The sequence below is a fragment of the Arvicola amphibius genome, chromosome X, assembly GCF_903992535.2.
Source record: "Arvicola amphibius chromosome X, mArvAmp1.2, whole genome shotgun sequence".
In the NCBI taxonomy this organism is placed as follows: Eukaryota; Metazoa; Chordata; class Mammalia; order Rodentia; family Cricetidae; genus Arvicola; species Arvicola amphibius.
In genome coordinates, this window is record NC_052065.1 from 51,813,910 (window position 1) to 51,885,998 (window position 72,089).

The 72,089-nt window shown below is 40.3% G+C and overlaps 1 protein-coding gene across 1 annotated transcript; it reads left to right on the plus strand.

The window, feature by feature from the left end:
• Positions 1 to 9,846: 9,846 nt before the first annotated feature.
• On the plus strand, positions 9,847 to 53,738 carry Klhl15 (kelch like family member 15). Its single transcript, XM_038317023.1, has 4 exons — positions 9,847 to 9,932; positions 10,109 to 10,317; positions 33,815 to 34,526; positions 52,251 to 53,738. Exons 3-4 carry the CDS (start codon positions 33,822 to 33,824, stop codon positions 53,358 to 53,360), a joined length of 1,815 nt encoding a protein of 604 aa, XP_038172951.1. The 5' UTR covers positions 9,847 to 9,932; positions 10,109 to 10,317; positions 33,815 to 33,821; the 3' UTR covers positions 53,361 to 53,738.
• Positions 53,739 to 72,089: the final 18,351 nt, after the last annotated feature.

The window sequence follows — 72,089 nt, forward strand, 5'->3', positions numbered from 1 at the left end:
CCTGCCCTACCAGCTCCCAAATCACAACACAGAGACTTATTGTTAATTATGAAAGCTCAGCAGAGAGTTTAGGCTTGTTTCTAATTAGCTCTCATAGCTCAAATTAACCCATTTCTTTTCATTTACATGCTGCCATGTGGCTCATGGCTTGTTACCTCATCTCCTACATGTCATGCCTCCTCTGCATCTCCTTGGAACTCTGCCCTTCTTCTCAGTGGCCTTTGTACCTGGAAATCCTACCTAGCTGTTGGGCATTCAGCTTTTTATTAAAAAATCACAGTGACATATCTTCACATATTGGAAAGGTACCCTGTTTTTTAGTCAGCAACCCAATTCAAAGCTAAGGGGGCCAGAAATGTTTTAGTTTTTCTCTGCCCTGTAAACTACAAGTTTGGTGTTGAGATAGTTATACAATCACTGGTTTTTAATCTTCTTCTTCTTCTTCTTCTTCTTCTTCTTCTTCTTCTTCTCCTTCTCCTTCTCCTTCTCCTTCTCCTTCTCCTTCTCCTTCTTCTTCTTCTTCTTCTTCTTGTTTGTTTGGTTTTTCGAGTCAGGGTTTCTCCATCACTTTGGAGCCTGTTCTGGAACTAGACCAGGCTGGCCTCGAACTCACAGAGATCCGCCTGCCTCTGCCTCCCGAGTGCTGGGATTAAAGACATGTGCCACTACCAGCCAACTGGCTTTTAGTTTGTTAAGCACTTATTTGTGCTTGTTTAAGTGTGTGTGGATAAGGGTGGGGGCACATGTGAATACCACAGAGTGTGTGTAGCTCAGAGGAGACTTGGTAAGAGTTGGCTCACACTGTGAGTTTGAGGCTGGCCTGGTCTACAAAGCAAGTTCCAGGACAGACTCCAAAAGCTACGGAGAGAACACACAGAAACACTGTTTTGGAAAAACAACAACAAAAAAGAGTTGGCTCATTCCTTCAACCACGTGAATTTACCTCGGGTTATCAGACTTAGAGGCAGGCACCTTTACACTCTGAGCATGAAAAGACCTACAGTCACTTTAAAAAAGAATTTAGTCACAGCCAGGCTTGGTGGTGCATGCCTTTATTCCTATCAGAAGGATTTCTGTGAGATCAAAGCCAGCCTCGTCTACATTGTGAGTTCCAGGTCAGTCAAAATTTCATAATGAGATCCTGTCTTAAAAAAACAAAACGAAAACAAACGAACAAACAACCCAGAATTTAGTTTCTGCTGTGCATGGTGGCACATGCCTGTAATTCCAGCACTTGGGACGTTGGCACAGGACAGAGTGGGATGCTTTCTCAAAAATAAGGAAGAAAAGACATAGCGTGCTGGTGCCCCAACTGCAATTCCAGCCCTTAAGAGGTGGAAGCAGGGTGACCACCAGTTCAAGGCCATTCTTGGCTATAGAGAAAGTTAAGAGCAGCCTGACCTACAGGATACTGTCTTAAAATAAGTAATAAAATATTAAAAAGAGGGTGATGGTGGCTGGAAAGACGGGTTAGTGCTTAAGAGTACTTTCTGCTCTTCCAGAACCCTCTTTGGTCCTCTCACAACCACCTGAAATTCCAGCTCTGAGAATCAAGTGCCCTCTTCTGGCCTCTGTGGACCCACACAGACATGACTGTTGCAGGATTTTGTTTTAAAAAAAACACGTGACGTGTACAGAGCTCTCATAAATCACATAAAATGCAATCTTTTAAAAAATAATTTTACTGGAACTAGGTACCATGGCACATACCTTTAATCTCAGCACTTGGGTGCCATATCCCAGCCTTTTACTCTAAAGTGAGCTCCAGGCCAGCCAAGGCTATGTAAAAACGAAAAAGCAAGAAGAAGCTTCTTTTTTTATTTATGTGTTTCTGTGGGCACCTGCTTGTCTGTTTGTATGCCATATGCATGCAATGCTCTCAGGAGCCAGAAGAGGGCAACAGACTGTTTGGAACTATAATTTCAGGAGATTGTTAAACTACCCAGTGTGGGAGTTTAGAACTAAATTCAGGACTTCAGCAAGAGCAATAAGTGCTCTTAACCACTAAATCAATCTCTCCAGCCCCAGTGAAAATAAACCTTTAACTTAAAAGGCAGGAGCAGGTCTCTGAGTTCAAAGCTAGTTTATCTACATAGTGAATCCAAGCTAGCTAGGGCTACATAGTGAGACTCCAAGAAATACGCCAAGAGTCTGTATTCAAACTTATTTATTTTTGTTTTTGTTTTTTTTTTGAGACAGGGTTTCTCTGGGTAGCTTTAGATGTCCTGGAACTAGCTCTTGTAGACCAGGCTGGCCTTGAACTCACAGAGATCCACCTGCCTCTGCCTCCCAAGTGCTGGGATTAAAGGTACACGCCATCACCACCCAGCTCTTATTTGTATTCTTAACACCAGTCCCCAAACTCTTAAGTTTCAAAGAAATTTCTGGAGCCTTTTTACAGTTCACGGTGCAACATCATATAGCAACTCTTCACTGGTTCTGCTCAGCTTAACCCTGTCACTCTGTGAGCGTGTAGGTCAGAGGACGGCATGCTGGAGTTTCTCTCTTTCCTCCATGTGGGCCCCAGGGAACAGATTCATGTCGTCGGGCTTAGTGGTAGAAACTTTTGTCTACTGAGCCATCTCTCTGGCCCTGTTTTGGCTTTCTGAGACAGGGTCATTGTAGCTCAGGTGGGCTTGAATTGACTGTTTAGCTGAGGATGACCTGGGATCTCTGATCCTCTTGCTTCAACCTCCCTAGTGCTGGAATTACAGACTTTCACTAACATGTCCAACTCATTCCTTTTAAATATTTCCACTACTAGAAGACCTTGTCTATGATGATGTTTCAAAGTAAGAATATTCAGTTAACACAGTAATACTCATTGCATCTTCTGGTTTTTGTTTTGTGGTTTTTTTTGTTTTTGTTTTTGTTTTTGTTTTTGTGAGAGGGTTTCCCTGGCTGTTCGGGAACTCACACTGTAGCCTAGACTGGCCTTGATCTCACAGAGATCTGCCTGTCTCTGCCTCTGGTGTGCTGGGGTTGAAGGTGTGTGCCACCACCGCCCTGCTGGGTGTTTTCTTAATTGGTGATTGATGTGGTAGGCCCCACACATTGTGAGTGGTGCCACCCCTGGTGCTCCTGAGTGCTATAGGAAGGAAGGTTGGGCAAGTCATGAGGAGCAAGCCAGTAAGCAGCATTCCTCTGTAGCCTCTGCTTCAGCTCCCGCCTCCAGGTTCCTGGTCTGATGAGTTCCTGCCCTGACTTCCTGTGATGATCAGCTGTGATGTGGACATGTAAGCAAAATAAACTCTTTCCTCCAGAAGTTGGTCGGATCATAGTGTTGTTTTACCACAGCACTAGAAACCCTACCTAGGACCACAGTGGATGGTGGGGAATGTGGAGACACACATGCCAAGGTGCTGAGCCCTCAGTAAGACATTTATGCCACCCTCTCCGAGGCTCGGGGCTAAGAAGAGTGAAGTACCTGGAAGATAAGGAAAGAGCCACGCCTCTTCTGGGTATGGCACAATCAAACCGTCTGTACATCACAGCAACTGTGACTAGGTACAATAGGCCTAAATAAAACCGAATATATCATCAGTCTATTATAGATTGGGGGGGAGTTCACAACCCCCTACCCCTTCCTGCTGAACTATTGGCTCCTAACGGACTCTGGGGGTGGGACGGTCGTTGTCTTCTGTTGTGTACCCATTGATGAGCCCACCAGGCTCCAATGGATAGTTCCAAACCCATTGAACTATTTATGCATGGTCCTGGTGAAAACAGATCTCATAAAAAACGACAAAACAACAATAACAAAACAATGATTTAATGTGGAGACTTGTGGGGGTGTATGATAAGAGTTGGGGGGTATGGATTATTCATGCTGACTCAGGCAGTGGGGGCAGCTTTCCTGGCTGCACAGACCCCCTTTGTAGGACCTCCAGTTGCCAGGCTTCTGACAGCCCAGTCTGACCCATTGAGGCGTAAAACTGGCTAGCCCACTCCACCCCCAGGACCTCCAGCTGCCAGACCCAACCCTTGAGGAGCTCCAAGGGCCATGCCCCACCCCTGAGAAGCTCCAATGTCCTGTCCCCGCCCCTGAGAAGCTCCAATGGCCTGACCCCGCCCCTGAAAAGCTCTAATGGCCTGAGCTCTGCCCTGCTCCAATGGCCTGCCTCTGCCCCTGAGAAGCTCCAATGGCCTGATCCCCGCCCCACTCCAATGGCCTGACCCCGCCCCTGAGAAGCTCTAATTGCCTGAGCTCCGCCCCACTCCAATGTCCTGACCCCGCCCCTGAGTAGCTCCAACAGCCAGGCCCCACCCCTAGGACCTCCAACAGCTAGGCGCCCCCCAAGGAGTTCCAAGGCCAGGCCCCGCCCCCCAAAAGCTCCATTGACTAGGCTCCACCCCAGACTTCTCTAACAGCCTAACTTCCTTTGCCAAACCCTCTCACCAAGGTAGGAGAGTGGTCAGGCGCCGCCCTACAGAAAAAAGTCCCACCAATCCCTGATCGTGCCTTGAGATCAGGCCACACTAATCCCATCAAGCCCATGCCACCCTGGAAAGCTCCAACCCCCAAGAAACCCTATATAAGGCCTGCCTTCTGTTCAGTTCTCTGTTGCCTCTCACCTGAGCCCAGGCAACCATCTATCTGAGTTTTCCCTCCCAGTAAATCTGTGTGTGAAGTTTATTGTGCAGTGTGACTTTGTGGTAATCCTTGGCTCCTGACTGTCAGGATAGCTTTAGTCTCATTGGTGGGGTGACTCACATAGGCTCTCCTGGTGCCTGTGCTCCCCATTAGGGTCTGAGCCCCACTAGGACCCTAGCCCTCACCTCTGGTCCACCCACAACAGACTCACCTTCCTGCTCACCAATTGCTTGGCACCCCATCCACCAGTAGCAATTTGGTAATTCCCCCTTCTTCTCTTGGTCATGGAAATGCTTCCCTGAGTGAGGAAGTGAGCATCGAGTATCTGGCAGCCCTCTGGCACTCTTGGAACTGTGGTACCCCACAGCCTTGGTCTTTAAGGCCATGGTGGGTCTCTTCACCTGACCCTGTCCCTCTACCCTTGCAGCTGTAATCCTGCAGTTTCCTGTGCCTCTTCCTGCCCTCTTCTCCTGCCTTCCCTTCAGAGCTGCCCGTCATAATCCCACAACTCCTCTAGACCCTCTTAGCTAGACATTTCCTTTCTATTTCCCAATCTTCTGTGAGGTTTGTTGTGTGACTCTGTGGTATTCCTTGGTTCCACACTGCCAGGATACCTTTCCCTTAGGAGCTGCACCATTTGTATGGGTAGATTAAATAGGATGTCTGCTGTACATATATGAAATGACCAAAGAACAAACTCAATACATGTTAAAAACAACAACAAGAGAGATGACATAGGTTATTGTTTGTGGCCTTTGAAAAAGCAAACTATAGATAATCTCTTCTTCCCTTCTCTTGGCCTACATTTTCACCCTATTCAGTTATTAGCGGTCGTTGAAGAGCTTTCTGCTTCTTCTAAGTTTAGACGCAGCCTGTGACTGCCTTATTTACTCTTTATCCCCCCTATATTTCCTTCTGGACTGGATTTATAGATCGCCCCCTTTGAGAAGCCTTGCTCAATCTTTCCAAGCCTGGGTTCTACCAGACTACCCCATGTCACCTCAAACTATTGCCCTGAGCCCAGCTTTGAATGTTTTGAACCCTGATGGCTATCTCTAGGGGCTGTGGTGTTATTCTAAATACTGCTATGAGATAATTTGCTTCCTCAGTTTAAAGGGTAGAAATAAGCCTGAGGGTAACTCAGTGGTAGAGCCTTTACCTAGCCAGGCACAGGGTTCTGTCTCCAGCCTCTTCCCCATGCCCACTCCCCACCAAAAAAGAAAGGGTTAGTTGGGCTATCAAGAGTAGACATTAAAAACGTTTAGCATTTACATGATTTCAGGATAGGTCATGCTGAATTCTCTTTTTTTGGTCATGTAAATTTAAGTTTAATTCATTTTCCATGGATAGCTCCTATCCATTATTTTGAAATTTATTATTTTGAAATAATGCAATGTACAGTTTAGGCACCCTGTCTCTTGGGGTTACACAGATCCTGCTGAGTCATTCTGGTCATGAGGACTTAAGTTACTGATTTATTTTCCTTGAGTGGCTCCCAGGGTTTCTGCTAATACAATGTACACACTTGAAATGCCTCTCTTTGGGGAGTGGGTTACTAAGATCATGACGAGCCATTCCGGCTTTGCAATTACTAATTTGTTTTGCTGGTGGAGAACCTATGTTCCTGAAAAACAGTAACGTATGACCTTGCTAGGTATGACCTAAAGTATTTTTTTGCCTTTGTACTCAGGATCCTTTCTTAGTGTTTAAAGAATTACCCCATCTGAATCCTGGGGAGGGATTTGGGCTTCGTGATATGAGAGAATATAGGGGAACAACGTAAAGATTCTTACCGAATAACTAGAGATTGACATTAAGGGATGACAAGTGAGGAAAACCTTTGTGCAGACATCTCCAGAAGCCTTGACCTATTTAAAGAGATGGAAGTTTTGATGCTGTTCCCTTACAGTATTTACTTTTTCTGGAAAAGTGGGTCAGGTTTATGAATTAAGAGGTGGACAGAGAGTTGGAAAAATTTGGAGAAGTGAAGAGAGACCAGGAGGCCAGGGGAAATAGAAAAGAAGAGGAGCCAGTGCTAATGAAGGGTGCCAGTCACAGCCTAGATGCTTAAACACCAAACAGGACGCTTCCTTTATTCATATGCATCCCAATTTCCCATTAGTCATGCATCATAAGAGCTCAAGGTATTCTTTTGTTTTCAGAGGTAGGGTCTAGCTGGCTCAATTTCTGCATCCTCTTTCCTTAGCCTTGTTAGTTCTGGTACTGCAAGTATACACTACCACTGTAGACTTTCAACTTCTTAAAACATAAAACAAACAAAAAAGGAAGGGGGTAAGGGGGAGAATATAACATTGTCAATCCTCGTAATCCCCAGGTTATGATCGCCTTCAAATCCCAGCCCAAGTTTCTAGCATGTCTCAGGTCTGTCAGTCAGCCAGACATCAACAGACTGGGAAATATGTATTGTATTCTTTATTTAAAAAAAAGATTTTATTTATTATGTATAAATAATACAGTGTTCTGTCTGCATGTACACCTGCAGGTCAGAAGAGGGCACCAGATCTCATAGATGGTTGTGAGCCTCCATGTGGTTGCTGGGTCTTGAACTTAGGACCTCTGGAATGGCAGACACTGCTCTTAACCTCTGAGCCACCTCTCTAGTCCCATGTATTGTATTCTTAACACTTAGACTAGGGAGCTAAGAAAAGACAACACAGGCAGGGTACTCACACTTGTGATCCTAAAACTTGGGAGGCACAGTCGGCTTTGGGGGGCTCTTCCGGAATGAAGGAATTCCAGTTACTTTCCAGTGCGATGAGAAAAGTTGTCATGGTTGCCTAAGGATGTTGTTTCAGGACTAGAGAGACAGAGTACTCATTTAGCATGTATGAGGTCCCGGATTCAATCCCTCACATCTGACGTGTGCTAGGCAAGTACCACACCAGTGGTTCTCAACCTGTGGGTTGCCATCTCTTTGGTGTTGCATATATCCCGAATATCAGATATTTACATTATGATTCATAACAGTAGCAAAATTAGTTATGAAGTGGCAGCGAAATAATTTTATGGTTGGGGTCACCGCAAAATGAGAAGCTGTATTAAAGGGTTGCAGCATCACAAATGTTAAGAATCACACTGCACTACACACTACTGTGAGGTGGGGGCAGGAGGACCAAGGTTATTCTTCAAGGCCATCCTGGGATAGTTGAGAGACTGTCTCAAAAAAAAAAAAAAGAAAAGAAAAGAAAAGAAAAGGACCAGTGACAAAGACAAGTCTCAGCAGGTAATGGCACTAGCTACCACGTATTGCAACTTGAATTTGACAACCTAAATTCAACCCCCTGCATCCACATGATAGAAAGAGGAACCCACCTCACCCACCCCTTGCAAGCTGTCTGATCTCCATGGCTCCCTCTCCTACCAAATAAATGTATATAAATAAATAAAAGGATGTAGTTTCAATTACATACTGCACTTATGGTGGTGTTCTCAAAAGATTATAATGGAGCTGAAAAATCCCCACTACCTACTGATGTCTCAGCTATCCTAACAACTGTAGTGTAACACATTACTCCTGTTGTGGTTGATTCTGGTAGAAACGAACCATCATGCTGCCAGTCATAAAACCATAGCACCTTCGAGAAAGTATATGTGTGTATCATTCATATATATATATATATATATATACATATCAGATAAGGTCTCACTAGGTAACCCTTGGCTAGCCTAGAATTCATTATGTAGATGAAGTTGGCCTCACACAACAGTCTCTTGCCTCTGCCTCTCAAGTGCTGGAATTAAAGGCGCACACCGCCACATTAGGCATCTATCTAGGTTTGCCTAACAGTGAAATTGCCTGCCTATTGATTTCTCAGAACACATCACTGTTGTTGAGCAATGCCTGGCTGTAATTGAAAACAGGAATTACTGCTGCAGGTGTCAGTTTATTTAGATAAGTTTGTTTAGATAAGTTTATTTAGATAAGATAAAACTTAAATTTATTTTCCTTGGTGGAGGTAGAGGTAGGAGAAGCCAAAAAATATCTGCAAAGGTCAGAAATGATCAATGGGTGCCTTAATTTTAAACTGGTAGTATAACCAGTGGCTTCCACTAAGTATTTCTGTAATCTACGACTTCCTCACAAAGACCCATAATAAATTTACAAGAGTCGTATGCTGTAGTTCCATATTCTTAAATCAAGAAAATGTGATATTTTAGGGTCATAACCTTAAATTCTATAGCAGACTTGTAAACACACACACACACACACACTTCGTTCTTGCCTATTTTGACGCCAAACAAATCCGCTTTTTTAGTCCGCACTTTTCTCCCTGTGGTGAAGGCATGCCATTTTCTATGAGTTTTTTCATCTCTGGGAAATGTATCTGTGAAATATGTAATTACTATGCAATAAGCCGAGTGGAACTGTGACGCAACGACCCATTGCAAATTGCCTTATAGAAATGATGTCATTTAGTGTTGCTCTAGTCACTTTTATAACAGGTACTGTTGGCAAAGCTTCCCCTCATCCCATGGTGTGCAAGATGCGAAAAATGGAATTTTCCGGGTTTCCTAGCACTCAACTTGCGCACCCCGCGTTCGCCACAGCGCCTCAGGGCCCACCTCCCGGGCAGGCGAGGTGACACTGTCGCCGGGAAAGTTGTACCGCCGATCCTCTATAGCCCCGACGGCGGTGCTCGGAAGGGAAGTCTCATCGGCTCCGGACTACAGCGCCCTGCTACCTCTTTCCCTCGGAGCCCCTCCCCAGTCCCCGCTACTGTGACAGGCCCGCCTCAGGGACAAGGCGCGCAGTGGGCAGCGGGCAGCGGGCAGCGGGCGCGGGCGCGGGACAATCCTCCCTTTACTGGGCTCCCACACCCTGCTCCCGCTCCGTGGCGCCGGAAGTGACGCGCGTTCGGTTCGAAGATGGCGGCATTGGCGTTCGACCAGGGAAAAGGTAAACACCCGGCAGGCGGCGCGCTGGCCCCTACGGGGCACCCTCAGGGTTTCAGGAGACCTCTCTGGCCTCCCCTCGAAGCCGCGGCTTCCCATTCCCGCCCGCTCCCTCGGAGAGGCCGGCTTCCGCGTCCTCGATCCCGTGGTCCCGGGCCCCCTACCAGCAGCCCCGCCTCCCTGGGCGGGCCCCGGGCGGCTCCCGCGCCCCGCCGCAGGGGGCGCGAGGCCCGGAGCGGCCCCTGGCTCGTGGCCCCGCACGCCCCGCCCCTTTCCCGCCCCTTTCCCGCTTTCCTCCACCCCCGGCGTGGGTGATCCCGAGGCTCCGCGCGCTTCGGGGCAGAAACCCGGAGACGCTGTCGTCGACTTCGCTCCTGCTGCTGGCGTCTCTGCCGTTGCCTTCGACCCCTTCAGCTCTCTCCCGGTTCGTGGCCCTACGCGGGGTGCTCTCGCCGAACCCTGTTGGAGGGTGCCGCGAGACTCCCCCCCCCCCCCTCCCCGGTAGCGGCAAGTCTGGGCCCCGGCCCCGACGCCAGCCGTGCGCCTCCCGCCTAGCCCGACTGTCTGGACTCGCTACTTAAGCGCTGTCTTCTTTCCCAGGACTGCTTCTGAGGGGACCTCGGGTTCGCACGCTCGCCCCGCGCCGGAGCGCCCCAGCCCGGCCAGGGAGCGGCCCCTTGTAGAGGTCTAGGGAGCCTCCCGAGGTCCGTCCCGGCGCCCGGCGTCCGACCCTCCCACCGTTCGGCCCACCGGCCCGCTTCTTCCTGATGCAGACTGCCGTCCACTAGAGGCTGGACAGGACCCCCGAGGTGCGTAGCCGCCCCTGGCCGCCGGCCTGCGGAGCACGGGCTTTGCCCGCGGCCCCGAGGAAGGCACGGGCTCCGTGGCCCTTGCTGCACCGGCCGCGCTCAAACATTTCCTAAGACGCCGGAACCCGATTTGTCTTTGAGTTTACTTAAATTGTTTGAAATGTAAATTTTCTTTTTCCAGAGGAACAGAGAGAGGGAGAGACAGAGAGAGAGAGAGAGAGAGAGAGAGAGAGAGAAAAAGGAAGAAGCATAATTCAGCCATTTTTTGCAGCACAGAGCTGCAGGTACCATGATTATTTTCCCCCTAACCGGTTCCTTCCCTTTAAAAATCCGAGTTGTGCCTGAAATAGAACTGTGCGGATTGTGAGGCAATAAAGCGTGGAATCGGAACGTCTGGGGCCGCCTGGGTGGCTGAGAAAATCCCGTGCAGAACCTCAGTTTCTTATCTGAAACGTAGTCAATCAGAGCCACATCAGAGGGTTGTGAGGACTATATGAGGTCATATATGTAAAAATAATCTATAGCTGTAAAGTGTCGTCGCAAATGTAAGGTCATTTCTTTTTTTTTTTAGTACCCTTTGCTGGAGTGGTTAATGTGGCGAACTGTTGCTGCCTGTTAATTTCTATATTATAAGTAAATAAGTACGGAATAGCAAAACAGTGCAGTAATCAATGGCTGTTTAATAGGCACGTTGGCTGGTTTGCCTCCTACAAAATGCTAGCTGCTTCTTTAAAATAACGGTATTCTTTAATTCAGATCTCTTGTCATCTTTCTAGGCCTCTCAGGCCCTTTTCTGACTCAGAATATTTCTTATGTTTTTCAGTGTTTCTCTTTGCTATCTGATTTGCCGTTGTCATTTTCAAAGTGTAATGCTCTAATTGCAATGTTTGCTTTTCATGTCTAGGGAACAGGATGACTGAATGTTTCTACCCATTTGAAAATTGTTTTTGAAGAGCTTGCAAATGCATGCATATTTCTCTAATGCTTAATAGGTGTGATGAATTTTAACATTTTAGTTTTTAATGTAATATTTGTGTAATTCTATTTTCAATCACAACACTCAGTAGGTGCCTTGAGTCGCAGTTTGTCAGTGGTAAAGGATGTTAATTAATGCTCTTTATTACTGGTTAATTTGGCAGAAAAATAAGATAGTAATTGTGGTTTGAAAATATTTTGCTAGAGTTTCAAAACTGTAGGGTGTTTTGACTTAAAATAGTCAATAAAAAGTGAAAGGATCATTTTGGAGTATATTATTTTTAGTTTGTAATAAGTGTTTAATTCCCTAGTCTAATACCAGTTGTCTTTCACAGTATGCTTTTGCGTTTTGTAAAAAGACAGAATAATGTAAGGTGGGCAGGATTAATTTGGAAAAGGAACAGCCAACTTTAAAGTGGCTGCTTTTATATTTTGGATTTATCCCTTGTCCTAAAGATAATTTTGATCAATCACTACCAAAAATTTCAGAGTTTGACCTCTGCCTTGTTGTGGGTTATTTAGGGATGAAGTTGTGGAACCAAGACTGGCTTGACTAAATTCATGTGTGTTTAGAAGGGGGGAGTCCCATACTTGGTTTAATGTGTATAAATTGACATTGTACAATATAAATGAATAGTAAAATTTGTGCTAATAATTTCAAATCTGAATTTTTCTTTACTTAGGACAACTTATATCAACAAATAAAAATACATCATGACAGGTCGAGAGATTGGAGAAAGGAAAAAGTGTTATATTTTAGTACCTTTAACTTGAATTTTTCCCCTGATTTTGACCCCTCTCCCTATGATGTTGGTGGCCCACCCTCAGGTTTGAGCTTTCAAATTGCAAATGTTTCATGACTGAATGTTAAATTAGGACAATGAATCTTAGTCTGGGTTGGGGGCGTGTTGTAGATTAATTTACTACCAGACATTTCTTCAGAACTAGAATACCATAGCTCCTTTGGGCTTTTTTAAAAACTGAAGAACAGCAAATGCTGGCCATTGGTGAGGGCTTGCGGTACAACTCGGAGAACTCGGGAGGACACTAACTATGTAATATCATAACCTTGGGCCATTAACTTGACCTCATATTTTGGATCTTTTCATCTTTAAATTGAGAGTGGTTATAGAACATGGAGATTTGTGAAGTAAATTTCTTCATAGATCAAGTATTAAGCATTTACTATGTGACACACACTGTTCTAGGTGCTGGGGATTCAAGTTAGTAGTAATAGTTTTAACAATTTTTTTTGTTTTGGATTTTTTTCCCAGACAGTTTTTCACTGTAGCCCAGGTTTGCTTTAAAGTTAGGGTAATCCTCCTGCCTCAGGAGGATTACTGGCATGTACTGGCATTATAGGCATGTGTAAAACTATACGTGGCACAAAACAATTTTTTTTGAAGAGAAAATTAAAACTATGGTGGCCCATTTCTGTAGTTTTAGTACTAGGAGGTGGAGGCAAGAGGATCAGTTGAGAATCTTCTTTAATAGAGGCAGCCTGGAATATGAGACCCTATCTTAAAAATTTTTACTTCAGCATTAAACATACATTAGGAAAAAAATAAAGCAGAGATGAAGATGTGGATTCTTTGGTTGATGGAATAGAGGGGTTTTGTAATTTTTATTTATGCTTTGTTTGCTTTTTTTAAGGATAGGGTCTCTGTAATGTAATCTTGGCTGTCTTGGAACTCACTCTGACCAGGCTGGCCTTGAACCCACAGAGATCCTCCTGCCTCTGCCTCCTGAGTACTGAAAAAAGGTACCACCAAGCCCGCTGGGTTCTGTTATTTTAAGAGGGATTTGGGACAAGGTCTCATTGAGATTGATCTAAAAGGAGTCATAGATACCTGGGTAGAGTGATTCTAGGCAAAAAGGAACAAGCTGGGTGAGGCTAATTTTCTAGGAACAGCAGCAACAAAGGAAGAGTAGAAGGAGCTTATTGTTGCCATTTTAGGAACCAATAGAAAGGCTCCCATAGGTCATTTCCCATAGGTATACCTTGTATTGCTGTTGTTTCAAAAGTAGATGACCATGGGGCTAGAAAGATGGCTCAGTGATTAAGAGCACTAGTTGCTCTTCTAGAGGATCAGGGTTCAATTCCCAGCATCCACGTGTTGGCTCACAACTAAATGAAATTCCAGTTCCAGGTGATCCTAGACTCTTCTGGCTTCCATGGCCACTAGGCACTCTTATGGTACACAGACATATATGCAGCCAAAACACCCATACCATAAAATGAAAAAAAAAATTTAGATGACAGGGGGCCAGGAATGGTTCCCCGGATCTTTAATTCAAGCATGAAGAAGGCAAAGGCAGGTAGATTTCTGAGTTCAAAGCTCTCCAGGGCTACAAAGTGAAGCCCTGTCTCCAAATAAACAACTTTCTCCCAATAAAAAATAAGGAGATGGCCTTCTGTTTTTGTTTTGCTTTGTTTTTCTGAGATAGGGTCTCTACATAGCCCTAGTTGTCCTGGAACTCACTATGTAGACTAGGCTAGCCTTGAACTTAACAGAGATCTGCTTACCTCTGCCTGCAAGTACTGGTATTAAAGGTGTGTACCAACACATGTGGCAATAGATACCTTTTCAAGTTAGAATTTTTAAAAATTATTTTTTGTCTGTGTCTTTGTGTATGTAGGAGTGTACATATGAAGGTCAGAGGACTATGCAGGAGTTGGTTCTCTCCTTCCACCACGTGTAGCCAGGGATCAAACTCAGATCATCACGCTTGGTAGCAGGCTCCTTTACTCACTGAGTCATATCACTGGCCATAGGATGTTTAAAAAATACATTTACTTATTTGCTTGATTTATTGTATGCATACATGTACACAGGCTACACAGCATGAATGTGGAGGTTAGAGAACTACTTGTAGGAGTAGGTTCTCTATTAGCATTTCTCTGAGATGGTACTCAGGTCATCAGGCTGCACCACCTGAGTAAGCTGCTTTCTCTCTTTAATATGAGATACCTAAAGTTCATCAGGCTGGGGGTATATCTCAGTGATAGAGCACTTACATCCCGTGTGTGGAGCCCTGGGCTCTTGTCTGCAAGCCGGGGGGTGGGGGGATATAACTGAATCATTGAAGCAAACTAGGTCAGATAGAAAAAGTATCTTTTGTCCTTGATTATTATCTTTGAATTTAGTTAATACTGCATCATGGACTTATAGGAAATCTGTATCATAAACTCAGGAGCTTCCAAAAGATTGTGTTAGTTATATAATTCTTGGGGAGAATGAAAATGCTAACAGTGCATGATTTGTGATTTCATGTTAAAATGCAGCTTAGAAGATTTGGGATTTTATTTCCCAATAGAGACTTTTCCTAGAATTCTCACTGGATCCAATCTCTAAAGACCAGGGAAGCTGTTTTCCATGACATCACTCTTGGACTACTTCTCGCAGTAAGGAATAAGTAAAGGAGCATTAAAGATGAAAAATAGCATTGAAACGGTTGAGGGTTTTTTCTTAGTTTTCTTATAAGGTGATTAGATACTAAACATACCTGTAAACTGAAGTAATTTGGGTATTAGGTGCCAATCTTGAGGCTGGAGGACCAGATCTTTCTAAATTTGCAATTTAGTACTGAGTTAAAAGAATATTTTGATAATGAGAGTTTCAGTATTAAACAAATAAGCAGTCCTTTCCCGCGCATTCAGCTTGTGTTCTTTCCCAGCTTGAGTGGTTGTATGTATTTAAGGATAAAAGGAATGCTTATTAGAGCTCAAAAAAAAATTCCCGATTTCTAAATTTTCTTTTACCATCAGTGTACTGAGAAATGGCTGATTTGAGATTGTTGAATTAAAAATTATTGGCTAGATTATAGAAATTGTGTGAGATTTTATGATTTGGAAATCTTATCTTTTAAAAATGCTAAGCTTTTCATTTTCCTTTCAATATGGAAGTATGGCATTTCTAGCATAGGTGTCATTTTTGTTAGAAAAATTTAATAATGAAGGCAGTATGGAATCATTTACATTTTTCATTGAGGTTAAACATTAACCTTTTGAGAGTTTAGCTTTTATACTGAACAGCTTACAGTTTTTTTAGTTTTCAGGCAGCTTTGGGAGGAATATGAAAACAATAAGTGACTACGTAGGTCTTAAACATGGAGCTTAGTTGATTTTACATCTTCTATTTAGTTGTGTAGAATTTTGCCTTCAGATCAGAATGGTAGCCTTCTAACTAAAAGGGAAGCATTTAATTTCTATGCCTTTAATTTCCTTGCAATGTTACCCCCACCAGACTTCTTTCTTTACTGGTCACTAGAGAGTTTAAACTATTAGAAATTTTTGTGATATAAATAGCTTTAATAGTCTTTGAAGGCAGGTGTGTGTGTGTGTGTGTGTGTGTGTGTGTGTGTGTGTGTGTTTTGTGTGGTCACTTATCTCTTTATCATCCCTTAATTGATACTTGAGATCTCCCGAAGCCTTTTTATATCTCTTAAAATTTATTTGGATTCTAAACAACTTTGGTTTATGTGTATTGATTTATGTAGAAACTGATACTATGGAATTTAAAAATATTTGTAATTCTTTTGAAAAGTAGTCCTCTTAAAGTTATATAAATTATGATTTTTAATGAAAAATGTGTATCGTCTAGAAAGTTAAGATCTTGAAGTCAGGTGTAGTGGCTCAGGTCAATAATCCCAGCACTTGGGAGATTGAAAAAGAATTGCTGAGTTCAAAGTCAGCCTGTACTAGGTTGAATCCCTGTCTCAAAAAAACACAAAACAAAGATTCTTGATAATTGGATTATTGCTGACTATATTTTTCCAAATCTTTCTATAACATTTGGTTTTATAAAAAGCATGACAGGTATTTACTTTCTGTGCATTCTTCTTAAACAAAACCTCGAAAATCATAGAGGAAAGGTGAAAGAGATAACTTCTTGAGAGGGGGACTCTGGGCGTTGAATTTAAGAAATTCATGTGTGCTACTAGGTTAAGTGTGTTACCTCTGAGCTACATATCCTAATCCTTAGAACTATTTTTTGTTAGCCCCAAAGCTTTTGAAATATTTTGAGAATAATTTTGACCTTGACAAGTTTTTTCAGGTGATTGTGACCCCAGTTCTCTCTAGAATATATCATATGCCCAAAGACATGAATCAGTCTGTGTCTGTCTCTCTCCCATCTCCCCCTGCCGGTGTGTATGTGTGTGCATATGTATGTGTATGTACTGGGAATTGAATAGGGCCTTCAGTCACCAAGGTATGAACTACGTCTTTAGCCTCTTGTAGCCTCTGCAGTGCCAAGTTGATACAGCAAGATACACTATACAGTATTTCCGTCCTAGTAGTATAAGCATGCCTTGTAATTTAGTCTAATTTAGGTTCATTCCTCTTTTGGAAAAAAAAATCTATTTTAAATTCTGAAGGCCAAGTATAGACTATGTACACGTTGGGTTTTTAAGCCATTATTTGCCCTGATCTGAAGATCCATTATGAGAGGTCAGGATATAGAGTTTCTGAACATTTAACATTTTATGTGTTAGTAATATTTTTTCTCAAAAGTCCCTTACTGGATATTTTCCCTGTCCTCATTGATCATAGAATTAAATATTTGGGTTTTCTGCTATACATCTTAGAATTATTACTTTCTTTCTAAAATTGGTATAATTATATGGATAATTTTAATATAAGGTTTTGTATATTTCCTTTTTAAAAGTCTTGCTTTTCTTAGTTATTTGATTTACTTAAATGTGTTTTTTGTTTTATAGTTCTCTTTTTTTGTTTGTGTTTAAACCTTGCCATTCTGTTTTTTTTTTCTTTGTAGTGTCCAGGGTATGGATTGTGAACAAGTTGGTTTTATTTCACGTGTTCATTTGTAAGTTTGGTTATTTGATAGTTTTTTATCACAAGAGAAACAGGTAAAATTGTTTTTAATATATTTTATTCAATATAATAAGTATATCTAAGGTAAATAGCAAACACAATATAAAAAGATTCTCTTACATTATTTTTTATATCCGCTCTTTCCTTCTATCATTGTTATATAACCTATCTTTTTAACACTTAACTAGATGTATGGCCTCAAATAAAGTCTGTTTATTCATAAACCTTAGTGTCTTCATCTATCAAGTAAGTTACAGTTGGTCTGGTTTATGAGAAGGTGGGCTGTGGTTCAAAATGCTGTTAGTAGGGAGAAGAGAAGGTTTCTATGAGGTTAGCAGGATTAGATTTATTATTCAACTCCTAAATAAAAGTGTCAAGTTTACTATTGGGCTTGAGTAGGCACCAAGAGGAAAAGGTGCAGTACTAATAGTGTGCTTTAGGTCTGTGCACTATGGTAAGTGCTTTATGTGCATTAAATTCTCAGAGCATCCAATATTGTAATAGATCCAATATTGTAATAGTAATAGATTCTATTACTATTAGTATCCTCATTTTACAGATGAGGACATTAGGCCACGGAGAAGCTAAATAGTTTGCTCTACGTCACAGAGCTAGTAGAAGAATAATCACAGTTTGATCTCTTGAGTGTGACTCTCAATCTGGACTTTGACTCTTGCTTTCATTGAGAGACTGTATGGTATTATCATTTCATCATGAAGTATTTTATAATTTTCTGCTTCCATACATGCTTTCCATAAAAGTATAAGTTACTGATCCTGGTCTGATGCTGTTAGTCTTATTTGAAAAGTTCATTGAGTTTCCTAGGTGGAAAAAAATGAATGCATATGCCCCAACTGTCAGAAATTACTTTAGAAGTTAATTTAGATCAGATAGACTTGATAAAAGTATTGGTGGAACTTTAAAAGTAGCTATAGTTTATTTATTCACTTATTTATTTTGTTTTTTCAAGATCTGGCTTCTCTGTGTAGCCCTGATTGTCCAAGAACTTGCTTTGTACACTAGGCTGGCCTCGAACTCAGATCAACTCTGTCTCTAAGTGTTGAAATTAAAGGTGTGAGCCACCCCTGCCCAGCTTTAGTTTGTTGGGTTTTGGGTTTGGGTTTTGGTTTTTCGAGACAGAGTCTCTCTGTAACAACTCTGGCTCTCCTGGAATTCTCTACATAGACCAGGCTGGCCTCAAACTCACAGAAATCCACCTGCCTCTGCCTCCCGAATGCTGGAATTAAAGGCATGCGCCACCACTGCCTGACTTAGCTTTAGTTTTAATATGTATATAAGAGCATTGCGTATCTATACAATCATATAAAAAGCAGAAAAACAAATGGGAGTATTATGCCTCAAAAGTTCAGATATTGTCTAATGCTTTCATTTTTTACAGAGACAGAATAATAAGAAATCTTAAGTAACTAACAGGTATTTCTGTGCTAAGACTTACTTAGGACCCTTGGCTTTAAGTAGAAATCAGCCCAGGTAATAAAAAGTAAAACTTTATTTCAAGAACATAAAGATTCCTTTCAGATGTGGGGACTGGGAAAGTACTCTTTGTACTCTTGTCTAGGCCTTCTTTCTTAGTTGACTGCTTTTCAGTGATAATTAGGCCACAAGTGGATGCCTATGGCTGCTCTTTAACATGTTTTAATTCTAGTCATACATAATCAATGTATACTTCTTTTTTCCTTTCTCCTGTCCCTTGCCTTTCCAGATTTCTTGACAAAGTGGTATTCATCTTGGTTCATATTTCCCAGGTGGGTCTGACCATGTGGGATTGGGGATAGAACCAAAGTGAAGTTTACCTGCTAGGAATTCCAGACAGGCTTGGCAAACAGGAAGGTACCCAGTACCCCAGTACTCAAGACAGGTAACCTGCTTATGTCTTCAGTGTTTTTTTTCTTTTTTCTTTTCTTTTCTTTTCTTTTTTTTTTTTTTTTTTTTTTTTTTTTTTTTTTTTTTTTGGTTTTTCGAGACAGGGTTTCTCTGTAGCTTTGGAGCCTGTCCTGGAACTAGCTCTTGTAGACCAGGCTGGTCTCGAACTCAGAGATCCGCCTGCCTCTGCCTCCCGAGTGCTGGGATTAAAGGCGTGCGCCACCACCGCCTGGCTTCAGTGTTTTGTTTTTGTTTTGTTTTTTTGTTTTTTTTTTTAAACCAGGAAGTTTCCTATTGCTTCATTGCCATATGATATTTTTGCCATAGTTAGCTGTTTTGATTACTTTCTTTAAAGAATTATTTATTTATTATGTACACAGTGTTCTGCCTGCACATATGCCTGCAGGTAAGAAGAGGGTACCAGATTTCATTACAGAGGGTTGTGAGCCATCATATGGTTGCTGGGAATTGAACTCGGGTCCTCTGGAAGAGCATACAGTACTCTTAACTGCTGAGCCATCTCTGCATGCTCCTTGATTTTTTTTTTGAGACAAAGTCTCACACTATAGGCCAGAATGGTCTGCAACTGTCGCAGTCCTTCTGCCTCAACTTTCCAAGTAGCTGGGAGTACAGACAAAATCCACATGTGGGTCTGGATTACTTTTTAATATCTCTTCCAAGGGGACAATAAACTTGAGACAGGCCTGAAGTGCATAGCCTGTCCACAAAACAAAAAAAATGAACCCAGGAAAGGGATTGAATCTGGGGCCTTGCACATACTGAGTTGTATTGCAGTCCACATATCTACTTTAAACATTTTCATTTAGAGCCAGGCAGTGGTGACACATGCCTTTAATCCCAGCACTTGGGAGGCAGAGGCAGGTAGATCTCTGTGAACTTGAGGCCAGCCTGGTCTCAGAGCAAGTTCTAGGACTGGCTCCATAGCTACTGAGAAATACAGTCTCAAAAAACCAAAACAAACAAACAAATTTTCTTTTAGAGGCGGTTCAGTGGTTAAGAGCACTTGTTGCTCTTGCAGAAAGTTAGTTTGATTCCTAAAACCCACATGGTGGCTCACAAACATCTGTAACTCCAATTCCATCCATCTAGTGCCTTCTGAACCAGCCATGTTCATGATGCACATACATACATTTGTGCAGGCACAACACTCATACACACAAAATAAATGAACCTTGAAAAAAGGTCTTTTTCCATTTAAATGTTTTTTCATAAAGGTGAACATTTTTAAAACCTTTTTATATAGTAGTAACTATTACATACACGGGATCATTTTTTTCCTTCCTTAATTTTTTTTCTCATGGTTTATTTTTTTTATATTTAAAAATTTCCATCTCCTTCCCTCCTCCTCCCCCTTCCCTCCCCTCCTCCTCCCCCTTCCCTCCCCTCCTTCTCCCCCTTCCCTCCCCTCCTTCTCCCCCTTCCCTCCCCTCCCCTCCACCCATACCTCCCCTCCCTCCCTCTCAAGGCCAAGGAGCCATCAGGGTTCCCCACTCTATGCTAAGACCAAGGTCCTCCCAACTCCCCCCAGGTCCAGGAAGGTGATCGACCAAGCTGAGAAGGCTCCCACAGAGCCCGTCCATGCAGAAGAATCAGAGCCCAGCGCCATTGTCCTTTGCTTCTCAGTCAGCCCCCGCTGTTGGCCACATTCAGAGAGACGGGTTTGGTCGCATGATCCATCAGTCCCATTCCAACTGGAGTTGGTGATCTCCCATTAGTTCTGTCCCACCGTCTCCATGAGTGAACGCACCCCTCACGTTCCTGACTTTCTCCCTCATGTTCTCACTCCTTCTGCTCCTCATCAGGACCTTGGGAGCTCAGTCCAGTGCTCCAATGTGGGGCTCAGTCACCTTCCCCATCTGTCGCCAGCTGGAGGTTCCCTCACGGTCCTGACTTTCTTTCTCATGTTCTCTCTCCTTCTGCTCCTCATCAGGACCTTGGGAGCTCAGTCCGGTGCTCCAATGTGGGGCTCTGTCATTTTCTTCATCTGTCGTCAGGTGGAGGTTCTATGATGATATGCAAGAAATTCATCAGTATGGCTATAGGAACTGGCCTTTTCAGGCTCCCTCTCCTCAGCTGCCCAAGGAACTAACTGGGGGCGGCTCCCTGGAAACCTGGGAACCCCTCTAGGGTCAAGTCTCTTGACAACCCTCAGGTAGCTCCTTAAATTAAGATATATGCTTCCCTGCTCCCATATCCACCCTTCCTATATCCCAAGCACCCCATTCCTCCGAGCTCTCGCCATTCTCCCCTTCACACTTTTCTCTCCCCATCTTCCCTTGGCCCAGTCTCGCCCAACCCTCAAGTTCCCAATTTTGCCTGGTGATCGTGTCTACTTCCAATACCCAGGAGGATTACTATATCTTTTTTTTAGGAGTTCACCTTCTTATTATCTTCTCAAGGATCCCAAATTTATAGGCTCGATGTCCTTTAATTATGGCTAGAAACCGATTATGAGTGAGTACATCCCATGTTCATCTTTTTGGGTCTGGGTTACCTCACTCAGAATAGTGTTTTCTATTTCCATCCATTTGCCTGCAAAATTCAAGATGTCATTGTTTTTTACCGCTGAGTAGTATTCTAGCATGTATATATTCCACAGTTTCTTCATCCATTCTTCCACTGAAGGGCATCTAGGTTGTTTCCAGGATCTGGCTATTACAAATAATGCTGCTATGAACATAGATGAGCATATGCTTTTGTTGTATGATTGGGCATCTCTTGGGTAGATTCCCAATAGTGGAATTGCTGGGTCCTGGGGTAGGTTGATCCCGAATTTCCTGAGAAACCGCCACACTGCTTTCCAAAGTGGTTGCACAAGTGTGCATTCCCACCAGCAATGGATGAGTGTACCCCTTACCCCACAACCTCTCCAGCAAAGGTTATTATTGGTGTTTTGGATTTTAGCCAATCTGACAGGTGTAAGATGATATCTCAAAGTTGTTTTGATTTGCATTTCCCTGATAGCTAGGGAGGTTGAGCATGACCTTAAGTGTCTTTTGGCCATTCGAACTTCTTCTGTTGAGAATTCTCTGTTCAGTTCAGCGCCCCATTTTTTAATTGGGTTAATTGGCATTTTACCGTCTAGTCTCTTGAGTTCCTTATATATTTTAGAGATCAGACCTTTGTCAGTTGCTGGGTTGGTGAAGATCTTTTCCCAGTCAGTAGGCTGCCTTTGTGTCTTAGTGACAATGTCCTTTGCTTTACAGAAGCTGCTCAACTTCAGGAGGTCCCATTTATTCAATGTTGCCCTTAATGTCTGTGCAGCTGGGGTTATGCGTAGGAAACGGTTCCCTGTGCCCATTTGTTGTAGAGTACTTCCCACTTTCTCCTCTATCAAGCTCAATGTGTTCAGATTAATATTGAGGTCTTTAATCCATTTGGACTTGAGTTTTGTGCATGGTGATAGATATGGATCTACTTTCATTCTTCTACAGGTCGACATCCAGTTATGCCAGCACCATTTGTTGAAGATGCCCTCTTTCTTCCATTGTGTACTTTTGGCTCCTTTATCAAAAATCAGGTGTTCGTAGGTTTGTGGTTTAAGATCCGGGTCTTCTATACGATTCCATTGGTCAACTTCTCTGTTTTTATGCCAATACCAAGCTGTTTTCAATACTGTAGCTTTGTAATAGAGTTTGAAGTCAGGGATGGTAATGCCTCCAGAAGTACCTTTATTGTATAAGATTTTTTTGGCTATCCTGGGTTTCTTGTTTTTCCATATAAAGTTGATTATTGTCCTCTCAATCTCTGTGAAGAATTTTAATGGGACCTTGATTGGGATTGCATTGAATCTATAGATTGCTTTTGGTAGAATTGCCATTTTTACTATGTTGATCCTCCCAATCCACGAGCAGGGGAGATCCTTCCATTTTCTGGTATCCTCTTCAATTTCTTTCTTCAAAGACTTAAAGTTCTTGTCAAATAAATCCTTCACTTCCTTGGTTAGAGATACTCCCAGATATCTTATGCTATTTGTGGCTATTGTGAAAGGTGATACTTCTCTGATTTCCCTCTCTGCTTCCTTATCCTTTGTGTATAGGAGGGCGACTGATTTTTTGGAGTTGATCTTGTAACCTGCCACGTTACTGAAGGAGTTTATCAGCTGTAGGAGTTCTTTGGTGGAGTTTTTGGGGTCGCTTATGTATACTATCATATCATCTACAAATAATGAAAGTTTAACTTCTTCCTTTCCAAATTGAATCCCCTTGATTCCCTTATGTTGTCTTATTGCTATTGCTAGAACTTCAAGCACTATATTGAAGAGATAAGGAGAGAGTGGACAGCCTTGTCGTGTTCCTGAATTTAGTGGGATAGCCTTGAGTTTCTCTCCGTTTAATTTGATGTTAGCTGTCGGCTTGCTGTAAATAGCTTTTATTATATTTAGGAATGACCCTTGTATCCCTAATCTCTCCAAGACCTTTATCATAAAAGGGTGCTGAATTTTGTCAAATGCTTTTTCAGCATCTAATGAGATGACCATATGGTTTTTTTCCTTCAGTTTATTTATATGATGGATTACATTGATAGATTTTCGTATGTTGAACCAGCCCTGCATCTCTGGGATGAAGCCTACTTGATCGTAATGGATGATTTTTCTAATGTGTTCTTGGATTCGGTTTGCCAATATTTTATTGAGAATTTTTGCGTCAATGTTCATGAGTGAGATTGGCCTGTAATTCTCTTTCTTGGTTGAGTCTTTGTGTGGTTTAGGTATCAGGGTAACTGTAGCTTCATAGAAGGAATTTGGCAGTGACTCTTTTGTTTCTATATTATGAAATACCTTAAGGAGTATAGGTATTAGGTCTTCTTGGAAGTTCTGGTAGAATTCCGCATTGAAACCATCTGGTCCTGGGCTCTTTTTGGTAGGGAGGTTTCTGATAACAGTTTCTAATTCTTCGCGACTAACAGGACGATTTAGAGCATTTACCTGGTCCTGGTTTAACTTTGGTATATGGTATTTATCTAAAAAACTGTCCATTTCTTTTACATTTTCCAATTTTGTGGCATACAGGCTTTTGTAGTAAGATCTAATGATTCTCTGAATTTCCTCTGTGTCTGTGGTTATGTCCCCCTTTTCATTTCTGATCTTATTAATTTGCGTGTTCTCCCTCTGCCGTTTGATTAGTTTGGCTAAGGGTTTGTCAATCTTGTTGATTTTCTCCAAGAACTAGCTTCTTGTTTCATTGATTCTTTGGATTGTTTTCTGTGTTTCTATTTTGTTGATTTCTGCCCTCAGTTTGATTATTTCCAGTCTTCTACTTCTCCTAGGTGAGTCTGCTTCTTTTTTTTCCAGAGCTTTCAGGTGTGCTGTTAAGTCACCAATGAGTGCTTTCTCCGTTTTCTTTAAGTGGGCACTTAGTGCTATGAACTTTCCTCTTAGCACTGCTTTCATTGTGTCCCATAGGTTTGAGTATGTTGTGTCTTTGTTTTCATTAAATTCAAGAAAGACTTTAATTTCTTTCTTTATTTCTTCCTTGACCCAGGTGTGGGTCAGTAGTTGACTGTTCAGTTTCCATGAGTTTGTGGGCTTTCTGGGGGTAGCATTGTTGTTGAATTCTAATTTTAATCCATGGTGATCCGATAAGACACAGGTGGTTACTAATATTTTTTTGTAACTGTGGTTTGCTTTGTTACCAAGTATATGGTCAATTTTCGAAAAGGTTCCATGAGCCGCAGAGAAGAAGGTATATTCTTTCCTATTTGGGTGGAATGTTCTGTAGATGTCTGTTAAGTCCATTTGGTTCATTACCTCCATTAAGTCTTTCAATTCTCTGTTAGGTTTCTGTCTGATTGACCTGTCCATTGGTGAGAGAGGAGTGTTGAAGTCTCCAACTATTAGTGTGTGTGTGGTTTGATGGCTGCCTTGAGTTCTAGAAGTGTTTCTTTTACATAAGTGGGAGCTTTTATATTAGGGGCATAGATATTCAGGATTGAGACTTCATTCTGATGGATTTTTCCTGTTATGAGTATAAAGTGTCCCTTTCCATCTCTTCTGATTGATTTTAGTTTGAAGTCAATTTTGTTGGATATTAGTATGGCCACACCCGCTTGTTTCTTAGGGCCATTTGCTTGATAAACCTTTTCCCAACCCTTTACTCTGAGTAGGTGTCTGTCTTTGTGGTTGAGGTGTGTTTCTTGTAAACAGCAAAATGTTGGATTCTGTTTTCGTATCCAGTCTCTTAGCCTGTGCCTTTTTATAGGTGAATTGAGTCCATTGATATTAAGTGATATTAATGACCAGTGGTTGTTAACTTCAGTCATTTTTAGTAGTAGAGTTTGTGTGTTTCCCTTCTTCTAGTTGTGCTGGTGAAGGGTCGCTAGATGCCTGAGTTATTGTGGGCGTTGTTGGACTCCTTGGTTTGTGATTTTCCTTCTATTACTTTCTGCAAGGCTGGATTTGTGGCTGCGTATTGTTTAAATCTGTTTTTGTCCTGGAATATCTTGTTTTCTCCATCAATGGTGAATGCAAGCTTTGCTGGGTATAGTAGTCTAGGCTTGCATCCATGTTCCCTTAGTGTCTGTAGCACATCTATCCAAGCTCTTCTGGATTTCATGGTTTCCATTGAGAAATCCGGTGTAATTCTGATAGGTTTCCCTTTATATGTTACTTGACCTTTTTCCTTTGCAGCTCTTAATATCTGTTCTTTATTCTATATGTTTTGTGTTTTGATTATTATATGGCGTGGGGATGCTTTCTTTTGATCCAGTCTATTTGCTGTTCTGTAGGCTTCTTGTACCCTCATAGGAGTATCCTTTAGGTTGGGGAAGTTTTCTTCTATAATTTTGTTGATTATGTTTTCTGGGCCTTTGAGTTGTAATTCTTCTCCTTCTTCTACCCCAATTATTCTTAGGTTTGGTCTTTTCATGGTGTCCCAGATTTCCTGAATGTTTTGTGTTAAGAATTTGTTAGATTTGTTTAGTTCTTTAATCTGTGAGTTTATTTCCTCTATAGTATCTTCAGAGTCCGAGATTCTTTCTTCCATCTCTTGTATTCGGTTGGAAATACTTGTCTCTGAAGTTTCTGTTCGTTTACTCAGAGTTTCCATTTCCAGTCGTCCCTCAGATTGTGTTTTCTTCAATACCTCCATTTCATTTATCAGGTCTTGTACTGTTTCCCTTACCTGTTTGATTGCTTTTTCTTGTTTTTCTTGTTTTTCTTGGGTATCTTTGAGAGATTTATTTATTTCGTCTACCTTTTTGTTTGTCATCTCCATTTCTTTATGGCAGTTTTTTACCTCCTGTTTAAGGTCCTCTATTATTTTCATAAAGTACTGTTTAAGGTCGGTTTCTTCTATATCTTCTGGGGTAGGGTGTTTAATTCTTGTTGTTTCGGGATGTCTGGCTTGTGGTGATGTCATGTTGCCTTTCATGTTGTTGGAGGAGCTCCTGCATTGGCGCCTGCCCATCTCTTCCTTCAAAAGGAGCCCGGAGGCGTTTGGTGTCCTAGACCAATCTTTGCTGTGACTGAAACTGGTTGGATCTCCCCAGTGCCAGAGGAGGACCTATTCCTTGAGTCACAATCTGAAGAAGCCCCCACTCCCTTGCAGGAATCCTCAGACCTGCCTGGAGGCCAGAGTCTGACTCCTCTGGGTGGATGGCCTTAGAACAGGAGCAGGACACCAGTTCAGATGGAACTGAACTGGTGGAATACCACACAGTGAACCTGGCAGCACAATCTGAAGGAGCCCTCACCCCTCCGCAGGAATCCTCAGATCTGCCTGGAGGCCAGAGTCTGACCCCTTTGGGTGGATGGCCTTAGAACAGGAGCAGGACAACTGAGAACACTAGGGAAAGCTTGGGAGACACAGGGACGGGAGAAACAGACACAAGCCTGCAGAGGGAAGTGGGGGTAGGGGGTCTGTGCTCTCTTCCAGGGCAGGTTGCCCCAGGGTCCGCATTCACTCACCAGTTCAGATGGAATGTCAGTGCACAGGATCAGGGATTCCAGGCAGCCCAGGGTCGCAGCCCAGACAAAAGGGCCAAGGTGGGGGCAGGGCGGGATGGAATACCACACAGCAAACCAGGCAGCACCATCTGAAGGAGCCCTCACCCCTCCGCAGGAATCCTCAGACCTGCCTGGAGGCCAGAGTCTGACCCCTTTGGGTGGATGGCCTTAGAACAGGAGCAGGACACCTGAGAACACTAGGGAAAGCTTGGGAGACGCAGGGACGGGAGAAATAGACACAAGCCTGCAGAGGGAAGTGGGGGTAGGGGGTGTGTGCTCTCTTCCAGGGCAGGTTGCCCCAGGGTCCGCATTCACTCACCAGTTCAGATGGAATGTCAGTGCACAGGATCAGGGATCCTTCCTTAATTTTTAAGCAGTGTTGAAGATTGATATTAGGACTTTGTGCATGGTAGGCAAGCACTGAACTCTAGCCCTTAAAGATGATCTCTCTCATAGAAAGTAAAATATATAATAATTTAGGCAATGCCATAATAACAGAAACAGTCTAGCCATAGTATATGAATGGTAATGTTTAGGCTTCTGTTGTTAAATTCTCATTGAATATGACTGGTGTATATTGATGAAAGTGATATTTGGTAACCATAACCCTGAGAAAGTAAGGAAAGACCAGAATTTTCATCCAGCTTAATTTGTTATTGTGTTTTACTTGAAAATTAATGTGGTGGTAGCCTTCTACTAATCAGTGATTGTCCAGACACTGTATTATTTGAGGTTGCTTTTGTTCCTAGTATTTTATTTTTGTTCATATACCTTCAATTACTTGAAACTTCTGAGCTAATAAACTTTTTAAAATGATTCAGACAAGCTTAGCAGGGTTGCACACACCATTGAGCCCAGTAACTTGGGAGGCAGAGGCAGGCAGGTCTCTGAGTTTAAGGCCAGTCTGGTCTACAGAGTGAGTTCTAGGACAACCAGAGCAATACAGAGAAAACCTGTCTCAAAACAACAACAACAAATATATTCAGATAAGACAAAATTGATGGATTATATTAGTAAGTTGCCTAGGTTTGCTTTGAACCTTCTGTGTAACTTAATCTTCTTGCCTCAGCCCTCTGAACGCTAGAATTTTAAGTGTGCACTTTACCTGCTTACTTTAATCTTTAATATGCAAATTAAAAGTTCTGATATTACATTGTCTAGAATACCCCTGTGCACACTTAAAAGATAGCCTTCTGGGGCTGGAGAGATGACTCAGTGGTTAAGAGCACTGCCTGCTCTTCCAAAGGTCCTGAGTTCAATTCCCAGCAACCACATGGTGGCTCATAACCATCTGTAATGAGATCTGGTGCCATCTTCTGGCCTGCAGGCACACACACAGACAGAATATTGTATACATAATAAATAAATAAATAACATTTCATTTAAGAAAAGGATAGCCTTCTGTTGTCCTATGTTTTTCAAAAAAAACTTCACATTAAAAAAGCTATTTTTAGCCAGGCATGGTGCATGCCTTTAATTCCAGCTTTTGGGAGGTAGAGGCAGGAGGATCTCTGTGACTTTGATGCCAGCCTGGTCTATGTAGCAAGCTTCAGGACAACTGAGGCTACAAAGAGACCCTGTCTCAAAATTTTTTTGTAAAATTTTTGTTTTGTTTTTGTTTCTTGAGACAGGGTTTCTCTGTAGCTTTGGTGCCTGTCCTGGAACTAGCTCTTGTGGACCAGGCTGGTCTCAAACTCACAGAGATCTGCCTGCCTCTGCCTCCCAAGAGCTGGGATTAAAGGTGTGTGCTACTACTGCCCAGCTAAATATTTTTAAAAATTATTTTTGCCTGTTTTTAATTTTTGGATAAGGTCTTACTGCGTAGCCATGTTTGACCAGGAGGCAGAGGCAGGTTCAAAACTAGCCTGGTTTACATAATGAGTTCCAGGCCAGCTAGGTCAGTATAGTAAGACCCTGCCTAAAAACAAAAATCTGGTTAAATTTGTGTAATTTTTAATTAATGGCATACTAAATAAATATTTTGATCTTAATTTCATTTGGTGCATACTTTTGCTACCTTTAGTGAATATTTAATGTGGTAGAATCAATAGGCCTTAAAGAGTTGAGCATAGTAGTCCATGCCTATAACCATAGCTCTCTGGGGAGGCTGAAACAAGAGAATTGCTGTGAACTTAAGGCCAACTTGGAGTACATAATGAGTTTCAGGCAAGTCTGGGCTATAAAGTATGACCTTGACCCAGAAAAAAAAGACATGGGAGGTAGGGGGCACCTGCAATATGTCTTCTGATAAGATGGAAGATACAAAAGAAAAAAAACAGAGTAGGGGAGGATAGGAATAGGATTCTGTTTTAGATATATTAATTTTGAAGTCACAAAATGATACCATCCCAAATAGAGTGTACAGAAGTGTCTGCTATGCAATTGGTTTATTATATGACAGAGTAGAGTAAGGATTGAGATACAGAAAGATTGTCAAGATATTGGTGAAAGTAGACCTTTAAAATCATAGGTTTAGGTGAGATTGTTTAGAAAGATAGTGTTTAGATGAGAGAAATGGGGCAAGAGCTGATTTGTGGATGACACCAATGCTTAAGGGGTTACTTTGAGAAAAATGGCCCCATGAATGAGAATGAAGAATGAGTAGCATAGGAAGAGATTCAAGAGTAATGTGCTACTGACAGCCATGAGCCAATGGCCTAAGTCATGCTGCAGAAGGGTTTAGGAAAACAGAGACCAGGCAATTAGAGACTTTAAAGATTTTGTTAAAAGGTCTTTGTAAAAGCAGTAATACCTTTTGATCACAGTTATATTGCAAAATAGATTAGCAGTTAGTGGAACTGACTGACACCACCATGCCAAGAAAACCATTTTTTAATATTTCTGATATATTATTCTTTCATTCTTTTTTTTTCAAGACAGGGTTTCTCTGTAGCTTTTGGTGCCTGTCCTGGAACTAGCTCTTGTAGACCATACTGGCCTCGAACTCACAGAGATCCTCCTGCCTCTGCCTCCCGAGTGCTGGGATTAAAGGTGTGTGCCACCACCGCCCTGCTCAGACTTTTTTTTAAGAGTCAGGATCTGGTGTAACCCAGGCTAGTTTTGAACTTGGTTTGTAGCCAAGGATGACTTTGACCCTTCTCCTTTTGCTTCCACTGAGATTATAGGTATATATCACCATACCTAGCTCAGACTTTTTTCTTATTCACATTCCTTTTGTTCCATGAGCTCAGGCTGGGTTCAATACTGATTAAGCAGGTTAAAAAGAAGCTAAAACAACATATTGAAGCAGTAGGAAATCTAATGATGATCTCGTCATGAAATGGAGGATTGGTACCTTAGTGTGTCTTAAGCACTGCCTTTTCCTCCTTAACCATATCCAGCATACAGAGAGGTTTACTGATTGGCACATACATCCATATCTAATGTAGTGCCTGGCAAACTGGTGTTTTTCCTTTCAGTAAAATAAAAGGGAAACTATGGTAATAGAACAGTGAGACTGGCAGGTGTTGTCTCTAGAAGGAGAAGATAGGGCAGGTGACAGGAGTCAGATATGTTGCCAATTGCTCCATTGAAAGGGATCTTGTTCAAAACAGCCAAACAGATGAAAAAGAATTGAGATTGGGTCCCAGCATTGTCACTTGGCAGTGTTTCAGAGCCTCAAATGTTGGCTGCTACATCTTCGAATATGTTCTTCAACCTGATGTGTAGGTAATGTTTCAGCAGATAGCTCAAACATATAATTTGAAATCATGAGGCATTCTGGAACTGTTTTCAAAGTGGCTATATTTTGGGGAATATGGTGTATATCTGTAATTCTCCAGAATACAGAGACAGGGTTTCTCTGTGTGACAGTCCTGGCTGTCCTGGAACTCCTTTGTAGACCTGACTGGCCTCAAACTCACAGAGACCCCTCTGCCTCTGCCTCTGCCTCTGCCTCCTGAGTCCTGGGACAAAAGGTGTGCGATACCATGCCTGGCTTCATTTCTTAACTATGTGGAGAAGGATTTGGGAGTCTGAGACAGGAAGATGCTATGAGTTCAAGGCCAGCCTGGACTGTAGACTGAGACTCTTGAAACCCTGTCTCAAAATCACCCCTCCTCCAATGGATATAATATTCCAGAGGTATGTCCATACCAGTTATGTTTAGTTTGGTAACATATTGTTACTGTATATCAATGCTCACCAGTAGGGAATGGCAGTGGTGGCTCACACCTTTAATTCCAGCACTTGGGAGACAGAGGCAGGTGGATCTCTGTGAGTTCGAAGCCAGCTACACAGAGAAACCCTGTGTTGAAAAACAAAAAAACAAACAAAATAAAAAAAGAAGAAATAACTGTCCACAGACACTGAAGGTCTACCTTAAGAGTAAAAGACAGATCAGCATGGTTTTTGTCTAGTGGGACAAAGAGGCAAGAAAAATGGAAGCCCCGACAGGAGTTGTTGATCTGGTATGGGAAAGTGTAAGATGCAAAAAGAGTGATAAAGTTAAGATATGATATGACAAGTGAAGAAAGAGGAAGAATTGCTTCTAGCTGTGGTCTAGGCTTTGTCTGTCTTGGGTTATTTGGTCTCTGTCTTTCTCTCTCGCTCTTGAACCTGTCCTGGAACTAACTCTTGTAGACCAGGCTGGCTTTGAACTCAAGAGATCCATCTGCCTCCCAAGTGCTGGGATTAAAAGGCATGCGCCACCACCGCCTGGCTCCAGTTTCTTTAAAAGGAGCAGTGTTAATTAGGAAGTTGATAGTTTGGATTTCAGATATGTACTTGTTCTGGATAAGGGCACATCTTAAGGATTTGCAATGGAATAAGGGAGGGTATATAGAAGTTAAGGAATACTTGGAGGAACTATGACTCAGTTTTTGTGTGGATTGTCTTTTATGAATGCTGAATGGGTACATATAACTCAGTGAGATGCCAGTTAGGTGGGAAAGTGATTGATCAAGAGGTTTGTAATAAGAGATAACAGAGGATGGATTTTTATATTATAAAAAAATTCTGAGTTTTATTTAGGAAAAGGATGGTATGAAGTTAAGGAAAGGATTAAAAATATCTGTCTGCCTTGGAAGAGTATTTTTAATAAGATGGTGAAGGTGGGAATAGAAGCATGATGTCTGGAAGGTGGGAATTTGAGGAAAAATATTTAAATGAGGATGGAGAAGGAACTTTGGACCAACATGTGCATGTAAGGAAGTTTATGTGTAATTAAGCAAGGTTCTACAGGGCACAGTGGAAGGAATTGTAAGGGCATTTATGAATGGAGGAATCCTTAGAGAGGAAGCTAGGAGCTATGTGAGCATGCAAAGAAAAGAACAAGATAGAAGATGACATGAAGTGGATGCTAGTGGGAAGAAGAAAATTACTTCAGTTCATAAGAAGAATTGACTAAATTTACTTTTTGCTTGGACCTAGTTTATTTTTCTTATTTATATTTTTGTAATGCTTGGAATTGAACCCAGGGCTTGCATATTAAATATTCATTCTACCTCTAAGCTACGCCTCTTGCCATAGATCGAATTTGGTTTTTTTTCTTGTGTTTTGAGACAAAGTCTCATTGTGTAGCTCTGGCTAGTTTGGAAGTTGATGTGTAGGCATGACTGATCTTGAATTAAGATCTACCTGCCTCTACTTCCTTTAGTGTTGGGATTAAAGACATGCCTCCATGCCTCAACCTCATATCTGATTTTAATTGTACCGTGTTAGTTTAATTTTTTTCTTTCCCTCCCTCCCTCCCTTCCTCCTCTAGCTGTCCTGGAACTCATTTTATAGACCAGGTCTCACTCTGTATTTGGCCTCGAACTCACAGAGATCCACCTATTTCTGTCTGCCTCCCTAGTGCTGGGAATAAAGACATTCACCACCATGCCTGGGTTTATTTCTTAGCTATGTGGAAATTTGTTTCCTTTTAAAATTATATATTTTAGATATAAAAGCATTCATCTATTTTTAAAATGAGGTTAATAAGGTAAGTATAAAAGAATTTAAAAATGTCTCTTAAAACTTACTACCTAGGCTCATCATTTTAGTATATGTTCTTCCAGACTTTTTCCTCATCTGAACAAATACATATGTATTTTATTTTTGAAGCTATACTCAGTATATCGTGGTAGCAGCTAATAAACATCCTTTGTCAGGCCGGGCGGTGGTGGCGCACGCCTTTAATCCCAGCACTCGGGAGGCAGAGGCAGGCGGATCTCTGTGAGTTCGAGACCAGCCTGGTCTCCCTCTGTTCTTCCACTCCTCTCCCTTCTCCTTTTTTCCCTCCTTCATCATGCCCAGGCTGGCCTGGAACTCTGGATTTGAGTGATGTTTTTCTTCCAGCCTCTTGAGGAGCTATAACTGCAAATGCATGTTACTGTGCCAGATACTTTATAATAGTTTATTATAAGTCCTAGGAAGAAGAATTTTATCTGTACAACTTGGCATGCTTATCTAATTACTTTCTTTGGGTGAATTTCTAGGAATTTTAAAGTTTGTTTTTTTTTCTGGATATAATTTATTTTCTGTTTTTTTTTTTGCTTTTTCCTTAACTATGTATTTGCATATGAATCTTTTGTATTCCTAATTTTGGAACATGTGTATATTTGATGGATTATGTAAAGTAAGTCAGATGGGTGTGTGTTGTTTGTAAGTTAATAGGTTACTATTAACTTTTTTTTTGATTGATTATTCTTTAGTAGAGTCTCTTCCCCAGGTAGGAACCCAAAAGTATTAGCTTGGAAACTTTCATAGAAGTTTGCCTTCTCTCTAAGGGTTTGTACACTTTTGAGACTGTTCCAGTAGACCTAAGATATTATAAAAACTGTTACAGCTCTTAATAATACCTTCTGAATGCATGGCCATGATTAATACCATTTTCTTTAATTACTTTTTTCCAGGTGATTCATGGCAGGGGACGTGGAAGGTTTCTGTTCTTCTCTCCATGACACCAGTGTCTCTGCTGGATTCAGAGCACTGTATGAGGAGGGATTGCTTCTCGATGTCACTCTGGTTATTGAAGACCATCAATTCCAGGCCCATAAAGCACTCTTGGCCACCCAAAGTGATTACTTCAGAATTATGTTCACTGCAGACATGAGAGAACGAGATCAGAACAAAATTCATTTAAAAGGTCTAACAGCTACCGGTTTCAGCCACGTTCTTCAGTTTATGTATTATGGAACTATAGAACTGAGTATGAATACTGTTCATGAAATCCTTCAGGCGGCAATGTATGTTCAGCTTATAGAAGTGGTGAAGTTCTGCTGTTCTTTCCTATTAGCCAAAATCTGCTTAGAAAATTGTGCAGAAATTATGAGACTCTTAGATGATTTCGGTGTTAACATCGAGGGAGTCAGGGAGAAGCTGGACGCTTTTCTGCTAGACAACTTTGTGCCACTCATGTCCAGGCCTGACTTCCTGTCCTATCTGAGCTTTGAGAAGCTCATGTCTTATCTGGATAATGATCATCTGAGCAGGTTTCCAGAAATAGAGCTGTACGAGGCTGTGCAGTCTTGGCTGCGACATGATAGACGACGATGGAGACATACAGATACCATCATTCAGAACATCAGGTTTTGTTTGATGACTCCATCCAGCGTTTTTGAGAAGGTTGGTGCATTTGAAACCAGTAGACAAGACTCCTCATTTAGTTAAACATGTTGTTATAGATGAGATTCCCAGAGTTGGTTAGGAGTCAAAGTAGTTCTATAAAAATATTTTATATATGAGAAGCTGACTTTGTTATATCTTATGTATTTGTTTTTAAAGTACATTTTGTGAGTGAAGGGTGAACCAGGTAGGTAGTAGAATAGTTCCACTTTTGAAGTACTTTTAAGGTTGGCTTATAATGTGATACAAATACTACAAATTTGCTTTAGCTTTTTATAATGTAAACTGGGTTAAGATTTTTTAAAGTTAATTTAAATAATCATTGCTAGAATTGACATTGGGGGTATTTACAATTCTACATGGTACATATACATTAAATGCATTTTGTTATTTAAAATGCAGTAAGGGCACATATAATAGCTCTTGATGACCAATAGGCCACAGAGTGATTGTCTTCCATATTCTTGCTTATTTCTGTTCCCCATTTCACTGTTGAATACTAACTAAATTTATCCCTGAAAATAGTATATATGTCTAAAAACATTTTGACATTTTTCAAATTAGTAGACCATAAATCCTCTATGTATATTCATCAAGCATCCGTGTGTACATTTTAACATGTAAATAATTCTATTTTAAAATACTTTCTCTAAAACAGCCTTGGCCTTTTTTTGTAAGAATCTTCATTTTTATATCAGTCTCACTGTGATCCATTCTTGCCCAAAGGAGAGAGAGCAGCTTCAGTAATTGCCTAACTTAATTGGTTTCTAATCACATGGTTACACCTCTGGGGCTATGTTTACCTCTTGCATCTTTCCTTCTTCCTAGAAAGCATACAAAACTTCTTTGACAGACACCCTTCATGTTAAAATACTCAGCTTTAGCTAACAAATTATGTGAAAAAATATAATCTCTGAAAAGGAGGTTTGTTTATGCCATTTGAAAAATAAACAAATTCGCGCCTTTGAATAACACTCAGCAGACTGGCATGTTTTTCTTTTTTCCCCTCTGAACTGCTATGAAATGTCATTATCTTTAATAGAGAATTTTATGGAATTTTATCTTTATTCTTAGAATGTATTAATATGGCAGAAATAATTGAAACTAAAGAATATACTTGTTTTTGTTCAGTAAGAACCAGCCCCACATCAACTATGTAAACTATTTGCTGCTTATGTTTTGATTTTTTTTCTACCTTTACTATTGTTTTTATTGCTCTCTTTCCCTGGGGATTCATGTTTTGTCTTTATACATTAAATGAGGATTCTTCTTCACTACTAAAACAGAGCCCCCCACTCCCCGGATTTCAATCTAGATTGAAGTAGAAAGTATTTCTGAAATAGAAAATAAAGTTCCATCTCTTGTGGGACAGTATAATGGTTAACTGAGAGCAATTAATGATTTGTAAATACTGAGCTGCTAAACTAGTCTGCATTTCAATTATCAGTTTTCAAAGTAGGCAACTGTTACAGTGGCTAAAATATAGTGTTGGGTAGGTTGTCTAGCAATTGAACTTGCTGATTTCCTTTTGCACCTATGGCATAACAATGGTTATCACCGTTGGCTAAGCGTGTGGTTTTTTTCAGGATAAAAATATTAAGGCTTCTTTCTGAAGTTACTTTCTTAGGTAAACTTAAGACCCAGTTGAGGAGAAATTTTTCATTTTTTTGTAATACAAAATCTTTCACTTGAATAATACTAGTAAGATTGCCTTAATAGTGTGTGAGATTTAAGTTTATTAAAACAATCTGTGACTTTAAATGTTGAGATGCACTTCAGTTACGTAGATTAGAGGCCTTATCTCTAGAAATATAACTTGAAAAACCAAACTATTAGGGAGAATTTGGTTGGCAGATACATATTAGATATGGTTTGGCATGGTGGCATACACCTTTGATCCCAGCACTTAGGCAGAGGCCAGCTATAGAGAGACCCTGTCTCAAAACAAAGAATTTAGACATCATGTATTTTTTATTTTAAGCTCTTTGAAAATAATATCCATGTATTTTTCTTGCAAGTCCCAAACAAGGCCTGTTTTTTTTGCTTTGTTTTGCTTTTTGGTTTTTCGAGATAGTTTCTCTGTGTAGCCCTGGATGTCCTGGAACTTACTCTGTAGACCAGGCTGGCCTCTAACTCACAAAGAGATTTGCCTGCCACTGCCTCACTCCTGAGTGCTGGAATTAAAGGCATTCGTCATCACTGCCCTGCTCAAGGTCATTTATTATTATTTTGGGTTTTCGAGACAGGATTTCTCTGTGGAGCTTTGGAGCCTGTCCTGGAACTCACTCTGGAGACCAGGCTGGCCTTGAACTCACAGAGATCTGCCTGCCTCAGCCTCCCCAGTGCTGGGATTAAAGGTTTGCACCACCACTGCCTTGCTCAAGGGCTGTAAAAGAAACAAAACAAAACATTGGTTATATATACCTAGTCCTAGAGTGGGCATAAAAGTGTAAAGCTAAATCTATGCTGGTCCTTTTTAGTAAGAGAGTCTCCAGGGACAGGGAGTATAACTATTTTTGATTTGTGGTTTTTATCCCATTTTCTGAAATTTATAAAAATGGATTTTTTTCTTTAAGTAAGGCTTTTTACTCTATCCCAGGCTGGGCTTAAACATGTTATAGAACCCAGGTTGGCCTCGCACTCAGGATAATCTTCCTGCCTCAGCCTTCTCAAGTACAGGAATTATATGCATGTACCACATCTGGCAGGAAGTGTTGGTATGGCCTTATTTTAGCTTTTATGTGTTTTAAATTTTCTGTTGTAAATTTACTTAAACTTGCAAAAAAGCTGAAAAAAAAATAGAACGATCACTCCAAAACAAACATAATATGTAAGTTAATAGTTGTTAACATATTTGTTAGATAAGTAGAGATTGTATAGTCTTTAGTATGTGTTCTTTTTTCCTTCCTGAATTGGCTCAATGAATGTTGTAAAGCCAGGCAGTGGTGGCACACGCCTTTAATCCCAGCACTTGGGAGGCAGAGGCAGGTGGATCTCTCAATTCAAGGCCATTATACCAGAACTACACAGAAACCAGGTTTCAAAAAAATAAAAAGAATGTTGTAGGCATCGTGACCATTCATTCCTAACTGTTTCATGTATCATCTCCCAAGATTAAGGCTATCATCCTACATAACCAAAATACTATTGTTGTACCCAAGAGAATTAACAATATTTCTTTAGCATCATGTAACATCCAGGTCATTTTCTGTTAGTTCAAAGGTGTCTTTTTTGGTTGCTTTTCATGAACTAGAATTTAATCAAGATTTGCACAGTACATTTGGTTGTCTGTTTTAATTTTAATTGCCTCCCCCTTTCCTCATTTGTTTTAAGGATGTTCAAACATATGAAAAGTTGGAGGATGGTGTAATGAACACTTGTATAATGTGTAGCTGTTGCTTTTCTAGTCTTTGACAATAACTTGTAACTTGTAATCATCAATATACCTCACTCTTAAATACTTAACTGTATTTCTCCGATGAGTAAGGATTTTTCTTATTTAAATACAATACTATTTTTACCTTAGGGGCAGTAACGCTAAGACCCATCATCAAATTGCTAATGCATATTCTAGTTTTTGCAGTTGCTTCCAAAATCCACTAGAATCCAGTGTTTTTGTATTGCTTTTTGGCCATCATGTATATCTAAGCTTTCTTAATCTAGAGCAACCTCCACCTTTCTTTTCTTTTTCTTTTCCTTTTTTTCTTTTCTTTTTTTTTTTTTTTTTTGAGAAAGACTAGAATGTGCTTCACATTCTGGATGTATTCTAGATGTGTCTGATTATTTCCTTGTGTTGTTAATTTAGTTTCTTTATACTCCTTGTTTCCTGTTAACACAGCTACATTTTAGCGTCTTGTTTTTTTTTATGAACAATTACAGGAAAATACTATAATGCCAGAGGAAAAACTCGGAAAACCATTTAGTTGCTCTGATTAGGCTTAGAAAATCATCATTCTTGCCGGGCGGTGGTGGCGCACGCCTTTAATCCCAGCACTCGGGAGGCAAAGGCAGGCGGATCTCTGTGAGTTCGAGGCCAGCCTGGTCTACAAGAGCTAGTTCCAGGACAGGCTCTAAAAAAGCTGCAGAGAAACCCTGTCTCGAAAAACCAAAAAAAAGAAAAAAAAAGAAAATCATCATTCTTTTTTTTTTGTATTATGTTTCCAAGCAGCTCATATCTGTGACTAAAACCAAAAATTTTATTCACTCTGTTCTGTGTTCAGTTTCGTTTAGAGTAATAAAATTTTTTTTCCTTAAAGAAAAAGTAGAATACTTTGATTTATTGGAGTTAAAACTATGTGAAGGGTTAAAATTGAAAGAGTCCTTCTAATAAAGAAGTGAGCCTGAGATTTCGGCTTGTAGCATAAGCTTAGTATGCACTATATTCAGTCTCCAGCACGACCTAAATCAGGTGTAACTGACTTGAGTTCCACTGTTCAAAGATTAAGACAACAAAAAGCGGGACTGGAGAAATGACTCAGCAGTTAGGAGTACTGGGTGCTCTTCTAGAGGACCTGGGTTCAATTCCCAGTACCCACATGACAACTCACAACTGTAGTTCCAGTTCCAGGGGATCCATGACACCGTGGATGCACATGATGCACATAGATATGCATTCAGGCAAATACCCATACCCATAAAATAAATCTTTTTAAAAGGCAACGAAAAGGATGTTTATTATCTCAAATTTACTTTGGAACTAAGAATTTTAAATGTAGGACCTTAGTGGATACCAGCTAGCTAGGTGTTCTACTACTGAACTACATCCCTAGACTTAAATAATTTTAAGATTGATTACATATTGAAATTGCACTTTGGATATATTGAGTTAAATATATCAAAATAAAATTTCACCTTTTGTGCTTTTTAAAATGTGCATAGTAGGGCATGTAAAAATTTTGCATCTTTTGGCTTTCATTTGTCATTTGGATTATATTTTTATAGCAGGGTGCTGCTCTAAAGTTAAGCAAGTGAGTTTTCATTAGCAACTCTGAATATGCATATAGTAAACTAATTTTCTCATATTTAGACCCTTCTCCCTAACTTTCACCCTTTGGTTATGGTTATATACAGTTAGTCTTAAAAAAAACTCCCAGACCTAAAGATTTATAGTGTATTTGATGAAGATTAACTGCTAATGAGTGTAGCATCTTTCTTTGTCAGGACCCTTTTTTCTATCATCAGGAAAATAGGCACCTATACAAACCTTTGGAAAGAAACTTCTTCCTGTAGTAGTAGCTGTCAGATATAAGCGATGGCATCTTAAGAAGCAAAAGAAGTATTGTTTCTCATTGAAGAAGAGCTCTACCTAATAGGATCTCAGGAATCTGAATAAGGCCCTCTAGCTCTGTCCAAATCACTAGGATTACTAGGTTTATTCTACTGCCTTATCATTCCCTTTAATCCCTTCTGAATTTCTCTCAGCTCAGCACACTGCCTCAATTTATACTGAGTGCTCTGAAGTCACCCTAGGCCAAGGTTTCCAGATTTCCTGAGTTCCTCAAAGGCATCTCTACTGTTTATTGGAACACTGAAACAGACACCCCCCCACACACAGTGTTTTGTGTGTGCATATGTGTGTTTGCCAGGTTGTGTTCACTAAGTGCTTTCCACATAGGTATAGAGTCAAAAAGTTATCCTCATTATATAGGTAAGAAAGCAAGTTCAGAAAGGTGGGGATCTTATTCCAGAACAAGTGGCACTGTCCAGACTGGAATCTAGGTCTGCTTATTTCTCATGTCAGCGTCTTTCTTAAAGCTGCTAGACTAATCAGAGCCCCTGGAGGTACATAATACATGCTGTTTACTTGTGATTCACCTTTAGTCATTTAGAAGTTGTTAGTAGAATTGGGAAATTCTAAAGTGATAGCATGAACAACATAAACCTAAGAAATTCATAACCCTGAAAGAATATAAGGTATGAAAACACATTTTTGTTATTACTGTTTAATCAAACCTCACAATTTCAGAGTCTTTTAAATTTAGATTTTTATGATGCTGGGTGGGAACTATACCCATGTCTTCACATATTTTAAGAAAGCACTTCACCACTGAGCTTCATTCCAAGTTAAATCTTGTCTTTTTGAAACATAGTTAAGTTATGATTTGTTTTTGTGTAAAAGATTCTTAGTTTTGAAACTAGACTATAATTTTAATTTTTACTTAAGCTGTTATCTTTGGCATGCATTTTTACTAGCTTTGATGGCCTTTGCATCTCTTAACAAGGAATAAGGCCTGTTATCACAATGAATTTCAGTAGAGAGTTAAATCATTTAAATTATGCTCTTTGTTTTATTTTTGTTTTGTGATAGGGTCTCATTGGTAACCTAAGCTTGGCTGGAACTCACCATATAACCTAGGTTAGACTTGAATTTAAGACAGTTCTTCCACCTTAGATTCCTGAGTGTTACCACTATATTTGTGCAGTTGTGAGCCATTGTACCTGGCTAATCTTGTTTTGGTTTTGTTTTTTCTTTTGTGTTTTTTTTTCTTTTTTGTTTTTGAAGCAGAATTTCTCTTTGTAACAGCCCTGGCTGTCCTGAAATTTGCTCTGTAGACTAGATTGACCTCAAACTCAGAGATCCACCTGCCTGCCTCTGCCTCCCAAGTGCTGATTAAAGGCATGCACCACCACTGTCTGGCTTAAAAAACAAGAAACAATATGGGTCTGACAGATGGCTGAGCAGGTCAGGGCACTTGTAACCAAGTCTGACAACCTGAGCTCCATCCCTGGGACCTAAATGGTAGAAGGAGAGAACTGACTTCCAAAAGTTATCCTCTGATCTTCTCTTCACTCATGCCATGACTGTACATGGCCACACATACATAAATAGATACAATAAATTATCCAGTAAATGCATATTTGGCAAAATATTTTACACAAAAGACCTTATTTGTAACAATTTTTAAGATTATATATTATATATGTTATATATTATATATAATATATATATAGTGTTCTGCCTGCATGTATGCCTGCTATCCAGAAGAGGGCACCAGATCCCGTTGCAGATGGTTGTGAGCCACCATGTGGTTGCTGGGAATTGAACTTAGGCCCTCTAGAAGAGCAGCCAGTGCTCTTAACCTCTGAGCCCCCCCCCATGTTTTTTTATTATTTTATTTATTTATTATGTATACAATATTCTTTCTGCCTGAAGGCCAGAACAGGGCACCAGACCTGATTACAGATGGTTGTGAGCCACCATGTGGTTGCTGGGAATTGAACTCAGGACCTTTGGAAGAGCAGGCAATGCTCTTAACCACTGAGCCATTTCTCCAGCCCCCCCCCCATATTAAATTATTGATTAGAACACATTTGTTGATTTCTTTAATATAGTGGCACAGCAGGAATGGTGGTTCCTGTAATTCTAGTACTTGGAAGGCTAAGACAGGAGGATTGCCTAAGATTGAGGCCATCCTGAGCTACAGTGTACATACGATCTTGTTTCAAAAAGCCAGAAAATAAATAATAAAACATAGTCTGGTGGCATCAGCTTTTTTTTTTAATTTTGATGCTATTAGGAGGTAAGCCAGGGCCTCACACTTGCTAGGAAAATGTTTTTTTTCACTTAGCTACAATCTTGAGTCCATATTTTAACATTTTTGAACAGGAGCATCTTTATAAATCATAAATATCCATAAGGTAATACTCAGCATGATGTTGACCCTCTAGATATTATATTAATATGAACTAGCTTCAAAATTATTAAGTGAGGATAGAAAAACAAATTAGTTCTGTTTTGTATTTAGGGTTTTACAGTTGATTTGATTGCCTGTTTATTAAGAAAGCAGACTATATAGATATATTCTCCTTTAAGTAAACCCATCATTCTTATTCCAGACACATTGTTTTATGAATTACCTCATGATATTCAGACTCTATAGTGTGTTTTCCCCTCATTGGTTAAGCATAATTCACTGTTTTACCTCAAAACTGGATTTATATAAAAATTAATTTTTTTCTGGTTAGAATACCCAAAGGCATGTACTCTACCACTGGGCTTTATGATGAGTCCCTACAGTTTTTTTAAATGCAATGCTAATGTTTTTAGGAAGGAAAGGCCATAATGTGTATCTGTTGTTGTACAGAATTTAGAATAGTACTTTTTCTATCACTGAGAATATATTTGTACTTAATAAATGTTTATTTTGGGGCTATTTACTTCTTTGGGCTGGCAAGATGGTTCCGTGGGTAAAGGTACTTGCTGCCAAGCCTGATGACCTGAGTTCAATCTCTGGGATGTACATGGTGGAAGGAGAGTGTTGTCCTCTGATCTTAATCCATACACAATGGCATATACATACCCATGTTATGTAATATAATATTTACCACTTTGACAATTTTGATAGCTTAAAATATGTATTAGTGAAAATTCAAGTCAGTGAAAATAATATTTCAGAAAAGCTTTCTAGCACTTTAATATTTTAAGACAGGATCTCATCTAGCCCAGGATGGCTTAACTTCCTTGCCTCAGCTTTCTGAATTACAGGCCGGTGTCATAATGCTCACCTAGAGTTCATGGCTTTAAAAACTATGAAACTAAAAAACTAAAACCTTTAAATTGAACCTTTAATCCCAGCACTCAGGAGGCAGAGACAGGCAAATCTGAGTTTGAGGACAACTTGGTCTACACAGTTTCAGGACAGCCAGAGCTACATAAGACCTTATCTCAAAAACAACAGCAACAAATCCCAAAACAACAAAAACCTGCAGTGGTGGCACACTCCTTTAATCTCAGCATTAGGGAGGCAGAGACAGGCAGATCTCTAAGTCTGGTCTACAGAGTGAGTTCCAGGACAGCCAGGGATACACAGAGAAACCCTGTCTCAAAACAGCAAGAACAAAAAACAATAAAACACCCCCTCAAGCAAAAAAAAAAAAAAAACCCTACTTTTTTTTTCTCGGGGAAATAGCTCATTTGGTAAAGCATGAGGCTCCAAGTTTGATTCCTAGAACCCATGCAGGAAAAAAGTCTGCCATGATGTTGCACATTTATAATCTTAGCACGGAGGTATTAGAGTCCTGGTGACCAGCCTAGCTAAATTTGCCAATTTCAGGCCAGTGAGAAATCCTGTCAGAAAAACAGGTGAACACCAGAAGAATGACATCCAAGATTGACCTCTGGTGACCACATGCATATATGCATACACACCCGAAAATCAGAGCTACATTTTAAAACAAGCCTAAAGCATTATGAAGTCACCTAGGAACTGGTAGAATTTATGGATGAGGGTTTCAGTATCTAAAGTATGCCTTAGAATATAGTGGCGTCAGTGTTCTTCACCAAACACTAATCCTCCAGTTTCTCCATCAGCATTCACAGTTTACTGTTGACATAGTTACTGTTCTTAATCTTATGCTTGTGGTATGATATTCTCATTAATTGAAGTACAGCCCGTGGGTAAAGTGTAGTTAGATCCTGTTATTATAGGTCTGCAATCCCTTCATGTATGTTTTGGAACATGTCTGATCCTGATACTTGCTTGAAGTAAAACTTAAATCCAGCAGTCAAACTATTATTACTTGTAATTTTAGCACTGTTTAGTCAAAACTTCTTGAAAAGACTTTGTTTATATCTAATTACTTCAGTTAGAGCTAGAATAAGTGGAAATTTCCTCACAGTTTTAGAAATACATGAGAAAAAGTGCTGTGTTTATTTGACAGTAATATTTGGGGTATGTATTTGTATTATATGTGCACGTGTGAATTAAGTATTTCTGTATGTATGGAGGGTACTTGTGGTACAAGCAAAGAGGCTAGAGGAGGATGTTGGAAGTCTCCTGTCACTTTACACCTTAGTTTTTGAGAAAGTTTCTCACTAAACCTAAAGCTTGCCGTTTTAGTGAAGTTGACTAGCCCTTGAGCTCCTGGAATCTGCTTTTCTCTGACCCCCAATTCTGGCCATGCTGAGCTTTTACCTGGGTGCTGGGGATTTGAATTGAGGTCCCTTGCTTTCATAGCAAGTGCTCTTACCCATCTACCTAGCCCTGTAAACATATTTTTAAAGAAAGAAAATTAGAAGTTTGAACAGAATTTCTGGTAAGCTGTGTTGAAAAGTTTAAAATCCTCTTCAACTATGAAATAGTATTCATGCAGATAGAACACTAAATTGCTTAAATGAGCAGTTAACTCATTTGCTCCTTGGAGTGAAAACAAAAATGGGTGGGTTTTCTTTTGGGAGCTAGGCCAGCATTAAACATACTCCCAGTTACTTTGGTCTCCTTTTTGCTAATCTTTCCTCTCAGGTCCCATAGACTAAGATGCCCAGAATTAATGCATATGCAGGTTTTTTTTTCTAAAAACGCAACCCACACTGTGTTTTAGACTTTGAAATCTGCTGTGTATACAGAGTACTTTTACCCCCTACCTCTGACTTGGATTCAGTTCAGGCTTATAGTTTCTTCAAGAATGTCAGAAGCCTAGATCTTGACTGCTGTTAGAACCTTGATAAAGGCAGTCAGTATGTTAGGGGTTAGTTAGTATACAGGAACCTATTGAAAACAGGAATTTGAAAGCTCAATCTTGAGCCAGGCATGGTGGTGCATACTTTTAATCCTATAACTCAGGAAACAGAGGCAGGCAGATCTCTATGGGTGCTAGGCCAGCAAGGACAATATGGTAAGAACATGTTTTCAAATAAAAAAAATTCAGTATTCCCCTTTTTAATCAAAAAGAACAAAGTCAAGAGAATAAGGGCCTCTTTGCTGATGTGTAAGAGAAGTAGCCCTTTTAAATAAGTTGGGAGAGATAATAGAAAAACAGAAAATTAAAAGGATTAAAGGGAGCTGAACATCTAGAGAGCTTAGCGTGGATTCATCTCCATCACTTTGAAAGAAAAAAGACTGAAAGTTAGTTGGGCAGTGGTAACACATGCCTTGAATACCAGCACTTGGGAGGAATAAGAAGGTAGACCTCTGTGAGTTTGAGGTCATTCTGGTCTACAGAGCGAGTTACAGGACAATCAGGGCTGTTACACAGAGAAACCCTGTCTCAAACAACAACAAAAACACCAAATGTCAGAATGACTGGAGAAAAGGCTAGGAGCAAGAAGGAAAAGGGGGAATGTTTAGATTTTAGGCCTTGAAGTATTACTATTTTATTGTGTTTTCATGACAGGGTTTCTCTGTGCAGCCCTGGCCATTCTGGAAATCACTCTGTAGACCATGTTGTCTCAAACTCAGATTCACTTGCCTTTGTCTCCAAGTTCAGGGTTTAAAGGTATGTGCCACCTCCTCCTGGCTTGAAGTCTTAATTTTTCAACTTATTACCTGAAAATGAACCACATTTCCATAAGCACTATTCCATGACTTATTGAGAAATTATTTTTAAAATTAAACCTTTTATTTGGCTTGCTTTACTACATATATGAATAAAATATATAGTAGAGTATATTTCTGTAAATACAAAAATATTCCTCATGAATTCTAGAATTTACTTGTGTTGCTTAACTAAAAATTATTAACTATTTTTATTTCTTTCAGATCATTTATCTTTAATAATCTGGAAGATTTTATATAGAGAGAATTTTTTGATACAGGGTTTCTATGTAATTTTGGAGCCTATCCTGGAACTAGCTCTTGTAGACCAGGCTGGCCTCAAACTCACAGAAATTCACCTGCCTCTGCCTCCCAGGTGCTGGGATTAAAGGCGTGCACTACCACCGCCCGCCAAAGTATATGAATCTAAGTAGCTGTTTCAAAAGGCATAAATGGCATTATTGGAGAGTTAGAGGTAGAACAGTTTTATTGAGCTTGAACACAGAATTGAAGTAAATTTTGTAAGCTCTTTAGAACTCAGGTTTCAAAAAAGCACAATAGAGTGTATGGGGAAGAGGGCAGTGAAACTAGAAGATTAGGTAGAAAATGCAAGACTGGAAAATGAGTCCCAAAGCAGGTAAGCTGGGCCAATTTGATGAGGTCTGTAAGAAGCAGTGTTAGAATGTGGAAGGGGATGTCAGGTCATCTAGCCTAGTCTTCTGAGACACTGGAATTCCTATTTACTGTTCCTGCTGGTAGTCATTACCTCTAGAATCAGAGGGCTTGTTGACACCAGAGATCCAGTTGTCTTGATTTGGGGCAAATTAGGTACCTTTTAAAACTGATTATTACAAAAAAGGCTATGACCCTTGTAAAAAAAATATATTCTGACCCATATAGAATCAAATTGGGGTAGACCTCAGGAACTTGCTGGTAGTTGTGTATTGAACACATATGTGGATCCCCCATATGTGCTTTCAACTATAAAATAGTTGATTTTCATTTAAGAATATATGTACTGTTCTTTGGTTTATCTCATTTAACATTTTGAATATCTGTCAGTACATTTTGCGTTCATTTCACATCATACACAATCATTAAAATGATGGTATATACCATAGTTCATTCAACTAATTATTTTTTCTTTGAGATAGAGTCTCTGGTTGGCCTGGAACTTGGGTTTATCTATAGCTCACACAGATCCATCTACTCTGCCCCCCAAGTTCTGGGATTAAAGGTGTGTGCCACCTGAGGTTTTTTCCTCTCTGTTGTTAATTTCAGTTTTTCTTCTAATTTTTACTTTAAGATGCTTTTTGTTTAATATTCAATACTTTGTGAAGATCCAGCATTTTACTGCATTCTTACAGTTTCATTCTACTCTTCATAATACTTGCTCTATGAGCTTGTTTCTTAGCATCTGAATTCCAGATAACTGCTACATCAGGTTACTTTCTCATTTCTCTCCTGAGGGTGTTTTGCAGTTAAAGAGTTAGTGTTATACTTCACAGAACCTCCAAGCCTTCCTAAGATTCCTTGCAAAGTTCCTGATTTTTTTTTTTTTGGAAAAAGCTGAGAGCTTCCTGTCTAGGATATGAAGCTTTCTCCTTTCTCAATCTCTGAACACGGTTGCTTTCTGTAAAGTAGTGTTCTATTAGTATATTAGCAGTCATGTTTCAGTTAGATCCAAAATAGCTTCGTCTCTTTCTACAGACTAACTTTTAATATAACAGCTAATGAATTTTGTACATGGGCACATGACAACACTAAACTAAACCCTTTGCACTTGAGCTATCTCAGTCATCTTCTGCTCCAAAATTAAGAAGCATAGGTGATATCCCAATAATAACAGGATGAGGAAACAGGATTAAAGGTTCAAGGTTGGGGCTGGAAAGATGGTTGAATGGTTAAGAGCTCTGGCTGCTCTTCCAGAGGACCCAGGTTCAATTCCCATATAGCAGTTCATAACTGTCTGTAACTCCAGTTCCAGGGGATTCAACACCCTCAGAGAGTCATACATGTAGGCCAAACACAACTGCACATTTAAAAAACAAAAGGTTCAAGGTTGTACAGCTAATGTGTTCTCAAATCAGAAATTGAATTCTTCATCTCCTTCTTAATCTCCATACTGGATTGCTTGTCAAGATGTTTAATTACTATGCTGGACAAAATTCTATTATTTAGGAGTTTGTGTGGCACCCAGGCCACTGGTTGTGCACTTTAAACCCTTAAATTTGTAAGTTGAGGTTTGTGGTCCCTGCTAATTCATTTTTTCTCTCTCCTCCCTACTTTTTGTTTCTCTCTTTCAAGATAGGATTTCATGTAGCTCAGGCTAGCATCCATCTTCCTGTGTAGCTGAAGATGACCTTAAACACCTGGTCTTTCTGACTGTTAGGATGCTTAATTTTTGTTAATCATACATCATTAATTCTTGTTAGTCCATACTTACAGAGTATGAACTTTTAGTTCCAACAAATCAAAAAGGAAATGATAAATTAATACAGCACACTATTAGACAATTTATAGAAAGAGTGAATAAGAAAGGAAAGTAGAAAAACACTCATTTTTACTCATGAAATTTTAAACTATCATGTCTGCACACCTCCCCCAACAAAACAAAACAATATTTCACTAGGTAATCCAGCTCAACTTCCACTTAACCTGCTGTTTACTGAATTCCAGGCATGTGCCATCATGACTGGCTTGATGTAGAGTTTTGATGGTCTTAACTTCTTTTTTCAGGGTTCTGGGAACCAAACCCAGGGCTTACATAGGCTAGGCAAGTAATCTGTGATTGAGTTGTATATCTCCAACTCTTTGGAATCCATTTTAAAAAGTCAGTCAGTCAGTCAGTCTGTCAGTCTGTCTGTCTGTCTGTCTGTCTGTCTTGTTTTTTCAAGACAGGATTTCTTTGTAGCTTTGGGGCCTGTCCTAGAACTCACCCTGTATACCAGGCTGGTCTTGAACTCACAGATATCCACCTGCCTCTGCCTCGCAAGTGCTGGGATTAAAAGCTTGCGCCACCATAGCCTGGCAATTTATTTTTTGAAACAGTCTTTTCTCATTTTACATACCAGTCCCAGTTCCCACTCCCTCCCCTTCTCCTGACCCCTATCCCACCCCCATCCACTTTGGGACCCATTTTTAAAATGGAAAGACTCCGTTTTACTCACAAATATGATACATGATAAAGAACCAAAAATATTCGTGAAATTCCAGAGGGAACCACTACTAATGTAAGTAAGCTTATATAAAAATGTATTTGATTGGTATAGTGCCAGGGTACTGTTGTTCTTCAGAAAAATGAACAGAACATACTGTGAGGGTTTGGGATATATCTCAGTTGGTAGGATGCTTGCCTGGCATTCAAGACCTGAGTTCAGTAATCAGTACCAATAAAATAACTGACTAATCCAGGTGATGATGGTGTACACCTTTAATCCCAGCAGTTGGGAGGCAGAGGCAGGTGGATCTCTGAGTTCAAGGCCAGCCTTCCAGGTCTACAGAGTGAGTTCCAGGAATGCCAACATTACACAGGGAAACCCTGTCTGGAAAAACAAACAATAATAATAATAAAATAAAAATAAACGACTGAATATTCTGTGAGCATCTTTCCATGTTAAATATGTGAACTAAAATGATAAAGGATTGGGTCTTTTTCATATTTTTCTTTATTGCAGTCATTTGTTCATAGTTTTTATTTGCTGAATTCTACACTTGTTTTAATAGAATTGAGCGGAATTTGTAATCACTGTCATCCCAGTAACTGACTTTTTTTTTATTTCGAGACAGACTTTCAGGTAGCCCAAGCTGCTTAAAATTTACTATGTAGTCAGAGATGGTCTTGCAGTTCTGGTCCCCATGTCTGTTTTCCAAGTGCTAAAATTACAAGCATGCACTAACACACCAGGCCATCAGTTTTTGCTAAGGACAGTTATAGTTTCTTTTCTTTGAGATGAGTCATTAGGTCCAGTTCCTTGCTAGGATTTTATCTTTCTTTTTTTTTTATATAGGGTTTCTTTTTGTAGCTTTGGCCATTGTGGAACTCACTCTGTAGACCAGGCTGACCTCAAATTCACGCAGAGATCCACCTGACCCTGCCTCCCTAGCACTGGGATTAAAAATGTGCACCTCCACCACCACCTGGCTAGCTAGGTTTTTTATTACTGAACATATTATTAATTTTTTTTCTATCCCTGAAAGGGGAGGAAAGGAGGGTAGCAGAGAAAAATGTGTAGTTCAATAAAAAAAGCCATGTAAAGATGGAAAATACACAAAAAATTTCTATTCCAGCACTTGGGATGCAGAGGCAGGTGGATCTCTGTGAGTTTGAGGACAGCCTGGTCTACAGAGTGAGTTCTACGACAGCTATGGCTACACAGAGAAACCCTGTTTTGACAAAAACAAATTTTTTCTAAAGCAGAATGGAAGATGTATTCTCAACATACTGGAAATAATACTCACTTTAGAGTAAAATTGTCTTCAGATCCTGGATCTACCAGTTTAGTTAAGTGAATAACTTGAGCGAGTAAGTCACGTAATATCCTAAGCCTCAGTTTTCTTAGCAGAAAATCAGGGATTGTTATTGTTCTCTTACAGGTGGAATAATTTATCAAGACCTACACATATGAAGTGCCCAACACAGCTCTTGTTTACCATCTTCTAGAGTTAGACAAGACATTTTGCCTTTGCTAGTCTAGTGAAGCCCATGGAGGGAACCTCCATATCAAAGTGATGGTCTTATTTGCATAAATGAAATGCCTGGAGTTACAAAGGACAACAGTTATATTAAATACAGTTGAAACATTTAATTTTGATATCTTTTTGGATTTACCTGGGAGAATTCATGACAGGATGGATTAATGAGAAACACCTGAGAAGAGAGAAAGCTCATATACCTGCTTTTGACTTTTTCTTGAGCTATCATTTTGGATTTCCAACAGGCTCCTAGATATTTCCTCCTTCAGCACCCTGCCAGCAATTTTCCTGCCAGGGAAATAAATACCTCTCCCAAAGCCTAGCTGCTTTTCTCATATCTATAATCCACCACTCATGTAATATCTTAAGTTTAAATCCACAAATCACATTAAAGTTCTCACTTTCCTACTCTGTCAAATTAATCATGGTCATCTGGAGAATTGTTTACATTGCTGAAGAAGGTACCCAGGTCCTTGCCACATGGTAGGCAAGTACTCTACTACATCTCTAGCCCTCAGAATAGTGAATCCTTGTTATTGAAAACAGGATTTTTTTTCTCTGATTTCCAGCATCCTCTTTTACAAAGTATTTCTCGGCGAATTTAGGTATATATATATAAAATATAGCTTTTTTTTTCCTAGACAGAGTTTCTCTGTGTAAGAGCCCTAGCTGTTCTGGAACTCGCTCTGTAAGACAGACTGGTTTTGAACTCACAGAGATCCTCCTGCCTCTGCCTCCTAAATGCTGGGATTAAAGGGATTAAAAGCATGTACCACCACAGCCTGACTGATAGTTCTTACACCTATATCTAAAGTGCTATTATAAAGAGATGTGCCATACTACTTCATACCTGTCAACTTGGCCAATTTATGTATGCTTTAATTTTTCTAAATACTATGCTTTAATTTTTATAAATATATCCTAAGTTCTTTGAGGAAATAAACAATTTCTTCTTTTTTTTCTGAGAGGTTTCTCTGTAGCTTTGGAGCCTGTCGTGGAACTTGCTTTGTAGACCAGGCTGGCTTTGAACTCACAAGAGATCTGCCTGTCTCTGCCTCTCGAGTGCTGCTATTAAAGACATGCACCACCACCACCTGGCATAAGCTGCTTCTTATACTTACCTTTCTATCTCCCAGTAGTGCTTAGTATAGCTCTTAGAAGTACTTCCTAAGATCTTGATAGTAGTCATGTTAAAGTAGTTCTACTTACAAAAACAAAGGAAAAGTTGACCTATTTTCTGCTGGTTTATTACTTAATAGGATTTGTTGATGACATACTAAATCTTCATGTCAAAAACCTTCTGGGAATTGTGTGTGTATATAAAATTTTCACTAACTCACTACCATAGCTCTCCAAATGATGCACTTGAGGTTGTTTCATGGTATGTAATATCACTGGTTAAGAAAACTACAGATGAGATCTTTTTCTAATATGAAGCCCTGTTTATGACCTGATCACCACTTGCAGCCTAGGGCCTAACATATAATAGTGTCTGATAAGACTTTTTTATAAATCCTGTTCTGTTTAAAAATTAACTTATTCCTTAAAAAGAGATTGTTTACTTTTAAAGGCTTGGGGGAACATATACATGTAATTATAAGTGCAAGTTACAGAAACAAATACAACGAAAAAGCTTTGTAGAAAACAAAATAATTTTTCCAGGAAAAAACAGTTTTAGCAAAGGACTCTTAAAATATCTTGATCATAGTAGGCATTGATAGTTTGCTTAACATTTATGCATTATCTTTTGGTTAAATTCTTTTACTTTTATTCCTAGGTTAAAACCTCAGAATTTTATAGATATTCTCGACAGCTACGCTATGAAGTTGACCAAGCATTGAATTACTTCCAGAACATTCACCAGCAGCCCTTGTTAGACATGAAATCAAGCCGTATTCGTTCTGCCAAACCACAAACTACAGTATTCCGAGGAATGATTGGACATAGCATGGTTAATAGTAAAATACTTCTTCTAAAGAAACCAAGAACCTGGTGGGAACTGGAGGGCCCCCAAGTACCTCTGAGGCCAGACTGCCTTGCTATTATCAATAATTTTGTATTCCTGTTAGGTGGAGAAGAACTGGGCCCAGATGGCGAATTCCATGCATCTTCAAAAGTGTTCAGGTATGATCCAAGACAAAATTCTTGGCTGCGCATGGCAGACATGTCTGTACCCCGTTCAGAATTTGCTGTTGGTGTTATTGGGAAATTTATTTATGCTGTAGCAGGCAGAACAAGAGATGAAACTTTCTACTCGACAGAAAGATATGATATCATTAATGATAAATGGGAATTTGTAGATCCTTATCCAGTTAACAAATATGGACATGAGGGGACAGTACTCAATAACAAGTTGTTTATCACTGGAGGAATCACTTCGTCTTCCACATCTAAACAAGTATGTGTGTTTGATCCCAGTAAAGAAGGGACCATAGAACAGCGGACCAGGAGAACTCAAGTAGTCACCAATTGCTGGGAAAATAAGAGCAAGATGAATTATGCCAGATGCTTTCACAAGATGATATCTTATAATGGCAAGCTTTATGTCTTCGGTGGTGTCTGTGTGATCTTGAGGGCCTCTTTTGAATCTCAGGGCTGCCCTTCCACAGAGGTGTACAACCCAGATACTGATCAGTGGACCATCTTGTCATCCATGCCAATTGGTAGAAGTGGCCATGGTGTGACTGTGCTGGACAAACAAATAATGGTCCTTGGAGGGCTTTGTTACAATGGTCATTACAGTGATTCCATTCTCACCTTTGACCCAGATGAAAATAAGTGGAAGGAAGACGAGTATCCTCGAATGCCCTGCAAGCTGGATGGTTTACAAGTGTGCAACCTACATTTTCCTGAGTATGTACTGGATGAGGTTAGGCGTTGCAACTGATGTCATCTTTCTTCCTAAAAATAAAAAGGCAAATAAAGCATTTGTAATAGTTTAAAAGCATCAAGAAAAACCTCACCAGTTTTACTATCAAAGCCATTGGTCTAATATTGTAAGTTTTCATTCTGTGCTAGCATCTTTCTTTTCCTTTCAGTGGCCTCAAACTCATGCAATAAGTTCATTTAAAGCGCTAGCTCTTGAAACTACTTCCAAAAGCAGTTTATACTGCTCCCCTTACCAGGGATGTTGATTTTTCTGCTTTAAACATTTATTTCAGATGTTAGTGTAGGATTTGTGCATCTTCTAAGAGAAGACCCAATAAGTGTCACTGGATGTGATTTCAGTCCCTCTCTATCTGAACTCTTTTTAGACATTGTTTTAGTCTGCTATATGTTTTGGTTTATTATTTAAAAGTTTAAAACTCTTGACCTTTTTGCATGGCTTTTGCTGAAAATGCAAAAATTTAAATTTTCTACAAAAGTTTTTTATATCAGAACACTATTTCTAAGCTGCCTTCTCTTATCTGCATTGTGTTAGTGAAAGCATATCCATACTCGCGTACATCCTATATATATATATATATATATATATATATATATATATATATATATATAAGGCATATCCCTTTTATGCGTGATTAGGATTCTATATTTTTAAGCTAGTGCACTTGCACACACAGTTCGCCATACTTGTTAAAATTTAGATGTAATGTCATTACTGTATTAATGTTTTTAGAAAGTTAAAATAACTGGAGTCCTCATTCAGTATCAAAGTAGTCTTCAGTCCATACTAGTTCAGTAAAATTTAAACTCATATTTCTGAAACATGTATGGATAAAGAACTTTCACATTTTGTTTTCAAATCAAATCATTAATATTTCATATTAATGTATTTTTTTCTTGTTTGAAAATGTTTTTCTTTGCAGTCTGTTTAATCTTGGTTACCCTATTTTAGTGAGAATCCGAGTGCTCTGTGTCAAGCTCTCACCCTGCAGTGTACAAGCACTTTTAAAAGTCAGGTAATACCCGACTCCTAAGTAAAAGCCTCGTAAAAGTAAGTGCAACTCCCATAGTTTCTCTTCAGTAAGGCTGCTGCAGGTGGTGAATGTGGGGCAGCAACTCTTACACAGTTTGAGCTCAGTTTCAACTGAGAGGTGAGAAAGGAGTTCTGATGTTACTGGTTATATCTGCTTGATCACTTTGTACAAAATATTCAGTGGCACTAGAGAGATACGTTAACCCTCAGCGTCTTTTTAGTTTCTGGAAGCTACTAGCATGAAGGATAGTCACCTGAAAGTTTGAAATGAAGCTTGAATAGCTGTTTTAATGGCATTTATAATAAATAGTTTAGGATTAACTGCACATTTCAACTCTTCAAATGCGAAGGAAGAAAATACAGCTGACAAAATTAAGAGTGATCCGTGTGAGTGGATCATTCAAATTGATGCCATTTTCTCATGAGCAGTCTATATCTGATTAAATCTTAGACTGGCATAGCCTGCCAGATCTGTGGATTTTGGTGCAATATTGCAATGCCTTCTATATGGCTGCTGTTGTATAAAATTTTCTAGTTACTTTGTTTTGTTTTGTTTTTGCTGCTGGCACCATTGAACATAAAATGGAAGTGTGAAATAATGGAAATGTGAAGATTTGGGGTTTTTCTCTCCCTCCCCCCATGTTGCGATTCATGGTGTGAATAAGGTCTGATTTTTCAAAACTGTAAAGCCAGGTGTTTGAGTTTTAGAAAGTGTCAGGTACACTTTCTAAAGAAAACCTTTTTTTCTTTCAGGAATCAGAATAGTGGCTTCTTTTGTATGTGATCCTTCCATTTTTATTAGGTGGCGTTTCATTTATTTCTGATTTCTGAAAATAAAATTGATATTTGAGTTTCCCTTAGAATATGGTTAAAGGGTTTTTTTATTTTAAAAGTAAGTTTAATTATTTTGCTTTTTGAAACTATAGGTTAGCCATCTATTTTTCTACTATACTTAGAAGTTTATTTGTGTGTCTTTAAAGAAAATGTCTTCATTATTTTTCTTGATATCTTTTGTTGGAAATGAGCAAGAAGAGGCTATCAGACAGGGTACCCTATCAGAGGCTTTACACTCCAGTGGCAGTTCTCTTTAATTGCTTTGATACAACTTCATAGTCCTGTGTAGTCAACATCTTCGTAAACAATTGAATACTCTCGGTCTTCCATTTGGAATATACAAAGCCAGGGTCAATGATTGTTTCAGAAAATTCATGATATCTTAACTTGAACTAATTCTGGGTTCAGCTTCATGTAAGTCATGTCTGACTATAATCTTAGTAATAATCAGTTTTGAGCTTTAAGACTAGTTGCTATTGCTTGGGTTCTGAATGTATGAGGAAATCGTAGTTCTAATTTAGATTATAAATCCACAAATAACTTACATTCCCTTTTAAAATTATGGTTTAATAGCTGCAAGAGATTTATTTTTGTTATACTAAACTATGGAAAATTTTTCATAGAATTTTTTCAAGCTTTTCTGTGCTTCATTTGGAACCACTTTGTCTATATGCATTGTATATGAACAAGATTGTCATTTTGAAAAACTCAGTAAGTGGTTTGAAACTATATGGTTTAACTGTTAGGATCTTTAAATGTGTCATCTTCCACTTTACATTTTAAATGGTAGATGTTACAAAAAATAGTAAATTTTCTTAGATTGCCCTTTTTAGTTGGCATCACTTGTTTTCTTACATGTCTTCGGCCTTCTAAGTTCTGATGTTAAAGGAAATCCTTGCACTACAGCCTTTTCATAGAATACAAGATTCTCGTGTTGAAGGTTTTGTATTGGAAGAAATGCTACTGGTTTCTAAAAGGCAAAGCATTATAGAATGATTGACTTTCTTTGGTAGCTTTTTCTGTGTCTTCCTCATTGCTCTTGTATGAGTGCTACTCTAATTGTGAAATACTTACTGAGCCCTTCTCGTATCTTTTTTAAAGCAGCACCTTTGGACACCTCATTCTGGGAAGCTTGCTTGAGTCACAATAAAGGACACACACACTTGTGTGGGGAAGAAGTGGTAAAATGGAGAGTTTTGTCTTAATTACATGAAACTAAGCTTTAAAATATTTTATAACAAATTATTTGAGCTGCATAATCTAAACATGTCAAACGTTTTGTGGGACTATTTTTATATATGTATATGTGGCTGTAGGTCATAACATTTCAGTTTATAATATAAATTGTTATTTCAGTTTATAAGCTATCTCTCAAAAGAGACTAGCTCTTTTGAGAATACATAATTTAAAGGTTTTAGATTGAAGTAAAACAACGTAGACAATAGTGTAAATTAGAAATATTTGAGGGCTATATGGCAGTGGAACTGCTAGTGCCAGTTTTCTTGTTTGCCTACCATGTTTTCAGTTTGTTTGTTTTTTTGTTTTGTTTTTGTTTTGTTTTTGATATTCTGAACATTTTTGAGAGACCATCCATTTGTTTAATTGCATTTAGAGTCGGTTTGGGAATAAATATCTTCTAAAAAGAGATTTATCTTAAAAATTAAAGTCCTGAAAAATTAGTTTATTGAGAGTTTATTACTTCAGATACCCCATAGGCATGAACTGGAATAGATACTTCATGGAACTCCCATTCTTTTACTATATCAGTATAGCTCCCAATATTATGTGAATAACATTGAGAATGCCATTAGGCTTGTTCCCTCTTAAAATTCTTTTGACTTCTTTGGGAACAACTGCATTAAAGTTACTAATCAGTATATCAGTAAGGATTGGGTGTTTGCTTTCTGAAGGAATGTTCCTAAGAGGTGGTCAAAAAGGTTCTTTTCTACCTAACTTGTTTATGCCCTATACTCTTGGGCATAATTTGCCTATAGAAAAATATTTTGACCTTTAGGTACCTTTGGGGCCAGTAGTCAAATAATCCTAGGTCCGATATTAAAATCTTAGGATAATTTAAGGTTTGCCTTTTATACCTGTTTTGAAAGCCTTTACATTTTTTGTCAGGTAATTTTTCCCAAGCCGTGGATATAATCTATTCAACATGTTTATGCTATCCATTCTGTTTTTAAATTGAAAAAAAAGTTAAAAGTGTTTATGAAGAAAAGTTTAAATAAAATATTTTTAATCTTTAAAAGTTTGTCTTTATCTGATTATTTAGTCTTTTATTTAATCCTTCACATTCAAGTATTTAATAACTTAATAAATAGTATACTTTGTTATTCTTCAACATGCCAAGAAAAGTGTGATTTCTACCAATATTTTCAGCAGAAGATTCAAATGAGAGCATTAGAGTGAGATGATTTATATTCTTTTTTTTTGTTTTTTGTTTTTTTTTTTTTTCGAGACAGGGTTTCTCTGCAGCTTTAGAGCCTGTCCTGGAACTAGCTCTTGTAGACCAGGCTGGTCTCGAACTCACAGAGATCTGCCTGCCTCTGCCTCCCGAGTGCTGGGATTAAAGGCATGCACCACCGCCGCCCGGCTGATTTATATTCTTATATGCAATAGAAATGATATAACAAAGCCAAATAATTAAAGGTCCACTAACAAGACTTTTTCAGTTTTACAGAATAGAAATATGAGAACTGAGAAAAGGCATGTGATCTTCAACTTTATTTGGTGAGCTTTATGTTTTCTCTGACATTTCTTTCATTGTTCTTTTTTAAAAATAATTTATTTATCATATATAGGTGTTTTGCCTGCAAGTATATCTGTATGAGGGAATCAGATCCCCCAGAAGAGGAGTTATAGACAGTGGTGAGCTGCCATGTGGGTGCTGGGAATTGCACCCAGGTCCTCTGGAAGAACAGCCAGTGCTCTTATTAGCCGCTGAGCCATCTCTCCAGCCTCTTTCATTGTTCTTAAAGGTATTCCTTAACTTAGAAAATAGGCAGAAAATAGTCTTAGGTATGTGTGCATGCACACACACGTGCCTTTCACGTGAACTCCTAAGAAACTTCAGCAGGATTCCAAAGGATCTAACTTACTCAGATCATTTTCTAGCTTTTCTGTCCACCACTTCCTGCACTCTGTTCCAATGGCCTTCTTACATTCTGTTTTATCTTTCAGTGTATTCGTGTCCAGCTTCAAATTGTCTTTCTCTTTCCTTGTCAGTCCACCTAATTTATGAAGCCCAACTGAAATGCTTCTGTGATGGTTGAAGGAGATGTCCCCCAATAATCTCGAGCATTTGAATACTTGGTCCCAAGGGGAGGCTTGGATGTGTGGTCTTGTTGGAGGAAGTGTGTCAGTGGTGGCAGGCTTTTGAGATTTCAAAAGACTTGCCATTTTGAGTGCGCTTTCTGTTTCCTGCTTCTAGATAGAAATGTAAGCCCTCAGCTCTTGGCTTCTACTCCACCCACATGCCTGTTATTTCTGCTCTGCCATCATGGACTCTGATCCTCTGTGACTGTAAGCTTAAAACTCTCATATGATTTTCTTCGGTCATGGTATTTTATCATGACAGTAGAAAAATAATACACCTCCCCTTTGAAACTTGTATTTCTTCCCAGTGAATTTATTGCCTCTTCTACACTACACTCATTTGTAGCTCTTGATTTCATTCATTTTGCACAACAGCATAGTACAGAAGTCTTTCTCCATGCTTAGATCATAGTCTCCTTGGATATAAATACCATATCTTACTGCCTTGAATAGAAAGACCCTCAGGAGTAGCCTGTGCTATGTTCATAGTGAGTGTTCATTGAAGCATGACAGGTTCCATTGTAGGTTACAGGCAAGTGCTATAGGGAGCTAGATGAGTTAGAGGTAACAGTTTCTAGGCTTTTAGCTTGGTTTTCTTTATGTACACACTTCCTACATAATCTTAGCCACACTTATAGCTTCCTTTCAAACTTTAGTTCTGTCACCTGGCAAATCCACATTTCTCAACTTAGGGTTCCAGCCAGTTCCTAAGCATTCCTCATGTGTTTCATTGGCATAGTAAACTGAGTATGTTTATCTTCTGTATCAGTTACTTTTTTATTGCTGGGATAAAATACCACAATCAAAGACAACTTAAGTTATTTTGGCTTATGGCTCCAGAAAGATGAGAGTCCATGGCAGTAAGCAGGGTCATGGTGGTAGGAGGAGGAAGCAGAGAGCTCATATCTTCAAATGACATGAGGTAGAAGAGAGCAGGTTAGAAGTAGGATGGATAGACTTTTATTCTAAAGCCCGCCCCAGGAACAGAATTCCTCCAGCAAGGCCATATCTCCTAAACCTCCCCAAACAGCACCACCAACTGATAACCAGGTGTTCAAATGCCTGAGCCTGGGGACATTGATTTTTTTTTAAGTACTGCATTCCTTCTTATATCTGGCCACAATTTTGCCTGGATTATGTATGTAGCTCTGTCATTGCCTGTGGTAGTTCAAGGCAGAAATCTGCATTGTCCTTACTCAACATGTGAGTTCTCTTACCAATCTCCAGGTTTTTTTAAGTCAGTCTTACTGTGTGTCCTAGGCTGACCTTGAATGCTGGCAATCCTACCTCAGCCTTCCTTGTGCAGGGAATACAAGTCTGACATCACACTGGCCTTTTGCCACTTTAAACTCTCATCCATCTTTTTTTTCCTCATTTTTTTATTAAAAATTTCCATCTCCTCCCTTCCTCCTCCCCCTTTCCTCCCCTCCCCTCCACCCATACCCCCACTCCCTCCCTCTCCAGGCCAACGAGCCATCAGGGTTCCCTTCACTATGTTAAGTCCAAGGTCCTCCCAACTCCCCCCAGGTCCAGGAAGGTGAGCAACCAAACTGACAAGGCTCACAGTGAGCCCGTCCATGCTGTAGAGTCCAAGCCCATCTTCTTAAGCTTGTTTGGTTCAAGCTCTCGTGATTCCTATTAGACTTCCTAAATTGTCTTTCTGATCAGCTTCCATATTCTCTTTTATACACGGCTGCAAGAGAGCTCTCTAAAGGAAAATCTGCTCCTGAGATAGAACATTCTTCAATAATTGCCTTTCATCTTGAGAGTAAGGTCCCAAATCACTAGTGTACCATGTAAAACCTTTTTCTGACCTGCCCTCCCTATTGGGGATGGAACCTGCACTTAATAGACAACAACTCTACTACTGAGCTATACCCCCAACTCCCTGTTCAGTGTCTTATATCCTGTACTATGTAGCTATACAAACCTCATGGCTTTCTGAGTAGGCTATGTTTTTTTCAAGCCTCATTGCCTTTTTACCCACACCCTATCCTCTCTTGGCTCACCCTTTCTTGACCGTCATAAACCGGTCTTGGTAACAAACATTTTCTCGTTGTTTTAAAACTTCTACCCTTCAGTCTTCTAATAGCACCTCGTATATGCCTAGGTCTCACCTTTTCTGATATGTGAGGATAACTTCCTTTCCCATTATACCCCTAACTGTACGTACACTAAGGACAGATACTGTCTTTTTTGTCTTTCAAGAATCTTAGTATCTGGCACATGGTAAATCCTCAATAAAAATAGAACCCAGAAAATCGGAGAAGTACCAACAAAATGCTCCCTTTGAGGAGGGAGAGTTGTATTAGAGAGCTTGTCTGCCGAGATTGACTTCCCTGAAGATATCCATTCATTTCTCCTACCACTGCTCTCATGTCTGGAAAGCTGATGTGTGCACACTTATCACAGTTGTCAACAAATACTTCCTGGATATCTCGGAATTCCTGATTCAGGCTGAAAATACCAAGTAAAACAGACCTAAAAGGTGCTTGGCGGAACATCAGTCTCACAAAATGTGGGGTAAGAAAGTGTTCACTGGTCTCAGTACTACTGGGAAACAGCATATACCATTCCTCTTTCTTAGAGAAATGACCACATTTAGCATATTAATTATTAAAGGCTCTGAGAAGTTCGCTCTACTCCTTCTGATTTCATTTATAGCCATATAAACTAAATGTTTGATAACAGAATATTTTTTTATTTTTTAAAAAAGGAAACAAACTTTTTTCATTTTACATACAAATCCCAGTTCCCACTCCCTCCCCTCCCATTCCCTTCACCTTCCCCAGAATATTCTTAAAAGTCTAGCTAAGAGACTGGAATCATGGCTTGGTGCTTCAGAGCACTTTTTCTTGCAGAGGACTTGGGTTTGGTTTCCAGCACCCACATGGTGGCTTACAGTCATCCATAACTCCAGTTTCAGGTTACACATGATACACAGAGAGATGCAAGAAAAATTCTCATAAATCCTTTAAAATTTTTTCTTAGCTACATAGTTATGAAGACAATGAACATAATATCTAGTGTAGGCACTCTGGGTTACAAAATAGGACTACCCCCTGCAGGCCCAGTCAGATTCTACATCGTGACACCAATATTTGGCCAAGATTACACCAGGTTGAGGGTTTCACTTCACAAGGAGGATCTCACTTTCTCCCTCTAGGAGAAGAATTTGTATAATTTGTACAACTTAAAAGGAATAGGACTTCAGAGCAGCCAAACAAAGCTCAGCTAATCTCCAAAAGCTGCTACAATAGATGTGTCAAAAATTTAAGTCCCCCGCCTTGTAAAATTTTATTAAAAGCAATTTCCTCTGCCTTTAAATTTCTTTGAAAATATTTTTAATGACTACTTGGTGTTCTGAAATATATACTGCAATTTATCTGACCTTGTCCCTAGTAGTACAAACTATATTTTAAAGTTCTTTGTTTCAAGATTGGTAAGATGGTTCAGTGGAAAATGCTTTCTGCCCCAAGTCTGACAACCTAAGTTTGAGCCCTGGATCCCACATGGTGGGAAGAACTAATTATACAAGTTATCCTTTGACCTTTGCAGGTGTAGCATGATAGGTGTACCATGGCACATGCACACCCCCACACGAATGTCATAAATTTAAAGTTATTTTGATTTGTGTCTATACTTATAGCATCCAAACTTTTGGGCATTTCCCTAAAGTAGTTTTCTGAAAATGAAATTTAAAACATACTACTCTATGCACTTATTTTTGCAGTGCTGGGGATCAAACTCAGGGCCTTATGCATACCAAATAAAAAGAGTTCTATCACTGAGCCATATCTTCATGGCCCCGAATGAACTCAAGAGTCCCTTACAAATAATTGCTGGATTTGGCTCCAGAAAATTGTGGAGTATTATACCCCTATTAGTATTGGATATAACCTGATTGCTATATCCTCACTGATACTGAGTACTGTACTTCAAAAAGAAATAATTGGATACCAATAGATGAAATTTATATTTTAATTCTAATTTTAGTTCCACTTTCCTCCTCTCCTTCCACCTCTCTTTTGAAATAGGGTCTCTTTATGTAGACCTGGATGGCCTAAAATTCGGAGAGATCTGCCTGCCTCTGTGTCCTGACTGCTGGGATTAAAGGCATGACATCAGGTTCAGGGAAAGAGCAACTTTGATGATCCCAGGCCTGTGATCTCAGTTACTTGACAAGCTGAGACAGGAGGACTGCATGTTCAAGGCCTGCCTGGGCAATTTAGTGAGATCCTGTCTGAAAACAAAAAGGACTGGGGATGTAGCTCAGTGGTAAAGCACTTGCCTAGCTTGAGCAAGGACTTAGGCTCAGTTCCCATTAAACACCTGCCACCACAACTCAAGTAAGATCCATTTTGCTAATGAGGGTGTGTAAGCAACAACAAATCACTGAAAATAAAAAGTGCTAGAAGAAAAAGCAGCCTGCTGTGGGAGCTCGGGGATTTTAATGCTATTGAAGAAAATGAGGACCAGTTTCAGGGAAGAATTGATTCTGTCCTTGGTCATGCGGGACTGACTTTCACTAGGTCATGCAGATTACATGGTATTTCTCAACAGAAAAGATATGGAAAAAAGGGCTGCCAAGGGAGGAAGACAAAAATGCATTGGGAGGTCACACAAGGCAGAATGCTCTGACTGAGGCATACACCTCAACCCTAGCCTTTTTAGCCTGCTTGGTAAACATTTCAGACTTTGATGTATTCTACTGCTGGCAGAAACAACATAAAACAGTGCCTAGCAAAATTTGTTCTGAATGAAAAATATTCCTGGGCTCATTTTAACTCAAGTGTTTAAAAATTTAAAAACAAGGGGCTGGAGAGGTGGCTCAGCGGTTAAGAGCACTGGCTGCTCTTCCAGAGGTCCTGAGTTCAATTCCCAGCAACCACATGGTGGCTCACAGCCATCTATAATGAGATCTGGTGCCCTCTTCTGGCCTGCAGGCACACATGGAAGGAATGTTGTATACATAATAAATAAATACTCTGTGAGTTCGAGACCAGCCTGGTCTACAAGAGCTAGTTCCAGGACAGGCTCCAAAGCCACAGAGAAACCCTGTCTCGAAAAACCAAAATAAATAAATAAATAAATAAATAAATAAATAAATAAATAAATAAATAAATAAATAAATAAATAAATAAATAAAAATAAAAAAAATAAATCTTTTTAAAAAATTAAAAACAAGCCGGGTGATGGTGGCACACACCTTTAATCCCAGCACTCGGGAAGCAGAGGCAGGCGGATCTCTGTGAGTTTGAGGCCAGCCTGGTCTACGAGAACTAGTTCCAGGACAGGCTCCAAAGCTACAGAGAAACCCTGTCTCCAAAAACCAAAAGAGAAAAAAAAATGACAATGGAAAACATTAGAGTTGATCAAATCAATACTAGAAAACTGACAGTGCAAGTATATAGCCAAGAAACATTGTAAATGTATAAAATTTTCAAACAAAATTAAAATAGAAACATTTCTAATCTTAGTTTGGACTTCCTTGAAAAGGGATTTAAAGTATGGTTAATTGGAGAGAATTCCAGGAAGCAGAGGTTGGAGGGTGGGACAAGAAATGGTGTTGGAGAGAGGCTTCCACCATTAGGAGAGCTTGCTTCCCAATCATGAGGACAGGATTTGGGTCAGGGAACTCGCGTAACAACCCAAACATTGCGTGCATTCCTATAACCTCAACTCTAACAGAGGTGGAGACAGGAGGATCTCTGGGGCTTACTGGTTTCCAGCCTAGCTTAGAAGTGCAAGTCCTAAGTTTAGGGAGAAACTCCACCTCAAAGGAATAGGCAAAAGGTAATATGGAAGGATACGTGACATCCTCTTCTGACCTCTGCATGAATGCTCACAGCCACACACAGCAGCATGTGCATGTACACACATAAAAATAACATGGAAAATTTTATGTATTTATCTCTCTGCAGGGTCATATGTGCCATAGTGTGTGTGTGTAAGACAGAGGACAACTTTTAGGAGTCAGTACTCCCTTTGCACCATGTCGGTTGTGGAGATCTAACTTAGGTCATCAGTCTTGGGGTGGCGATCACCTTTACTCACTAATCCATCTGGCTAACCCACAAATAATTTATTTTAAGATGACTATAGGTCCTCTCTCTGTCTTTCTCTTTCTCTCTTCCCTCCCCTTCCTCTTTCTCTCAATAAACTCCCCACTTAAGCTCTGTTTAAAAAAAAAGATAACTATAGGACAGGAAAGAAGGCTGCAAGTATATATCATCAGACATTATCCTCTGGGGATCAGTTTGATTCAAGCATCCCTCCTTACCTCAGTATCATCCCATCAGAGAGACCAGGAAGCTGGGATGTTTTGCCTCCAACTCTCATGAGTAATTGTTTTAGGTTAGTTCCCAGGGACTGTAACTCCCCAGCACTTCAGGCTGGGGCTGTGGACTGAGGCAATCCTCAAATGAAGAGTTGAAAAGTAGGGCCAGGTGGACAGGGGTATTGAAGGGCTCTCCAACAGACCCCAGTATGGCAAACATGGTCCTGACAGGTTTTGCCTTTTACCATTCCCTACCTTGTTAAACCATTAGATTACATTCCTAAAGCTAGCCCCCAAAGCCTATTCCCTTATTTGGCCCAAAACACCAAGGTCCAACAATCAAATTTCATTATTTGGCTAACATGTCCAATCAGGATTTACCAACTCACCCTAGCATAGATCCCACCCCCTTTTCTCCCTAAAAACCCACTCCTGCAAAAACACCTGCTTGCTTGCTTGCTTGCTGCTGCCACTGCCTTTGCATCAACCCCCTGCTTACCCCTCTGGAGTGATAAACCTCCTTTGTGCTGAGAACTTGGTGTCTGGGTGTGTCCGGGATTACTCCCAGTGGGCCACCCTCCTTTACAGGTGTGATAGCACCATCACTTTACATCACTTTACAGGTGTGATAGCACCATCACTGTCCTTTCCGTTTTGTCTAGGCTGACAAGATTTTTCAAATACAGAAATTTAGACACAGCAAAGTAGCTCACTTCTAAGTTTAACAATTAGTTACAAATAAAATAGCCAGGTGTGTTGGCACACACCTTTAATCCCAGCACTCAGGAGGCAGAAGCAGATGGAGTTCTGTGAGTTTGAGGCCAGCAGCTTGGTCTACAGAGTAAGTTCCAGGACATCCACAGGCCAACACAGGGAGACCCTGTCAAAAAAAAAAAAAAAAAAAAAAAAAAACCACAAAAAAAAACCAAGGCCTTGTTTGGAACTCGCAATGTTCTGAATACAAGAAAAATATGTTGATACTATTTTCAAGGAGCTTGAAATATAAAATACATGATGTCTGTAACAAAAAAGTGTTTGTGCAGGTTCTTTTGGTTTTGTTTATAAGACAGGGTTTCTCTGTGTAGCCCTGCCTGTCCTGGAACTCTGCCTGGCTCTGCTGAGATCCCAGGTGTGCACCACCACCCCAGGCTCAATTTGGGCAAATTTTTTTTAAAGTATTTATTTATTTTATATGCATTAGTGTTTTACCTGCATGTATGTCTGTGTGAAGGTGTCAGATCTTGGAGTTACAGACAGTTGTGAGCTGCCATGTGGGTGCTGGGATTTGAACCCCGGTCCTTTGGAAGAGCAGCCAATATTAACCACTAAGCCACCTCTCCAGCCCCCAATTTGGGCAAGTTTTAAAACATCTCCCCAGCAACATTTATAGGAACAGGAATTTTACAGATTAAAATAACTTTGGAAATTTTTTCAAAGGATACAAAAAATACTAGAAATAGTTTCCTTGTACTGTATAGATGAAAACTGATATCAACAAATTAAGTGGATTTGAATTTATGCAGAGAAATATATTCTTTTTTCTTTGAGACAGGGTCTCACTATGTAGCTCTGGCTGAACTGGAAACTTGCTCTGTAGATCAGACTAACCTCCATCTCACAGAGATCTGCCTGCCTCTGCCTCCCAGGTGCTGAGATTAAAGGTGTGCCCCCATGCCTTTCAAGAGAAATATATTTTTATAAAATTCCATGTATAGTGGAGTTTAGTGTGGTGGTGCATACCTGTAATCCCAGCATTAAAGAATCTGAGGCAGAATTGCCACTTTGAGGCTAGCATGGGCCTCACAGCAAGACCCTATACCAAAAATAAATTCATCATATTATTACACTGAGGTTAAGTTGGTTGTACTCACAAAAATGGAGTCAGGCTGGGTGGGATGGCACATGCTGTTTAAACCCAACACTCTGGCAACAGAGGCAGTCAGATCTCTGTGAGTTCAGGGTCAGCATGGTCTACATAGAAAGTTCTAAGCTAATCAGGACAACAGAGTGAAACTTTGTCTCAAAAAAAGAAGTCCTCAGGCTTAAAACAAGGTGGTGCCATTGGTGCCTCCTTTCTTGAATTGCTAGAGGCTAAACATGAAGAGAATTTGTGCCAGAGGGAATTGCATGGGTAAATGTGAGTGGAGAAACATATGGATTGCTTGGGGAGTGATGAATTCCTCACCCAAAGAACTATGGGAGCAGATGTCAAACAACAACAAAACATATTCATGAATATTCCATGGAGCTACAGATGACTTGGTTAAAAGAGGATATGAGGAAAATTGGATTTTACAACCTCCAGTAAAGCACTTCATAACTTTCATGAAAACATTCCATGACCTTAGAGGAAAAGATTAAAATCCTCATCAAAATAGTGAGATTGACAGAAGACATTGTGAAATTGTGAGCAGTCTTGAAATGAGTCTGAAGGCAAATGGAGTTAGTTAGATAAAAAAAGAAATCCATACTTCATGTTATGAAGTACATCATGAAAGAAAAGAGGAGGGCGCTTTGTAAGGTGTGTCATTCTTGCTCCAACAGTGTTCTGTTTCAGCCTCGCACCTTCCCTGGACAGAGGACTGTACATTTAGAGCCTCATCATTTAGACTGAACATACCAGGAGACACACTATGAGATTTGTCTGTTACTGTACATAGACCTGTTTCTCTTTCATTTTCTTAGTTTTTTGGTTGGATTTTATTCATTTTATGTGTGAGTGTTTTCTCTGCACATGTGTGTGCTAGGTGCCTGCAGAGGTCAGAAGGGGGCCTTGGGTTCCCTGGAACTGGAGTTACAAAGATGGTTGTGAGCCACCATGTGGATGCTGGGACTTGAACCCAGGGTTCTCTACAAGAGCAGCAATTGCTCTGATCAGCCATCTATCCAGCTCTACTCACTATCTTTTAGATCGAAATAGAATGATCCCAGTGCTAAACTAGGCAGGGACTGAGAGTCTAGACTGCAGTATAAAGTAGACTGTCTTATAGTTCACTGCGAGGTAACAAAGGCTGTTCCACCACTGGATTAGAGAAGATGATGAAAAGTGCAAGTTGCCACCAGAGTTAAAGTTAAGGGGAAGTGCATAGGCAGCAAGAGTGTAGACTGAAAGTGGTACCCGGCAACATGGAACTGGGAGCAACTCAGAAGGCTTGGAAAATATTCCTGAAAAGCATTTACTTTTCAAGCCAGAAAAAGTCAAAACTGCTTCATAGTTTTCAAAGATTGCTGGGGATGGGCATGATGGCACATACCTTTAATCCCAGCACTAGAGAGGAAGAGGCAGGTGGATCTCTGTGAGTTCAAGGCCAGCATGGTCTATGTCGCCAGTTTCAAGGCTACAGAGTGAAATCCTGTCTTTAAGAAAGATTGCTGGGACTGAGCGTGTAGCTCAGCTGGTGGAGAATTTGCCTAGCATGTATAAAAACCTGGCTTTGATTCCCTAACACCACATAAACCATGCCTATAATCCTAGGCAGGGGATCAGTTCAAGGTTATGCTCAGCTACATAGGTGTTTTAGTTTGGGTCTGAAATATTCTCCAAAGGTAAAGTTGGTTACACAGCTTGGGGCCCTTGGGAGGTGGTGGACCCTTCCAGAGGTGGGAATTAGTAAGAGAAGGTTAGGTTATTGAGGGGTGCTCCCTTCTTCTTTTTCTCTTGTTTACTTCCTGGCTGCAAGCTGCTTTCTGGCATGGAGGACTGTCTTCCACAGGCCCCAAAACAGCAGAACTATGTCATAGACCAGTTTCCCTGAAGCTACGAGGCAATGTAAACTTTTCTAAATGGACTATCCAAGTGTTTGTGACAGGAACGGAAAGGGGAGTAAAAGACAAAATAGTGTAACACTTCTCCCCATTACCCCTCATGCTACAAATGATTGTGGTTTTTTTTTATTTTTTATTTTTTTTGCTGTAAAAACAGTACTCTTCTAGGTCAGGTGGTTGTGGTGCATGCTTTTAATCCCAGTAGTCAGGAGGCGAAGGCAAGTGGATCTCTGTGAGTTCGAGGCCACTCTGGTCTACAGAGTGAGTTCCAGGACAGCCAAAACAAAAAAACAAAAACAACAAAATTGTACTTTCCTAAAAAAGAAACATCTCATTTATTAGTCCACCCTGAATTTTCTCTTCTAAGTGGGAATCTTGGAACCTGCTTCAGGGAATCATGGTGGGTTTAAGATGAGGTCAATCAGGCCAGTGCTTTGTTGCGGTGACCAGTGTTCATCATGAATACTTCTTATTGGGTAGGATTGACTTGACTCCATACTGGAGAAGAAAAGTTGACTAAGGTTAGCCAGTAGGAACAAAGTGACAAGTATCCTTTAAAAAAAGATTATTTATTACGTATACAGTATTCTGTCTGCATGTATGCCTGTAGGCCAGAAGAGGGTACCAGGTCTCATTGTGAGCTACCATATGGTTGCTGGAATTGAACTCGGGACCTCTGGAAGAACAGCTGGTGCTCTTAACCACTGAGCCATCTCTCCAGCCCCCTTGACCAGTATCTTAAATCTGGGAAGGTATTCAAACCTGTGGTTCTAATGTATAGAACACACAGAAGCCACTCTGAGCTATAGCAAGTTTGGGAATCCTTATGAATGTGAGGCAAGCCCTGGATGGTATTCAAAGAGGGGTAAAATTCCAATGATATCTGAATTGTACGTACAAGACTCCTAGGTGCCTGGCAATGGAGCGGTTTTCGATAGTACCACCATGTTAGGGGGAATTTCACATGAAAATCGACAGAGAGAGAAGGAGACGAGAGAGAGAGAGAGAGAGAGAGAGAGAGAGAGAGAGAGAGAGAGAGAGAGAAGAGAGAGAGAGAAGAGAGAGAGGAGCGAGAGAGGAGAGAGCGAGAGAGAGAGAGAGAGAGAGAGAGAGAGAGAGAGAGAGAGAGAGAGAGAGAGAGAGAGAGAGAGAAAGCAGTCCACGATTTGTTCTGCAAGGCCCTTGGAGATTTTACTGGGAGATAACTGGCTGGATAAAAAAACAAGGATCAGGAAGGGAAAGTCTCTGGAGCAGATGGCCACACACTTCGATGCTCACACAGTCCTGGGCCACTGTAAACGTGCCTCTTGGAATGCAGAGGGTCCAGGTCTGGGCCTGAGGGTGGGTGTGTCCTTGTAGCCAGCTCCCACAGAGAGGCCCCAGGTAGCTGCTGCTCTGAGCAGCACGGGGTTCTGGGAACCTGCAGAGTTAGGCTTCTCTCCCACCCCACCAAGCATGGATTCTTGTCACCGGTGAGTCACACACACTTACCTGCCAGCAGCTGCTGCTACAGAGATAATGGGAGCCTGGAAAGGACCAGAACCCCTTCCCTCATGTGGCCTGGGGCTGCTTAGCTGCCTCACCTGTGCCACAGAGACCCAGGAATGTTGGGCCGGGCACAAGGAGTCCATCATCCTGTGAATACTTTGCCTAAGGCCAAACCTGGAGGAGCTGCAGCCTTCAGAGGCAGAGGGTAGATGATGGTGAAAGAGATGAGCGATGATGTGGAGACACAGAGCCGGCACCAGCATAGCTAGGGGCACTTGTTGTTCCCGCTCAGAGCAGCAATGGTAGTTTACAAAGAAGAGCGCCCTGAGCTTCAGAAGGTGGTCTCTCCAGAATGAAAGATTTAACATTCCAGGGAGTCCTGACTGCCTTCACACAGCTACATTTGCTACCATTTAATTTTTCTTTTTTGGCTTTTTGAGACAGGGTTTCTCTGTGTAGCTTCAGAACCTGGCACTACCTCTTACAGACCAGGCTGGCCTCGAACTCACAGAGATCCGCCTGCCTCTGCCTCCCGAGTGCTGGGATTAAAAGCATGCACCACCACCACCGCCCGGCTTTCTTTTTCTTTTTAAATTGGGCCAGTGAGATGGCTCAGTGCTTACTATCAAGCTTTCCTACCTGAGTTCAATCCCCAGGACACACGTGCCAGAAGAAGGGCCTCCTGCAAGTTGTCCTCTGGCCTACACACATGTGCCACCTTTTAAATTTTATTTATGTATGTGTGTGTATGGTTGCACATATGATGGCACACATGTGGAGGTCAAAGGACAAGTTGGGGAAGCTGGTTCTCACATTTCACTGTGGGATCCAGGGATGACAGTCACGATGAGAGAGAACAACTGCTCTAATGTCACATGGCAGTGAGTCAGGGAGCTAGCATGCAAACGAAGGCAGGTGGCCTCCAACATGCCAAATACCGCTGCTTGATAGCCACTTTCACCTACTTCTCTGCAGCAGAAGCTTCCAGAAGGAAATGGAGTCACATCTTTTGGAAGAAAAATGTTGTCTGGTGCTGATTTGTAAGGCCTGTCAAATTCTCTTTCACAATTCATAATAGCCTGTTTCGACACATATGTGTGGCGGGCACTGATGGGAAGAGTCGATGTGTGTACTGAGTCGCCCACTCTTAACTTATAACCCGAGCAGATAGGAATTCTTGCTATCCATGTCCTCCTACTGACAAGAAGCCAAAGGCCGGGGAGGTGACATGACTAACTTATCTCAGAGTCACGAGGGAGCTTAGATAGCCTGAGCCTCTGAGCCCTTTGCTTGTCTCTGTTGCCTGGGTTAAAAAACATTGGTTCACGTGTCTTGAAAAGAGTCCAGCAAAAATATGCTACAACAATGAAGGATCAAAAAAAAATGGTCAAAACTTTGGGGAAGTCATGAAAACTACAAAGGCACTTTTTTTTTCTTCTCATGGTTTATTTTTTTTATATTGAAAACTTTCCATCTCCTTCCCTCCTCCTCCCCCTCCCTCCCCTCCTCCTCCCCCTTCCCTCCCCTCCTTCTCCCCCTTCCCTCCCCTCCCCTCCACCCATACCTCCCCTCCTTCCCTCTCAAGGCCAAGGAGCCATCAGGGTTCCCCACTCTATGCTAAGACCAAGGTCCTCCCAACTCCCCCCAGGTCCAGGAAGGTGATCGACCAAGCTGAGAAGGCTCCCACAGAGCCCGTCCATGCAGAAGAATCAGAGCCCAGAGCTTTTAAGAGTCCAAATAACTCATCCATATCTAAATCTAAAGCTTTATTAGCAAAGAGGGAGGGAAGGATATATGAACTCAACGTGGCTGAATAGTAAGGAACTAAAGGACACTATTTCACTGACAAGCAGGCGATATAGCCTGGGAGATGCTTTTAAAAAATTAACTTGTTGCTATGAGACTGTGGTATGGCTCTATGGTAGAATTTGTGCTTCAGTATGTGAGGCCCTAGGTTCAATTGCCAGCATCAAAAAAATATTGTTCTAGCTGGGCAGTGGTGGCGCACG

Excerpts from the sequence above, each read along its gene's own strand:
- Klhl15 (XM_038317023.1), top strand. The coding sequence starts at position 33,822 with ATGGCAGGGGACGTGGAAGGTTTCTGTTCTTCTCTCCATGACACCAGT. Across the intron at positions 34,527-52,250 it reads CATCCAGCGTTTTTGAGAAG|GTTAAAACCTCAGAATTTTA; the intron begins GTTGGTGCATTT and ends TTTTATTCCTAG.